The sequence below is a fragment of the Euprymna scolopes genome, chromosome 46, assembly GCF_053919585.1.
Source record: "Euprymna scolopes isolate OS-2025 chromosome 46, ASM5391958v1, whole genome shotgun sequence".
NCBI lineage: Eukaryota > Metazoa > Mollusca > Cephalopoda > Sepiida > Sepiolidae > Euprymna > Euprymna scolopes.
The window spans coordinates 207112760-207184848 of record NC_136527.1 but is presented as its reverse complement, the minus strand read 5'-3'; positions in this window follow the sequence as shown (position 1 = coordinate 207184848).

The following is a 72089-nucleotide window of genomic DNA, read 5'->3' as shown; positions in this document are numbered from 1 at the left end:
CTCCTCACTATTTACAATGCCTCCTCACTATTTACAATGCCTCCTCACTATTTACAATGCCTCTTCACTATTTACAATGCCTACTCACTATTTACAATGCCTCCTCACTATTTACAATACCTCCTCACTATTTACAATACCTCCTCACTATTTACAATGCCTCCTCACTATTTACAATGCCTCCTCACTATTTACAATGCCTCCTCACTATTTACAATGCCTCTTCACTATTTACAATGCCTCCTCACTATTTACAATGCCTCCTCACTATTTACAATGCCTCCTCACTATTTACAATACCTCCTCACTATTTATAATGCCTCCTCACTATTTACAATGCCTCTTCACTATTTACAATGCCTCCTCACTATTTACAATGCCTCCTCACTATTTACAATGCCTCCTCACTATTTACAATGCCTCCTCACTATTTACAATGCCTCCTCACTATTTACAATGCCTCCTCACTATTTACAATGCCTCCTCACTATTTACAATGCCTCCTCACTATTTACAATGCCTCTTCACTATTTACAATGCCTCCTCACTATTTACAATGCCTCCTCACTATTTACAATGCCTCCTCACTATTTATAATGCCTCCTCACTATTTACAATGCCTCTTCACTATTTACAATGCCTCCTCACTATTTACAATGCCTCCTCACTATTTACAATGCCTCCTCACTATTTACAATGCCTCCTAACTATTTATAATGCCTCCTCACTATTTACAATGCCTCCTAACTATTTACAATACCTCCTCACTATTTACAATGCCTCCTCACTATTTACAATGCCTCCTCACTATTTACAATACCTCCTCACTATTTACAATGCCTCTTCACTATTTACAATGCCTCCTCACTATTTATAATTCCTCCTCACTATTTAAAATGCCTCCTCACTATTTACAATGCCTCTTCACTATTTACAATGCCTCCTCACTATTTATAATGCCTCCTCACTATTTACAATACCTCCTCACTATTTACAATGCCTCTTCACTATTTACAATGCCGCCTCACTATTTATAATGCCTCCTCACTATTTACAATGCCTCTTCACTATTTACAATGCCTCCTCATATTTATAACGCTTCTTCACTATTTACAATGCCTCCTCACTATTTACAATGCCTCCTCACTATTTATAATGCCTCCTCACTATTTATAATGCCTCCTCACTATTTACAATGCCTCTTCACTATTTACAATGCCTCCTAACTATTTACAATGCCTCCTCACTATTTACAATGCCTCCTCACTATTTACAATGCCTCCTCACTATTTACAATGCCTCCTCACTATTTACAATGCCTCTTCACTATTTACAATGCCTCCTCACTATTTACAATGCCTCCTCACTATTTACAATGCCTCCTCACTATTTACAATGCCTCCTCACTATTTACAATGCCTCCTCACTATTTACAATGCCTCCTCACTATTTACAATACCTCCTCACTATTTACAATACCTCCTCACTATTTACAATGCCTCCTCACTATTTACAATGCCTCCTCACTATTTACAATGCCTCCTCACTATTTACAATGCCTCTTCACTATTTACAATGCCTCCTCACTATTTACAATGCCTCCTCACTATTTACAATGCCTCCTCACTATTTATAATGCCTCCTCACTATTTACAATGCCTCTTCACTATTTACAATGCCTCCTCACTATTTACAATGCCTCCTCACTATTTACAATGCCTCCTCACTATTTACAATGCCTCCTCACTATTTACAATGCCTCCTCACTATTTACAATGCCTCCTCACTATTTACAATGCCTCCTCACTATTTACAATGCCTCCTCACTATTTACAATGCCTCCTCACACTTTACAATGCCTCCTCACTATTTATAATGCCTCCTCACTATTTACAATGCCTCTTCACTATTTACAATGCCTCCTCACTATTTACAATGCCTCCTCACTATTTACAATGCCTCCTCACTATTTATAATGCCTCCTCACTATTTATAATGCCTCCTCACTATTTACAATGCCTCCTGACTATTTACAATACCTCCTCACTATTTACAATGCCTCCTCACTATTTACAATGCCTCCTCACTATTTACAATACCTCCTCACTATTTACAATGCCTCCTCACTATTTACAATGCCTCCTCACTATTTACAATGCCTCCTCACTATTTATAATTCCTCCTCACTATTTAAAATGCCTCCTCACTATTTACAATGCCTCTTCAGTATTTACAATGCCTCCTCACTATTTATAATGCCTCCTCACTATTTACAATACCTCCTCACTATTTACAATGCCTCTTCACTATTTACAATGCCTCCTCACTATTTATAATGCCTCCTCACTATTTACAATGCCTCTTCACTATTTACAAAGCCTCCTCATATTTATAACGCTTCTTCACTATTTACAATGCCTCCTCACTATTTACAATGCCTCCTCACTATTTATAATGCCTCCTCACTATTTACAATGCCTCCTCACTATTTATAATGCCTCCTCACTATTTACAATGCCTCCTCACTATTTACAATGCCTCCTCACTATTTACAATGCCTCTTCACTATTTACAATGCCTCCTCACTATTTACAATGCCTCTTCACTATTTACAATGCCTCCTCACTATTTATAATGCCTCCTCACTATTTACAATGCCTCTTCACTATTTACAATGCCTCCTTACTATTTACAATGCCTCTTCACTATTTACAATGCCTCCTCACTATTTACAATGCCTCCTATCTATTTACAATGCCTCCTCACTATTTACAATGCCTCCTCACTATTTACAATGCCTCTTCACTATTTACAATGCCTCCTCACTATTTACAATGCCTCTTCACTATTTACAATGCCTCCTCACTATTTACAATACCTCCTCACTATTTACAATGCCTCTTCACTATTTACAATGCCTCTTCACTATTTACAATGCCTCTTCACTATTTACAATGCCTCCTCACTATTTACAATGCCTCTTCACTATTTACAATGCCTCCTCACCATTTACAATGCCTCTTCACTATTTACAATGCCTCCTCACTATTTACAATGCCTCCTCACTATTTACAATGCCTCCTCACTATTTACAATACCTCCTCACTATTTACAATGCCTCCTCACTATTTATAATGCCTCCTCACTATTTACAATGCCTCTTCACTACTTACAATGCCTCTTCACTATTTACAATGCCTCCTCACTATTTACAATGCCTCCTCACTATTTACAATGCCTCTTCACTATTTACAATGCCTCCTCACTATTTACAATGCCTCCTCACTATTTACAATGCCTCTTCACTATTTACAATGCCTCCTCACTATTTACAATGCCTCCTCACTATTTACAATGCCTCTTCACTATTTACAATGCCTCCTCACTATTTACAATGCCTCCTCACTATTTACAATGCCTCCTCACTATTTACAATGCCTCCTCACTATTTACAATGCCTCCTCACTATTTACAATGCCTCTTCACTATTTACAATGCCTCCTCACTATTTACAATGCCTCCTCACTATTTACAATGCCTCCTCACTATTTACAATGCCTCCTCACTATTTATAATGCCTCCTTACTATTAAAAATGCCTCTTCACTATTTACAATGCCTCCTCACTATTTACAATGCATCCTCACTATTTACAATGCCTCCTAACTATTTACAATACCTCCTCACTATTTACAATGCCTCCTCACTATTTATAATGCCTCCTCACTATTTACAATAACTCCTCACTATTTACAATGCCTCTTCACTATTTACAATGCCTCTTCACTATTTACAATGCCTCCTCACTATTTACAATGCCTCCTCACTATTTATAATGCCTCCTAACTATTTACAATGGCTCCTCACTATTTACAATGCCTCCTCACTATTTACAATGCCTCCTCACTATTTACAATGCCTCCTCACTATTTACAATGCCTCCTCACTATTTACAATGCCTCTTCACTATTTACAATGCCTCTTCACTATTTACAATGCCTCCTCACAATTTACAATGCCTCCTCACTATTTACAATGCCTCCTCACTATTTACAATGCCTCTTCACTATTTACAATTCCTCCTCACTATTTACAATGCCTCTTCACTATTTACAATGCCTCTTCAATATTTACAATGCCTCCTCACTATTTAAAATGCCTCTTCACTATTTACAATGCCTCTTCACTATTTACAATGCCTCCTCACTATTTACAATGCCTCTTCACTATTTACAATGCCTCCTCACTATTTACAATGCCTCCTCACTATTTACAATGCCTCTTCACTATTTACAATGCCTCCTCACTATTTACAATGCCTCCTCACTATTTACAATGCCTCTTCACTATTTACAATGCCTCCTCACTATTTAAAATGCCTCTTCACAATTTACAATGCCTTTTCACTATTTACAATGCCTCCTCACTATTTACAATGCCTCCTCACTATTTAAAATGCCTCTTCACTATTTACAATGCCTCTTCACTATTTACAATGCCTCCTCACTATTTACAATGCCTCCTCACTATTTACAATGCCTCCTCACTATTTAAAATGCCTCTTCACTATTTACAATGCCTCCTCACTATTTACAATGCCTCTTCACTATTTACAATGCCTCCTCACTATTTAAAATGCCTCCTCACTATTTACAATGCCTCCTCACTATTTACAATGCCTCCTCACTATTTAAAATGCCTCTTCACTATTTACAATGCCTCCTCACTATGTACAATGCCTCTTCACTATTTACAATGCCTCCTCACTATTTACAATGCCTCCTCACTATTTAAAATGCCTTTCACTATTTACAATGCCTCCTCACTATTTACAATGCCTCCTCACTATTTACAATGCCTCTTCACTATTTACAATGCCTCCTCACTATTTACAATGCCTCCTCACTATTTAAAATGCCTCTTCACTATTTACAATGCCTCCTCACTATTTACAATGCCTCCTCACTATTTACAATGCCTCCTCACTATTTACAATGCCTCCTCACTATTTACAATGCCTCCTCACTATTTACAATGCCTCCTCACTATTTACAATGCCTTCTCACTATTTACAATGCCTCCTCACTATTTACAATGCCTCTTCACTATTTACAATGCCTCTTCACTATTTACAATGCCTCCTCACTATTTACTATGCCTCCTAACTATTTACAATGCCTCCTCACTTTTTACAATGCCTCTTCACTATTTACAATGCCTCCTCACTATTTACAATGCCTCCTCACTATTTACAATGCCTCCTCACTATTTACAATGCCTCCTAACTATTTACAATGCCTCCTCACTATTTACAATGCCTCTTCACTATTTACAATGCCTCGTCACTATTTACAATGCCTCCTTACTATTTACAATGCCTCCTCACTATTTACAATGCCTCCTCACTATTTATAATGCCTCCTCACTATTTACAATGCCTCTTCACTATTTACAATGCCTCCTTACTATTTACAATGCCTCTTCACTATTTACAATGCCTCCTCACTATTTACAATGCCTCTTCACTATTTACAATGCCTCCTCACTATTTACAATGCCTCCTCACTATTTACAATGCCTCCTCACTATTTACAATGCCTCTTAAATATTTACAATGCCTCTTCACTATTTACAATGCCTCTTCACTATTTACAATGCCTCCTCACTATTTACAATGCCTCTTCACTATTTACAATGCCTCCTCACTATTTACAATGCCTCCTCACTATTTACAATGCCTCCTCACTATTTACAATGCCTCCTCACTATTTACAATGCCTCCTCACTATTTACAATGCCTCCTCACTATTTACAATGCCTCTTCACTATTTATAATGCCTCCTCACTATTTACAATGACTCTTCACTATTTACAATGCCTCCTCACTATTTACAATGCCTCCTCACTATTTACAATGCCTCCTCACTATTTACAATGCCTCTTCACTATTTACAATGCCTCCTCACTATTTACAATGCCTCCTCACTATTTACAATGCCTCCTCACTATTTACAATGCCTCTTAACTATTTACAATGCCTCCTCACTATTTACAATGCCTCTTAACTATTTACAATGCCTCTTCACTATTTACAATGCCTCTTCACTATTTACAATGCCTCCTCACTATTTACAATGCCTCTTCACTATTTACAATGCCTCCTCACTATTTACAATGCCTCTTCACTATTTACAATGCCTCCTCACTATTTACAATGCCTCTTCACTATTTACAATGCCTCTTCACTATTTACAATGCCTCTTCACTATTTACAATGCCTCTTCACTATTTACAATGCCTCTTCACTATTTACAATGCCTCCTCACTATTTACAATGCCTCTTCACTATTTACAATGCCTCCTCACTATTTACAATGCCTCTTCACTATTTACAATTCCTCCTCACTATTTACAATGCCTCTTCACTATTTACAATGCCTCCTCACTATTTACAATGCCTCTTCACTATTTACAATGCCTCCTCACTATTTACAATGCCTCCTCACTATTTACAATGCCTCCTCACTATTTACAATGCCTCTTCACTATTTACAATGCCTCTTCACTATTTACAATGCCTCTTCATTATTTACAATGCCTCCTCACTATTTACAATGCCTCTTCACTATTTACAATGCCTCCTCACTATTTACAATGCCTCCTCACTATTTACAATGCCTCCTCACTATTTACAATGCCTCTTCACTATTTACAATGCCTCCTCACTATTTACAATGCCTCCTCACTATTTACAATGCCTCTTCAGTATTTACAATATCTCTTCATTATTTACAATGCCTCCTCACTATTTACAATGCCTCCTCACTATTTACAATGCCTCCTCACTATTTACAATGCCTCTTCACTATTTACAATGCATCTTCACTATTTACAATGCCTCCTCACTATTTACAATGCCTCCTCACTATTTACAATGCCTCCTCACTATTTACAATGCCTCCTCACTATTTACAATGCCTCCTCACTATTTACAATGCCTCCTTACTATTTACAATGCCTCCTCACTATTTACAATGCCTCTTCACTATTTACAATGCCTCCTCACTATTTACAATGCCTCTTCACTATTTACAATGCCTCCTCACTATTTACAATGCCTCCTCACTATTTACAATGCCTCCTCACTATTTACAATGCCTCTTCACTATTTACAATGCCTCTTCACTATTTACAATGCCTCTTCACTATTTACAATGCCTCCTCACTATTTACAATGCCTCCTCACTATTTACAATGCCTCCTCACTATGTACAATGCCTCTTCACTATGTACAATGCCTCTTCACTATTTACAATGCCTCCTCACTATTTACAATGCCTCCTCACTATTTACAATGCCATTTTCACTATTTACAATGCCTCCTCACTATTTACAATGCCCTCTCACTATTTACAATGCCTCCTCACTATTTACAATGCCTCCTCACTATTTACAATGCCTCCTCACTATTTACAATGCCTCCACACTATTTACAATGCCTCTTCACTATTTACAATGCCTCTTCACTATTTACAATGCCTCCTCACTATTTACAATGCCTCCTCACTATTTACAATGCCTCCTCACTATTTACAATGCCTCTTTACTATTTACAATGCCTCCTCACTATTTACAATGCCTTTTCACTATGTACAATGCCTCCTCACTATTTACAATGCATCCTCACTATTTACAATGCCTCTTCACTATTTACAATTCCTCCTCACTATTTACAATGCCTCCTCACTATTTACAATGCCTCTTCACTATTTACAATGCCTACTCACTATTTACAATACCTCCTCACTATTTACAATGCCTCCTCACTATTTACAATGCCTTCTCACTATTTACAATGCCTCTTCACTATTTACAATACCTCCTCACTATTTACAAAGCCTCCTCACTATGTACAATACCTCCTCACTATTTACAATGCCTCCTCACTATTTACAATGCCTATTCACTATTTACAATGCCTACTCACTATTTACAATGCCTCTTCACTATTTACAATGCCTCCTCACTATTTACAAAGCCTCCTCACTATTTACAATACCTCCTCACTATTTACAATGCCTCCTCACTATTTACAATGCCTCTTCCCTATTTACAATACTTCCTCACTATTTACAAAGCCTCCTCACTATTTACAATGCCTCCTCACTATTTACAATGCCTCCTCACTATTTACAATGCCTCCTCACTATTTACAATGCCTCTTCACTATTTACAATGCCTCTTAACTATTTACAATGCCTCTTAACTATTTACAATGCCTCTTAACTATTTACAATGCCTCCTCACTATTTACAATGCCTCCTCACTATTTACAATGCCTCCTCACTATTTACAATGCCTCCTCACTATTTACAATGCCTCCTCACTATTTACAATGCCTCCTCACTATTTACAATGCCTCCTCACTATTTACAATGCCTCCTCACTATTTTCAATGCCTCCTCACTATTTACAATGCCTCCTCACTATTTACAATGCCTTTTCACTATGTACAATGCCTCCTCACTATTTACAATGCCTCCTCACTATTTACAATGCCTCCTCACTATTTACAATGCCTCCTCACTATTTACAATGCCTCCTCACTATTTACAATGCCTCCTCACTATTTACAATGCCTTTTCACTATGTACAATGCCTCCTCACTATTTACAATGCCTCCTCACTATTTACAATGCCTCCTCACTATTTACAATGCCTCTTAACTATTTACAATGCCTCCTCACTATTTACAATGCCTCTTCACTATTTACAATGCCTCCTCACTATTTACAATGCCTTTTAACTATGTACAATGCCTCCTCACTATTTACAATGCATCCTCACTATTTACAATGCCTCTTCACTATTTACAATGCCTCCTCACTATTTACAATGCCTCCTCACTATTTACAATGCCTCCTCACTATTTACAATGCCTCCTCACTATTTACAATGCCTCTTCACTATTTACAATGCCTCCTCACTATTTACAATGCCTCCTCACTATTTACAATGCCTCCTCACTATTTACAATGCCTCCTCACTATTTACAATGCCTCTTCACTATTTACAATGCCTACTCACTATTTACAATGCCTCCTCACTATTTACAATGCCTCCTCACTATTTACAATGCCTCTTCACTATTTACAATGCCTACTCACTATTTACAATACCTCCTCACTATTTACAATGCATCCTCACTATTTACAATGCATCCTCACTATTTACAATGCCTCTTCACTATTTACAATGCCTACTTACTATTTACAATGCCTCCTCACTATTTACAATGCCTACTCACTATTTACAATACCTCCTCACTATTTACAATGCCTCCTCACTATTTACAATACCTCCTCACTATTTACAATGCATCCTCACTATTTACAATGCCTCTTCACTATTTACAATGCCTCCTCACTATTTACAATGCCTCCTCACTATTTACAATGCCTACTCACTATTTACAATACCTCCTCACTATTTACAATGCCTCCTCACTATTTACAATGCCTTCTCACTATTTACAATGCCTCTTCACTATTTACAATACCTCCTCACTATTTACAAAGCCTCCTCACTATGTACAATACCTCCTAACTATGTACAATACCTCCTAACTATTTACAATGCCTCCTCACTATTTACAATGCCTCTTCACTATTTACAATGCCTACTCACTATTTACAATGCCTCTTCACTATTTACAATGCCTCCTCACTATTTACAAAGCCTCTCACTATGTACAATGCCTCCTCACTATTTACAATGCCTCCTCACTATTTACAATGCCTCTTCACTATTTACAATACCTCCTCACTATTTACAATGCCTCCTCACTATTTACAATGCCTCCTCACTATTTACAATGCCTCCTCACTATTTACAATGCCTCTTCACTATTTACAATGCCTCCTCACTATTTACAATGCCTCTTCACTATTTACAATGCCTCCTCACTATTTACAATGCCTCCTCACTATTTACAATGCCTCCTCACTATTTACAATGCCTCCTCACTATTTACAATGCCTTTTCACTATGTACAATGCCTCCTCACTATTTACAATTCCTCCTCACTATTTACAATGCCTCCTCACTATTTACAATGCCTCTTCACTATTTACAATGCCTCCTCACTATTTACAATGCCTCCTCACTATTTACAATGCCTCTTCACTATTTACAATGTCTCCTCACTATTTACAATGCCTTTTCACTATGTACAATGCCTCCTCACTATTTACAATGCATCCTCACTATTTACAATGCCTCTTCACTATTTACAATGCCTCCTCACTATTTACAATGCCTCCTCACTATTTACAATGCCTCCTCACTATTTACAATGCCTACCCACTATTTACAATACCTCCTCACTATTTACAATGCCTCCTCACTATTTACAATACCTCCTCACTATTTACAATGCATCCTCACTATTTACAATGCCTCTTCACTATTTACAATGCCTACTCACTATTTACAATGCCTCCTCACTATTTACAATGCCCACTCACTATTTACAATACCTCCTCACTATTTACAATGCCTCCTAACTATTTACAATACCTACTCACTATTTACAATGCATCCTCACTATTTACAATGCCTCTTCACTATTTACAATGCCTCCTCACTATTTACAATGCCTCCTCACTATTTACAATGCCTCTTCACTATTTACAATGCCTACTCACTATTTACATTACCTCCTCACTATTTACAATGCCTCCTCACTATTTACAATGCCTCTTCACTATTTACAATACCTCCTCACTATTTACAAAGCCTCCTCACTATGTACAATACCTCCTCACTATTTACAATGCCTCCTCACTATTTACAATGCCTCTTCACTATTTACAATGCCTACTCACTATTTACAATGCCTCTTCACTATTTACAATGCCTCTTCACTATTTACAATGCCTCCTCACTATTTACAATGCCTCTTCACTATTTACAATGCCTCTTCACTATTTACAATACCTCTTCACTATTTACAATACCTCTTCACTATTTACAATAACTCTTCACTATTTACAATACCTCCTCACTATTTACAATACCTCTTCACTATTTACAATACCTCTTCACTATTTACAATACCTCCTCACTATTTACAATACCTCCTCACTATTTACAATGCCTCTTCACTATTTACAATGCCTCCTCACTATTTACAATACCTCTTCACTATTTACAATGCCTCCTCACTATTTACAATGCCTCTTCACTATTTACAATGCCTCCTCACTATTTACAATGCCTCTTCACTATTTACAATGCCTCCTCACTATTTACAATGCCTCTTCACTATTTACAATGCCTCTTCACTATTTACAATGCCTCCTCACTATTTACAATGCCTCTTAACTATTTACAATGCCTACTCACTATTTACAATGCCTCTTCACTATTTACAATGCCTCTTAACTATTTACAATGCCTACTCACTATTTACAATACCTCCTCACTATTTACGATGCCTCCTCACTATTTACGATGCCTCTTCACTATTTACGATGCCTCTTCACTATTTACAATGCCTCTTCACTATTTACAATGCCTCCTCACTATTTACAATGCCTCCTCACAATTTACAATGCCTCTTCACTATTTACAATGCCTCTTCACTATTTACAATGCCTCTTCACTATTTACAATGCCTCTTCACTATTTACAATGCCTCTTCACTATTTACAATGCCTCCTCACTATTTACAATGCCTCCTCACTATTTACAATGCCTCTTCACTATGTACAATGCCTCTTCACTATGTACAATGCCTCTTCACTATTTACAATGCCTCCTCACTATTTACAATGCCTCTTCACTATTTACAATGCCTCCTCACTATTTACAATGCCTCTTCACTATTTACAATGCCTCTTCACTATTTACAATGCCTCTTCACTATTTACAATGCCTCTTCACTATTTACAATGCCTCTTCACTATTTACAATGCCTCTTCACTATTTACAATGCCTCTTCACTATTTACAATGCCTCCTCACTATTTACAATACCTCCTCACTATTTACAATGCCTCTTCACTATTTACAATGCCTCTTCACTATTTACAATGCCTCTTCACTATTTACAATGCCTCCTCACTATTTATAATGCCTCCTCACTATTTACAATGCCTCCTCACTATTTACAATGCCTCTTCACTATTTACAATGCCTCTTTACTATTTACAATGCCTCTTCACTATTTACAATACCTCCTCACTATTTACAATACCTCCTCACTATTTACAATGCCTCCTCACTATTTACAATGCCTCTTCACTATTTACAATGCCTCTTCACTATTTACAATGCCTCCTCACTATTTACAATACCTCCTCACTATTTACAATACCTCCTCACTATTTACAATACCTCCTCACTATTTACAATGCCTCCTCACTATTTACAATGCCTCTTCACTATTTACAATGCCCCTTCACTATTTACAATGCCCCTTCACTATTTACAATACTTCTCACTATTTACAATACCTCCTCACTATTTACAATGCCTCCTCACTATTTACAATGCCTCTTCACTATTTACAATGCCTCCTCACTATTTACAAAGCCTCCTCACTATTTACAATGCCTCTTCACTATTTACAATGCCTCTTCACTATTTACAATGCCTCCTCACTATTTACAATGCCTCTTCACTATTTACAATGCCTCCTCACTATTTACTATGCCTCCTCACTATTTACAATGCCTCCTCACTATTTACAATGCCTCCTCACTATTTACAATGCCTCTTCACTATTTACAATGCCTCCTCACTATTTACAATACCTCCTCACTATGTACAATGCCTCCTCACTATTTACAATGCCTTTTCACTATTTACAATGCCTCCTCACTATTTACAATGCCTCCTCACTATTTACAAAGCCTCTTCACTATTTACAATGCCTCTTCACTATTTACAATGCCTCCTCACTATTTACAATGCCTTCTCACTATTTACAAAGCCTCTTCACTATTTACAATGCCTCCTCACTATTTACAATGCCTCTTCACTATTTACAATGCCTACTCACTATTTACTATGCCTCCTCACTATTTACAATGCCTCCTCACTATTTACAATGCCTCCTCACTATTTACAATGCCTCCTCACTATTTACAATGCCTCCTCACTATTTACAATGCCTCCTCACTATTTACAATACCTCCTCACTATTTACAATGCCTCCTCACTATTTACAATACCTCCTCACTATTTACAATGCCTCCTCACTATTTACAATGCCTCCTCACTATTTACAATGCCTCCTCACTATTTACAATGCCTCTTCACTATGTACAATGCCTCCTCACTATTTACAATGCCTCCTCACTATTTACAATGCCTCCTCACTATTTACAATGCCTCTTCACTATTTACAATGCCTCCTCACTATTTACAATGCCTCCTCACTATTTACAATGCCTCCTCACTATTTACAATGCCTCTTCACTATTTACAATGCCTCTTCACTATTTACAATGCCTCCTCACTATTTACAATGCCTCCTCACTATTTACAATGCCTTTTCACTATGTACAATGCCTCCTCACTATTTACAATGCCTTCTCACTATTTACAATGCCTCTTCACTATTTACAATGCCTCCTCACTATTTACAATGCCTCCTCACTATTTACAATGCCTCTTCACTATTTACAATGCCTCTTCACTATTTACAATGCCTCCTCACTATTTACAATGCCTCCTCACTATTTACAATGCCTCCTCACTATTTACAATACCTCCTCACTATTTACAATACCTCCTCACTATTTACAATGCCTCTTCACTATTTACAATGCCTCCTCACTATTTACAATACCTCTTCACTATTTACAATGCCTCCTCACTATTTACAATGCCTCTTCACTATTTACAATGCCTCCTCACTATTTACAATACCTCTTCACTATTTACAATGCCTCCTCACTATTTACAATGCCTCTTCACTATTTACAATGCCTCTTCACTATTTACAATGCCTCCCCACTATTTACAATGCCTCTTAACTATTTACAATGCCTACTCACTATTTACAATGCCTCTTCACTATTTACAATGCCTCTTAACTATTTACAATGCCTACTCACTATTTACAATACCTCCTCACTATTTACAATGCCTCCTCACTATTTACGATGCCTCTTCACTATTTACGATGCCTCTTCACTATTTACAATGCCTCTTCACTATTTACAATGCTTCCTCACTATTTACAATGCCTCCTCACAATTTACAATGCCTCTTCACTATTTACAATGCCTCTTCACTATTTACAATGCCTCTTCACTATTTACAATGCCTCTTCACTATTTACAATGCCTTTTCACTATGTACAATGCCTCCTCACTATTTACAATGCCTCCTCACTATTTACAATGCCTCTTCACTATGTACAATGCCTCTTCACTATGTACAATGCCTCTTCACTATTTACAATGCCTCCTCACTATTTACAATGCCTCTTCACTATTTACAATGCCTCCTCACTATTTACAATGCCTCTTCACTATTTACAATGCCTCTTCACTATTTACAATGCCTCTTCACTATTTACAATGCCTCTTCACTATTTACAATGCCTCTTCACTATTTACAATGCCTCTTCACTATTTACAATTCCTCCTCACTATTTACAATACCTCCTCACTATTTACAATACCTCCTCACTATTTACAATGCCTCTTCACTATTTACAATGCCTCTTCACTATTTACAATGCCTCCTCACTATTTATAATGCCTCCTCACTATTTACAATGCCTCCTCACTATTTACAATGCCATCTTCACTATTTACAATGCCTCTTCACTATTTACAATACCTCCTCACTATTTACAATACCTCCTCACTATTTACAATACCTCCTCACTATTTACAATGCCTCCTCACTATTTACAATGCCTCTTCACTATTTACAATGCCTCTTCACTATTTACAATGCCTCCTCACTATTTACAATACCTCCTCACTATTTACAATACCTCCTCACTATTTACAATACCTCCTCACTATTTACAATGCCTCCTCACTATTTACAATGCCTCTTCACTATTTACAATGCCCCTTCACTATTTACAATGCCCCTTCACTATTTACAATGCCCCTTCACTATTTACAATACTTCTCACTATTTACAATACGTCCTCACTATTTACAATGCCTCCTCACTATTTACAATGCCTCTTCACTATTTACAATGCCTCCTCACTATTTACAAAGCCTCCTCACTATTTACAATGCCTCTTCACTATTTACAATGCCTCTTCACTATTTACAATGCCTCCTCACTATTTACAATGCCTCTTCACTATTTACAATGCCTCCTCACTATTTACTATGCCTCCTCACTATTTACAATGCCTCCTCACTATTTACAATGCCTCCTCACTATTTACAATGCCTCCTCACTATTTACAATGCCTCTTCACTATTTACAATGCCTCCTCACTATTTACAATACCTCCTCACTATGTACAATGCCTCCTCACTATTTACAATGCCTTTTCACTATTTACAATGCCTCCTCACTATTTACAATGCCTCCTCACTATTTACAAAGCCTCTTCACTATTTACAATGCCTCTTCACTATTTACAATGCCTCCTCACTATTTACAATGCCTTCTCACTATTTACAAAGCCTTTTCACTATTTACAATGCCTCTTCACTATTTACAATGCCTCCTCACTATTTACAATGCCTCTTCACTATTTACAATGCCTCCTCACTATTTACTATGCCTCCTCACTATTTACAATGCCTCCTCACTATTTACAATGCCTCCTCACTATTTACAATGCCTCCTCACTATTTACAATGCCTCCTCACTATTTACAATGCCTCCTCACTATTTACAATGCCTCCTCACTATTTACAATACCTCCTCACTATTTACAATGCCTCCTCACTATTTACAATACCTCCTCACTATTTACAATGCCTCCTCACTATTTACAATGCCTCCTCACTATTTACAATGCCTCCTCACTATTTACAATGCCTCCTCACTATTTACAATGCCTCTTCACTATGTACAATGCCTCCTCACTATTTACAATGCCTCCTCACTATTTACAATGCCTCCTCACTATTTACAATGCCTCTTCACTATTTACAATGCCTCCTCACTATTTACAATGCCTCCTCACTATTTACAATGCCTCCTCACTATTTACAATGCCTCTTCACTATTTACAATGCCTCTTCACTATTTACAATGCCTCCTCACTATTTACAATGCCTCCTCACTATTTACAATGCCTTTTCACTATGTACAATGCCTCCTCACTATTTACAATGCCTTCTCACTATTTACAATGCCTCTTCACTATTTACAATGCCTCCTCACTATTTACAATGCCTCCTCACTATTTACAATGCCTCCTCACTATTTACAATGCCTCCTCACTATTTACAATGTCTCTTCACTATTTACAATGCCTCTTCACTATTTACAATGCCTCCTCACTATTTACAATGCCTCCTCACTATTTACAATGCCTCCTCACTATTTACAATGCCTCCTCACTATTTACAATGCCTCCTCACTATTTACAATACCTCCTCACTATTTACAATGCCTCTTCACTATTTACAATGCCTACTCACTATTTACAATACCTCCTCACTATTTACAATGCCTCCTCACTATTTACAATGCCTTCTCACTATTTACAATGCCTCTTTACTATTTACAATACCTCCTCACTATTTACAAAGCCTCCTCACTATGTACAATACCTCCTCACTATTTACAATGCCTCTTCACTATTTACAATGCCTACTCACTATTTACAATGCCTCTTCACTATTTACAATACTTCCTCACTATTTACAAAGCCTCCTCACTATTTACAATGCCTCCTCACTATTTACAATGCCTCTTCACTATTTACAATACCTCCTCACTATTTACAATGCCTCTTCACTATTTATAATGCCTCCTCACTATTTACAATGCCTCTTCACTATTTACAATGCCTCTTCACTATTTACAATGCCTCCTCACTATTTACAATACCTCCTCACTATTTACAAAGCCTCCTCACTATGTACAATGCCTCCTCACTATTTACAATGCCTCTTCACTATTTACAATGCCTCCTCACTATTTACAATGCCTCCTCACTATTTACAATGCCTCTTCACTATTTACAATGTCTCCACACTATTTACAATGCCTTTTCACTATGTACAATGCCTCCTCACTATTTACAATGCATTCTCACTATTTACAATGCCTCTTCACTATTTACAATGCCTCCTCACTATTTACAATGCCTCCTCACTATTTACAATGCCTCCTCACTATTTACAATGCCTACTCACTATTTACAATACCTCCTCACTATTTACAATGCCTCCTCACTATTTACAATACCTCCTCACTATTTACAATGCATCCTCACTATTTACAATGCCTCTTCACTATTTACAATGCCTACTCACTATTTACAATGCCTCCTCACTATTTACAATGCCTACTCACTATTTACAATACCTCCTCACTATTTACAATGCCTCCTCACTATTTACAATACCTCCTCACTATTTACAATGCATCCTCACTATTTACAATGCCTCTTCACTATTTACAATGCCTCCTCACTATTTACAATGCCTCCTCACTATTTACAATGCCTCTTCACTATTTACAATGCCTACTCACTGTTTACAATACCTCCTCACTATTTACAATGCCTCCTCACTATTTACAATGCCTTCTCACTATTTACAATGCCTCCTCACTATTTACAATACCTCCTCACTATTTACAAAGCCTCCTCACTATGTACAATACCTCCTCACTATTTACAATGCCTCCTCACTATTTACAATGCCTCCTCACTATTTACAATGCCTCTTCACTATTTACAATGCCTACTCACTATTTACAATGCCTCTTCACTATTTACAATACCTCCTCACTATTTACAAAGCCTCCTCACTATGTACAATACCTCCTCACTATTTACAATGCCTCCTCACTATTTACAATGCCTCTTCACTATTTACAATACCTCCTCACTATTTACAATGCCTCCTCACTATTTACAATGCCTCTTCCCTATTTACAATACTTCCTCACTATTTACAAAGCCTCCTCACTATTTACAATGCCTCCTCACTATTTACAATGCCTCCTCACTATTATCAATGCCTCTTCACTATTTACAATACCTCCTCACTATTTACAATGCCTCCTCACTATTTACAATGCCTCCTCACTATTTACAATGCCTCTTCACTATTTACAATGCCTCCTCACTATTTACAATGCCTCCTCACTATTTACAATACCTCCTCACTATTTACAAAGCCTCCTCACTATGTACAATACCTCCTCACTATTTACAATGCCTCTTAACTATTTACAATGCCTCTTAACTATTTACAATGCCTCCTCACTATTTACAATACCTCTTCACTATTTACAATGCCTCCTCACTATTTACAATGCCTCTTCACTATTTACAATGCCTCTTCACTATTTACAATGCCTCCTCACTATTTACAATTCCTCTTCACTATTTACAATGCCTCTTCACTATTTACAATACCTCTTCACTATTTACAATACCTCTTCACTATTTACAATACCTCTTCACTATTTACAATACCTCTTCACTATTTACAATACCTCTTCACTATTTACAATACCTCCTCACTATTTACAATGCCTCCTCACTATTTACAATACCTCTTCACTATTTACAATGCCTCCTCACTATTTACAAAGCCTCTTCACTATTTACAATGCCTCCTCACTATTTACAATACCTCTTCACTATTTACAATGCCTCCTCACTATTTACAATGCCTCTTCACTATTTACAATGCCTCTTCACTATTTACAATGCCTCCTCACTATTTACAATGCCTCTTAACTATTTACAATGCCTACTCACTATTTACAATGCCTCTTCACTATTTACAATGCCTCTTAACTATTTACAATGCCTACTCACTATTTACAATACCTCCTCACTATTTACAATGCCTCCTCACTATTTACGATGCCTCTTCACTATTTACGATGCCTCTTCACTATTTACAATGCCTCTTCACTATTTACAATGCCTCCTCACTATTTACAATGCCTCCTCACTATTTACAATGCCTCTTCACTATTTACAATGCCTCTTCACTATTTACAATGCCTCTTCACTATTTACAATGCCTCTTCACTATTTACAATGCCTCCTCACTATTTACAATGCCTCCTCACTATTTACAATGCCTCTTCACTATATACAATGCCTCTTCACTATGTACAATGCCTCTTCACTATTTACAATGCCTCCTCACTATTTACAATGCCTCTTCACTATTTACAATGCCTCCTCACTATTTACAATGCCTCTTCACTATTTACAATGCCTCCTCACTATTTACAATGCCTCTTCACTATTTACAATGCCTCTTCACTATTTACAATGCCTCTTCACTATTTACAATGCCTCTTCACTATTTACAATGCCTCTTCACTATTTACAATGCCTCCTCACTATTTACAATGCCTCCTCACTATTTACAATACCTCCTAACTATTTACAATGCCTCTTCACTATTTACAATGCCTCTTCACTATTTACAATGCCTCCTCACTATTTATAATGCCTCCTCACTATTTACAATGCCTCCTCACTATTTACAGGCCTCTTCACTATTTACAATGCCTCTTCACTATTTACAATACCTCCTCACTATTTACAATACCTCCTCACTATTTACAATGCCTCCTCACTATTTACAATGCCTCTTCACTATTTACAATGCCTCTTCACTATTTACAATGCCTCCTCACTATTTACAATACCTCTTCACTATTTACAATACCTCCTGACTATTTACAATACCTCCTCACTATTTACAATGCCTCCTCACTATTTACAATGCCTCTTCACTATTTACAATGCCCCTTCACTATTTACAATGCCTCTTCACTATTTACAATACCTCCTCACTATTTACAATACCTCCTCACTATTTACAATGCCTCCTCACTATTTACAATGCCTCTTCACTATTTACAATGCGTCCTCACTATTTACAATGCCTCCTCACTATTTACAATGCCTCTTCACTATTTACAATGCCTCTTCACTATTTACAATGCCTCCTCACTATTTACAATGCCTCTTCACTATTTACAATGCCTCCTCACTATTTACTATGCCTCCTCACTATTTACAATGCCTCCTCACTATTTACCATGCCTCCTCACTATTTACAATGCCTCTTCACTATTTACAATGCCTCCTCACTATTTACAATACCTCCTCACTATGTACAATGCCTCCTCACTATTTACAATGCCTTTTCACTATTTACAATGCCTCCTCACTATTTACAATGCCTCCTCACTATTTACAAAGCCTCTTCACTATTTACAATGCCTCTTCACTATTTACAATGCCTCCTCACTATTTACAATGCCTTCTCACTATTTACAAAGCCTCTTCACTATTTACAATGCCTCTTCACTATTTACAATGCCTCCTCACTATTTACAATGCCTCTTCACTATTTACAATGCCTCTTCACTATTTACAATGCCTCTTCACTATTTACAATGCCTCCTCACTATTTACAATACCTCCTCACTATTTACAAAGCCTCCTCACTATGTACAATGCCTCCTCACTATTTACAATGCCTCTTCACTATTTACAATGCCTCCTCACTATTTACAATGCCTCCTCACTATTTACAATGCCTCTTCACTATTTACAATACCTCCTCACTATTTACAATGCCTCCTCACTATTTACAATGCCTCCTCACTATTTACAATGCCTCCTCACTATTTACAATGCCTCCTCACTATTTACAATGCCTCTTCACTATTTACAATGCCTCCTCACTATTTCAAAGCCTCCTCACTATTTACAATGCCTCTTCACTATTTACAATGCCTCCTCACTATTTACAAAGCCTCCTCACTATTTACAATGCCTCTTCACTATTTACAATGCCTCCTCACTATTTACAAAGCCTCTTCACTATTTACAATGCCTCCTCACTATTTACAATGCCTCCTCACTATTTACAATGCCTCCTCACTATTTACAATGCCTCCTCACTATTTACAATGCCTACTCACTATTTACAATGCCTCCTCACTATTTACAATGCCTCCTCACTATTTACAATTCCTCTTCACTATTTACAATGCCTCCTCACTATTTACAAAGCCTCCTCACTATTTACAATGCCTCCTCACTATTTACAATACCTCCTCACTATTTACAATGCCTCCTCACTATTTACAATGCCTCCTCACTATTTACAATGCCTCCTCACTATTTACAAAGCCTCTTCACTATTTACAATGCCTCCTCACTATTTACAATACCTCCTCACTATTTACAATGCCTCCTCACTATTTACAATGCCTCCTCACTATTTACAATGCCTCCTCACTATTTACAAAGCCTCTTCACTATTTACAATGCCTCCTCACTATTTACAATACCTCCTCACTATTTACAATGCCTCCTCACTATTTACAATGCCTCCTCACTATTTACAATGCCTCCTCACTATTTACAATGCCTCCTCACTATTTACAATGCTTCTTCACTATTTACAATACCTCCTCACTATTTACAATGCCTCCTCACTATTTACAATGCCTCCTCACTATTTACAATGCCTCCTCACTAACAGAGAACAATAAATTGAAGTGTAGCATCTGAACAACGTGCAGTACTGCAGTGCATGCAGCACTATTCGACTTGTTGGCAACTCGTTGTCACAAATACAAATTATTAAAAGAAAACACTTAAGGTTACTTTTTTTTAGATAGTGCAGGTTTTATTTAGGTACTTGTACAGTTTATTCAAGACATTAAACAATGAAAATATCGAAAAAGGTTATAAGATACGTATCCGTTTGGGACTGAAGATCTCCGAAATAATATTTCACTTAATTTGATCAAGTAGTTTTTTTTTTCTTAAGCGGAAAAAAACACGTTTTTATGGCAGCGCGTTGAAATCTTTTAATTTTTTTAAAAACACCACGAAGAGATAACTCAGTTTAAAGCGACGACCCCCCTCCATCTTTAATACTAGCTTTTTTCTTAAAAAAATCGAACCTTTATATCGGTATCATAACAAATTGTTTTTTGCTGTAAAAAAAAAAAATACTTGCTAAAATTAAGTGATTTTTTTTTTTCGGAGAACTTCATTCCATAACTGATACGTACAATATAAACTTTTTTCGATATTTTCATTTTTTTAATGTTTTGATTAAACTGTACAAGCACCTTTATTTAATGTTCACTGCATCCATTGTTTACTAACTTGTTAGCTGAAAGCACAGAATAACTCCACATATTAAGAATGGCTTTCTAAATAATAACGTTATTACTTCAGCACGTTCCGTATTGTGCATAATTACGAAAAACTAAAATTGCACCGGATTTATTTTCACAAAATTTGCTTTTTTAATGTTTGTTCTATTTCATATCGATTTATAAAATACCGATTTTTTTTTCACAAACTTTGTTTTGTTCAATTAATGTTTGTTCTATTTCATATCAATTTATAAAATACCGGTTTTATTTTCACAAATAAATTGAAAAATAATCAGAGAAGATGAAAGCATAATCAATAAAATTTAATTTAGCTTTTTTTTTTCAAGTAGTATTAAATGCTTTTTTTTAATCTCAAATATTCGGTTTTTACAAACCTGCCGCCATTTTAAATTTAAAAACAAAAATAAATGAAGTATACGATAACTTTTAGTTATTGTATATTTAATTTCTGACGCTTTTTTTTTCGTTTGTTGGATTCTGTTAAATCCGAATATTTTCTAAAAGTAAATTGCTTTCTATAAATTCACGTACACAATTTTAAAAGAACAGGTTTAAAATAGCAGATGTTTAAATGACAATAAAAACCGCAATCTGGCAATGGGGAAATTTATGGGGAATTTGTGTGTGTGTGTGTGTGTTTTAGAAGTTAAGGATAAAATTAAAAATATCGAGAAATAAACTTACCTGTCAATTTTGGAAATCCAATACGAAACAAATTGCTTTCAATTATTGTGTTCAAAACTGATAATTTAGTTTGTTGGGATTTCTTTAGCAAATTTTCAAAATTTCGATTTTGTATATAATGGTTTTAATTCGTAAAAAAAAAAAATTGAAGATTGAAAAGTAATTAAAAGATACAAACACACAATTTAAACGTGATTTTTTTTTAAATATAAAAGAATGAAAAATATTAAAAGATTTAAAAAAATGATAAACGGTTAAAATGAAACGTTAAATATTCGTTAATTACGTGTTTTCCGATGATGTGTGCGACTTGGGACGTATTGACAATTCATAAGACGAAAATAATTCAACATTAAAAGACGAATGAAACAAACATATCTTTGTAAAACGTAACTTTTATGTTTTCGGCCAATAAAGACTCCGTCGCATAATTTGCATTTGTATACAAATGGAAATTATGCAACGGAGTCGGAAAACGACCGAAAACGACCGAAAACGTCCGAAATAACTAGAAAAAAAACCTGTCAATCTAAGAAATCCAATAGGAAACAAATTGCTTCCAAAATATTGTGTTCCAAACTGATAATTTCTTTTGTTGGGATTTCTTTAGGACATTTGTAAAATTATGATTTTGTGTGTCTAATTCATTAAAAAAAATATATATATGAAGATTGAACAATAATTAAAAGATACAAACACACAATTTATACGTGATTTTTTTTTGTTAAAGAAGGAAAGATTTAAAAGAAGGTTATAATAAAACGTTATCAATTCTTAAATGTTCGTTAATTACGTGTGATGAAACAAAGATGGTTTTGTTAGCCATAAGATTTATGTCTACGGCCAAAAATGACTCCGCCGCACAATTTGCCTTTGTACTGGTAGTCGCCGGAAAACGACCAAAATATGACCTATACATACACACACACACGATGGGACAATGTTTATTTATTTAAAGATTCCACTGGGTTGCAAGTTTATATATATATATATATATATATATATATATATATATATATATATATATATATATATATATATATATATATATATATATATATATATATATATATATATATATATAGCGTGTCCAGGTGATGAAAATAATCCAATAAAGTGATCGTAGATGTGAGAGCTGAAGATACAATATTTATTATGACACTATATATACATATTTCAAGGTCCTACCATTGGTTTCGATACACCGTATAAAGTATTGTTTCGCTGTATCACAGCTCATCAGTACAGAGACAAGCAACTATCTCGGTGATTCTATGACAGACATGTGAATTAACAACGTTCAAACTTTGTCCAAACGTTTAAGTCCCATTTGTTTACAAAGGATTGTGTCTGTCTTCTGACTGTGTACTGAAGTTCTTTACAAAACTCATCTGTAAATGTTTTGTAAACAGACTTTTAAATTTTTATATGAGGGATTTGAATCTATGGAACACATTCGATTTGGTATTTAGCAAGTAAAAATAATTTCTAAGGAGTTAAAACTGAAAAAAAAATTCACATATAATAAATTTATAAAATAAACATAATTGCTAAGGTGTTAAAAGTGAAAAAAATATAGACAATTCACATGTATAAGGCAGATTAAATTGCCTTTCCATGCATGCGTAAATGTACATTTAATCGTTAAAATCGTTTCATTTTTTAAAACTATTTCTCATCCATTTCACGATAGTTCAAATGAAGCTGGAGCGCTAGATGTTTTGCTTTCTATTCAAGCTGATGGCACCCAAGTCATGTTTTTGTTAACTTTTGTAATCACTACTATATATCGGGTACAATGTATTAATCAATAGGGTAATAGCTCTATAATATTCAATATGAAATTTGCGTGAACTAAAATATCATATTTAAGCGTAGTTTACGACCAAGACACGCCAGGTGGCAATACAATGTATTAGGGATAAAAATCACTATTAAAATTGCCGTTATAAGAATAATGAATATGAAATCTGTATAAATCAAGTTTGTATGATTAAGAAAACTATTTTTAATTTAGCATTTTATGCATTTATTTTGTAAAGCGTTTTTAACTTGGCATTTTTTTAATTCATGAAAAATTTAGCTACAGACATTTATTACAGTCCAGCAACCATATTTAGTTGTTCCATTTTTACATAAATATAAAATTGTCCATCGTGCCTGCCTATCTTATCTTTCGATGGTGGCGATTCCCAGTGCAAAAGCAAATTTCGTGACAGTGTTGTTGTGTTGACCGTTAGCATATAACTAATGCAGAACAAAGATATCTTAATTTTATTCGTTTTTTTACCTTTAATTATTTTCATCTTTTGAATGGACAATACGTTGCAAACATCATCGGAAAACGTTTATTCACACGTAATTAACGAACTGTTAAGAATTTACAACGTTTCATATAATCGTTCTTCGTTTTTATATCTTTTAATCTTTTTTAATCTTTATATCTTATTTTCATTTTAATTTTCCAATATTCGTTCAGTCATTTTTTTTATCTACGTTTCAATCGTGTTTTTGATTTAAACATTTTTAAAAGCTCTTTCTTAATGATTTGGACACGCAGAATCGAATTTTTTATGAATTTACCAAAAAAAATCCCAAGAAACCGAACAAAATTGACAGTTTTGAAAAAAAAAATAATCCAATTTTCATGGCCTTTTTTTCGTATTGAATTGCTTAGAAGTAAAGGTAAGTTTTTATTTTTCGATATTTTATTTTATTCCCTAACAATTAAAAATTTAATGCATTTAAAATAAGATTAAAAAAAAATTATTCTATGAAAATTTTGATTTCTCGTTTAGCAAATCTGGCGTTTACCAGGTCTTGCTTGAAAATTTTTTAAATCGTAAAGAAATTTAGGTTTGTATTACTGTACACATAGATTCGAAAAAGTTGTCAAAAAATACTGTTAGAAACTCACTCTATATATGTTACCGTGACATAGGCTGACATATGTTCGGTAGGTTTGTAACGGTATTTTGTCTAGTTTTTATTTTTAACTCCTTTTCTCAAACTTACCGTGTCAAAGAGAGTCAGCCGCCATTTTTAACTTCCAAATACATCGGCAAACACAGTTGTTTTTCGAGCTGAATAAACGTTTTACATTCAATAAAAACACTGAAAACGTATCCAGTTAGTTAGAAAAGTAACTTAACTTGCCTTTGATAATATTTATTTGTTATATATTTGTTTTTTGACAACTTTTTCGAATCTGTGTACAGTAATACAAACCTAGAAATTTAAATGGAAAATGCGTAGTTTTCCATTCAAAATGGCTGCCGACTGTGACGGCCACTTATACGTTTGATATTTTAAACCAATGCCCAAAATATGTACATGAATAAATTGAAATATTTTTAATAGTAAATTGCTTTCTATAAGAAAGCAATTTACTATTAAAAATATTTCAATTTTAATGGGAAAATAAAAATCACTTCGTGTTATAAATTGATCCGAAATTGAACAAATATTAACAACCCTTTTACAGACTCCTTATAAATTAAATTACAACTTTCGAGTATTATACAAAATACTGAAATAATTGGGTTATTTAGAAACACATACTTAACATAGCGAGGGGAGCGGTCGCTTAAAAAAAATCTATTCTGTAGTTTCATCTATAATTTAATAAACAACAGATACCATAAAAATTGAATGTAACCTAGAAATAAACAAAATTAGTCTGAACAAAAAAAAAAAATGACTCGAACTAAGTGTTCTAATAATTATAATGATAAACGGTCGTTTTTAGCAAAAACATATGTTTTTTCTCTGCCAGTAAATCGAATAGTAATCGATGATAACAATCGTCAATAACGCAATTCTCCTGCAACAACACAACGTTGTGAACCACAAATCAAATGTTGTACATTCCGACCATTCAACATTACACGCAAACTGCAGAGAAGGAGATTTGAGTTCATGTAATCCGTACGATGAGGGTCAAATATCCAAGAAATATACTCAGAATTTTTTATGGTGCCTTATATATATATATATATATATATATATATATATATATATATATATATATATATATATATATATATATACAATTCATTTAGGAATATACCTTATGGAATATATAACAAAACATAATTAAAAATGTTTCAGCTGGAAAAAAAAATTGTTCATAAAACGGTGTTTTGCAGAGAAGCCAACAAACATAAAAATATTTTTAAAAATTAAAAAAAAAAAAAAAAAATTACCAAAGCCAAGATCTTACTCTTTTATGTATCTGGATTATCTTTTAATTTTTAACGTATTATAAAGTTTTATTCCGTTCGAAAAAAAAAAGTTGCAGAGTTAAAAAGAAAGGTGCTAGTGCAGAGAGTGATCCGCGCTATTTTTTTAAAATCGTATTTCCAAGTTTAATTGAAGTTTTAAGATATGTTTTTATTCAATTGTAAGGTTGAAGTATAGAATAGGTACAAAACACCCTCCCTCCCCATGTTAAGAATGTTTTTTTTTAAATAATAACGTTATTATTTACGTCCGGATAACTCTCTGCACTAGTACTAAAAGAAAATATGACCGACAAGAAATGCCTTTTTGAAGTGTCATTACTGTCTTAAAACTCTACAAATAAACTAAATACTGAAAGAAATTGATCCAATAAGTGTCACCGTGACATTAACGGGATAAATTTCTTTCAGTATATTGCTTTGTTGTCATGATTTAAGCGATTATCGAGACTTCCCAGTTAAATGATTGCATGTCGGTCATCTTCTCGTCCTAATTTACCAAATCGGCATTACTTCAGATTAAATAAACACTTTAAAATATGTACAATCGCACAAAACTTATTCAGGTAGGTACCAGAATAATTTATCTTGCATTTGGTAACATTAATTTGTCAAATATTTGAATTTTTTTTATCCATTTTTTGTTTGTGGGGGTTTCCATTTTTCTAGTTTTTTTTCTTTCTTTTTTTTTAACATTTTTATGAGAGCGCGTTGAAGCAGACATCTTGTTTTTTTGTTTTTTTTAATTTTGTTTGATTTTTATAAACACAACGGGGAGATAACTCCATGTAAAGCGCCGATAATCCCTCCCCGTCTTTAATTCTAGCTTTTCTTACTAAAAATTGAACCTTTTGCTTGGTATCATAACATTTTTTTTTTCGCTGTAAAAAAAAAAAAATACTTGATTAAATTAAGTGAAATTCTTTTCCGGAGAACTTTGTTCCATAACGGATACGTGCAATATAACTCCCCCTTTTTTTCGATATTTTCCTTTTTTAATGTCTTGACTAAACTGTACAAGTTCCCGAATTATTCAGGAATATATTATATGGAATACGGCATTACGCTGAGGTGTAAAAAAAAAAATAAATAAATAAAGTATAATATGATTTTTTTAATTCGGAAAAATGCTGCTTCTTTATGAACAGATAGATTTAACGATAACTTTGGCTTTTTTTTTTTACTTTGGCATCCCCGTTGTTCTGAGATACTGGGAACATGGCGCTGTATGTGAAAAAAATTCTGTCCTCGACAATGTTCTAAGTCAAACGTCAATGAAAAAAAAACGAGATGTTTTTTTTTTCATTGAAATTACAAATTTTTTTTGAACTTTTAAACAAACTTTTACAAACATAAAAAATAGACTTTATACACCTTTTATAATATAAAATTTAAAAATTTATTTAACCAAAATATTTGATGAAAAATCGCCCCGGTTTTATCATGTCGCAGTAATGTCCAAAAATTACGAAAAAAACGAAGATGTAGGAAATTAATTTACAAAAAATGTGCAGTTTAATTAAGACATTAAAAAATGAAAAAAAAAATATGGCATTTTTTTTTTAGTTCACCGACGCCTCGGCATTCACCTTTAATTTGTCGACTTTCATAAATTTTCGGGTACATTGAGAAAGAATAGCGCATTCATTTTTTGCGCAAACAAGGCCGAAATGATCACCCCCCCTCACCCTTCTGGACATTTTTTCGCTTCTCGGTATCGAAACGGACAACATTTTTGTCACTTTCTTAATTACATTAATTTTTTTCACTTTTCTTACTAAACTGCGCGCACGTGCGTAGTCACTTGACGTTTCACTAAGCGCATGAATACATGGCGGACATTTTAAATGACAAGAAATATTTTTCATAAAATAAAAAAGTTTTCAGCTCATTTAAAAGCAAAATTATTGCAGTCAGTAAGTTTTCACGAGCGGATATGTTTTTCGTTTTTTTTGGGGGGGGGGTATTCCATTATAGAACTTGTATAGGTTAACAGGTGCTTCTGCGGTTTAATTAACCATTTTCCCAAAAGTCACGCGCCGACATTTATCGAGTGGAATACGATTCAACATTTCACAGAATTTCGGTGTTTACATTTGGTGGAGGCGGTGGAGGGGTGAGGGCGGTTGTGCTGTAGCCCCAAAAATGAACGAAAAACATAAGATATGCTTTTGTAAACCGCTCGTGAAAACTTAATTTTTTTTTAGATAAATTTAAAGGGGTTAATACCATGCACATCGTAATTTTGCGAGGGATTTGATCATCAGATTTGTGGCCAGCAACATCGAATATCCCTAAAAAAAACAAATTAGTGGTCGATGGTTTGTTGTAGCGAAAGGTAATATTTACCTTTTAATTTATTTTAATAATTATTACTCTAAATACTGTTTTTGATTTGTGGTCTTTCCTTTTGTTCAAGATTTCTTGGAAATTTTCCCTTCCTCCTCCAATAAACTTTTCTTTTTTTTTTTTGTCAACACAAGTGGTGGGAAGAAGAGGGGATTCCAGTTACATGTGACATATTTAGCTTTTTTTTTTTTTGCGTTTTTTCGCTATTGGAAAGCAAGACCGCCAATAAATAATAATGATAAGGATTACGTTGGATACTGAATGTCTTCAAATACGGATAAATACGTGTTTGCACAAATAATAAATGCGATATTCGTTCTCAGCGTACTCGAAAACTGATAATAGTCGAAAAATAAAAGGTGAATGCCGAGGGGTCAGTAAACTAAAAATTTACCAAAAATATATTGTACGTACTCGTCATGGAATAAAGTTTTCATGCAAAAAAAAAAAATATATCACTTAATTTGATCAAGTAGTTTTATTCCCCACTCCCCAAGTAAAATCAAATTCTCTTCGGTTTCTTTTATTTGCCAAATCTCAATTTTCGTTAATTGTATTCAAAACATATTTAATTAATATTTACTTTTCTACCTGATCGTTTTTCGCAATTTTTGGATATGTTCATTACTGTGGCATGACAATAAAGTAGATACAATTGGTTTTACTTGAAAGTTTGTATTTCGGCTTTAGATACAATTAGTTTTATTTTAAAGTCTGTATTTCGACTTTAGATGTAATAAAAGCACGTTATACTTTAAGATTTCCCAATACTGTTTATAAAAACACAGATTTTATAATTTGAAAATTTTGAAAAAAGAAAGGTACTTTTACAGTTTAATAAAGATATTAAAAAATGAAAATATCGAAAATGTTTCAATTGTACGTATCCGGTATGGAATGAAGTACTCTGAAAAAAGAAATTCACTTAATTTCATCCAGTATTTTTTGTTGTTCTATCTAAAAAAAAAATTTTTTACAGCAAAAAAAACAATTTTTGATACCGAACAAAAGGTTCAATTTTTAAGAAGAAACGCTAGCATTAAAGATGGGGAGAGAGTGTTGTCGCTTTACATTGAGTTATCTCCCCTTGGCGCGTTAAAAAAATCCAAGATTCTACCTTCCACGCGCTGTCATATAAACGTGATTTATTACTAACTAATGTAAAAAAAAAAATTACTCTATCAAATTAAGTTAACTTTTTTATTTTTTTATTTTTTGAGATCTTCTGTCCAAAACGGATACGTAAAATATGGCCTTTTTTTCTTCGATATTTTCAGTTTTTAATGTCTTGATTAAACTATACAAGTGCCACAAAAAATTATGTTAAATTTGAAATTTAAAAAAAATTATTTTTAGTCCAATTTAAAAGCATAAAAAATGATTTATTATTTTATTGTGAAATAAAATTTACGAAATGAAAATTTCTTTAATAATAAATTATTTCCTAGATGCTTGTCATTGTGAATGAACATTTTTAATTTACCATTTCTATCTTGGTGCGTGTGTAAATTAGTCATCTTTTATAATAAGGCATTTCAGATGAAAACAGAATTACGTACTTACTTGTCAGGTAAAAATAAATTTAAATTTCAAGAATTACGAAAAAAAAATCATCCAGTAAAAAATAATTTCAAGTAGAATAGAAATTAAAACTTGTCGAAAGCAATCTACTTTTTGGGTTGTTTTAAAAATGGAATAGAAATTAAAATTTCGTTTCGTTTTACTCTTTTTTTATTATGTCAAATTGGTTGCATATTTTACCAAAGTAATGATTGACAAATATACTTTTTAAAATGTTTATTTATTGTTATAATTCTTAACAATTTATTTAATTTATTTCTCAAATACTAGACTACATCTTCAAATTCTAGATTCTATTCAAATATTATTTTTTGCTTAGTTGTTGTTTCTTATGAATGAACAGAAGTTAAAAAGATTCATTTCAATAAAATATTAATTACAATATTTTTATTCCCCTGCTGGTTATGTTAATCATTTAATTAAAATACTTTTTATTCTTAAGTTTTTTTTTTTTAATTTTAATCTTTCTTGTACATTTGCGATGAAAGGGAGATAACTTTTTATAGTCAGTTTTTACTAATTTATTGTTTCCATCTGAATTTTGCTTTTTTTTTAATTCTGTATTACTGGTCTTAGCCTAATTTTAAATTAATAATACTAACATTATCTTTTAATGACAAGCTCATTTTAGTTTAAACTTATTACATTTTTTTGTGTGTCTGCACCTCTCTCTCTCTCTCTCTCATATATATATATATATATATATATATATATATATATATATATATATATATATATAATGTGTGTGTGTGTGTGTGTGCTTCATAACTATGTTTAATCTTGGTTTTTAAATGATTAATATATAAATTATATTTTAATAACAAACTCATTTTTATTTAAACTTATTATATTTTACACACACACACACACACACACACACACACACATATATATATATATATATATATATATATATATTAATCATTAAAAAATATTTAACATAGTTATGAACCACATATATATATATATATATATATATATATATATGTGGTTCATAACTATGTTAAATATTTTTTTAATGATTAATATATATATAAATATATATATATATATATATAACATAGATTACTTTTTAGATTCTATATTTACCAATTTATCGAAAGTACCTGCGTTTCTACTTTAATTTTGTTTTATTTCTATTACTGGTTTCGCCTAATAAAAATATTTTAATTCAAAATTTATCTTAATGGCAAACTTATATCAATTTCTCTCTCTCTCTCTCTCTCTCTCTCTCTCTCTCTCTCTCTCTCTCTTTGTCTGTCTCTTACATATATATATATAATGTGTGTGTGTGTGTCATAACTATGTTTTGTCTTGTTTTTACAAAGATATAATATATAAATTATAATTCACCTTTGAACATATCGTAATCAATGATTGTATTGTGGCTATAAAGTCCGACAACAAGGAAACTCCAAATCAGATGTTTTGTCAGGATTTACTCTTTTAACCTTGCCTTTATTAAAGAATTAATAAAGCAGCAGAGTTGAGCTATTCGTTTATAGCTGATGAATATTATTAGAATATTATATTATTTCCAATTTTCACCAAAAAAATCAGGGAAATTCATCGTAATTATGATTGTATCACTATAAAATCAACCTCCTGGTCATTGCTGATAAGATAAGCTGCTCAGTTTAGTTTATGGGCAGAATAAGGAGGGTAAGAATAAAAAAAAAACATGCCAGAATAGTCACAAGAAAAGTTTCAGCTGATGATTATTGAAGTCTCCTGTTCAAGAATGAGGTTACATTCAATCGAGAGACCGACCAGATCTTAGATATGATGAAAAGCAACAAAAACAATCAGAAATTTTAATTTAAGTGATTTTTCTTAAATATCATGATTGTATCAATATAAAATATATATTTATCAACGGTAACAGCAATGAAAAATTAACATAATAAAATATTAAGGAATCAGTTTTGGAATCGGAAATTAGGCACAAATTTTTCCGATTCCGATACCGATTCCGATACACCGAAAACTACCGATTTTCCGATTCCCGATTCCGATTAATAGGTACAACACACACACACACACACACACACATATATATATATATATATATATATATGTCATTACCATGTATATTCTTGTTTTTACAATGATGAAATATATAAATTATTATTCACCTTTGAACATGTCGTAATCAACGACTGCATAATGACTATAAGAAACTCAAAACCGTCAGTCTTTACTCTTACTCGTTTTAGCTTGTCTTTATTAAAGAATAAAAAAGGCAGCGAAGTGGAGCTATTCCAATTTTGACAAAAACAACATAAAAAAACATCGAAATTATGATTGTATCGATATAAAATCAGCCTCCTGGCCAGTACTGAGAAGATTTACCTTGCCTTTATTAAAGAATCAACAAAGCAGCAGAGTGGAGCTATTCGTTTAAAGCTGAGGAATATGATTAGAATATTAAAATATTTCAAATTTTCACGAAGAAAGTCTGAGATATTCATCGAAATTATGATTGTATCAATATAAAATCAACCTCCTAGCCATTGCTGATAAGATAAGCTGCTCAGTTTAGTTTATGGGACAGAATAAAGAGGATAAGAAAAAAAAGCAAACATGCTATAATAATCACAAGAAAAGCATCATCTGCATGATTATTGAAGTCTCCTCTACAAGAATGAGGGTACATGCAATCAAGAGACTGAACAGATCTTAGATATGATGAAAAGCAACAAAAAACAATAAGAAATTTTATAACAACTTAAGTGAGTTTTCTTAAAGATCATGATTGTATCAATATAAAAGATATTCATCATAGTTATGATTGTATCAATATCAAAGATAGTCATCATAGTTATGATTGTATCAATATAAAAGATATTCATCATAGTTATGATTGTATCAATAAAAAAGATATTCATCATAGTTATGATTGTATCAATATAAAAGATATTCATCATAGTTATGATTGTATCAATAGAAAAGATATTCATCATAGTTATGATTGTATCAATAGAAAAATATTAATCATAGTTATGATTGTATCAATATAAAATATATTCATCATAGTTATGATTGTATCAAGATAAAAGCAAAATCTCTAAATAATTTTTCTTATAGAGTTGGCTCTCGCTCCTAGACAAGGTTCAAAAGAGAGTCGTGAATCTGATAGGCCCTTAATTGGCATCTAAGCTTCAGCCTCTGTCGCATCGACAAAACGTTGTATCCATCTGCATGTTCTACAAGTATTTTAATGGTGAATGCTCTGACGAACTGCAGCTGTTATATAGTTATTCATGTTATGACTAAAGTAAGAGTCTTATTAAAAGAGTGTTTGTTGTATCTTAAAGAGAGAGAGAGAGATGTATGTTGTTGTAAGAGACTTAGAGAGATTGTTCATGTTATGAGAGATTGTTCATGTTATTACGATTCTTATATTTTAAATGTTCATTCCTTAGACGTGTAGAAGAAGAAAGCTCTTAGAGTGAAGGAGATAGTGTTGAGACAGTCTTAGTGTAGATATGATGTAGATTCACATTGCGGATATGAGATGTCGAGACGTGTATGTAATGACATTTTATAACACAGATATATAGACATATACTACAATTGTCACTTTACCTTTTTGCAAGAATCACAAACACAAGACGACGTTTTTATCAAAACACATAATGGGTTTATTTCTTCACGACCGGCCGTGGTTTCCTCATCAAGAATTCAAAGCTTCACATTTAAGTTTGAAAGTGACGTCTCGCTTCCTAGACGTTCGAATTCCAAACTCCAGACTCTCTCTGAGTTTCTCACTGACTCTCTAACTAACTAACTCTCACTTCCTATATTGAGAAATCCATGCATCCCGGCCACGTGAGCAAAATTCACGTGTTTTAACATGCGCGACTTTGCACGTTTTTCCGACATTATGATTTCCCAATAACCTATTTTTTCTTTGATGTTTTTACAAAGGAATTCAACCTACATATCTAATTTATTTAACCCATATTTTATTATCCACATTCTTTCTAACAATTGAATGGTTTAATATTTATTTCATCAGAAATAACAATTTACTGGACATTCCATTTAAACTTATTGTTCTTTAAAACTTATTCCAGGGTTGAATTTCTGCTTTCTCTCATTTTATTTTCATTTTAACTAATCTCTCTATTTTTATACTTACATGAAAAGGGGACAGCCCTTATCATGTAACACAGCCACGTGCCCCCACGACGTAGACACCCTCGACAAACCCGACAGGCAGCAAAATCCCACCCCACACAGTAGAGATCCCTAGATATAGAAGATCTTTCTACTACAGTAGTTTCTTCCCCAGAACCGCTAGACTCTGGAATTCCATTCCAGGTCCCTGCTTCCCCAACTGTACTGACATTCAGAAGTTCAAGTGTAACGTGAACCGACACCTTGCTGCCCAAATCTCGACATAGTGCTCCAGTAGCTGCTGCACTTGATAGTACCCCCTCTACACCACAGTGGCAATGTGCCTTGCTTAGGGTGCAAATGTAATTAAAAAAAGAATTCCATAACGATAGAGATTTAAAAAATATTTTAATACAAATTATTACAAATAATATTGGCAATAAATAATAAAAGTTAATGTAATTTATTTTTGTCATTGCAGATGTTCCTGCTTGAACGTTTGTTTTAAATCCGAGCATGTCTATATTTTCTTTAATATTTGCTACGGATAAAATCGGATTCATGTAAAATTGTTTGTTCTGATAAATCAAATTCAGTAAAGCATATGGGAACTCACACTGGTGAAATACCATATTCTCGTGAACAATGTCAATATTCACGTACTGAGCAACCAAATCTAGTGATGCATATGAGTATTAACACTAGAGAAAATCAATATTCTCGGGAACACTGTCAATATTCAGGTTCTGAGGAACCAAATCCAGCTATGAATATGAATACTCACACTGAGGAAATGCCATATTCTTGGGAACAATATCATTATTCCCGTACCGAGAAACCAAATCTAGCGATGCATATGAGAACACACACTGGAGAAATACCATATTCTCGTGAACAATATCTATATCCACGTTCTGAGAAACAAAAATTACCGGTGTATATGAGTACTTACACTAGAGAAAATTCATATTCTCGTGACTTATGTCAATATTCACGTTATGAGAAACCAAATCTAGCAATGCATATGAGTACTCACACAGGAGAAAAACCATATTCTTGGGAACAAAGTCAATATTCACGTATTGAGCAATCAAATCTAGCGATGCATATGAGTACTAACACTAGAGAAAATCCATATTCTCGTGAACACTGTCAATATTCAGGTTCTGAGGAACCAAATCTAGCTATGAATATGAGTAATCACACTGGGGAAATGCCATATTCTTTGGAACAATATCAATATTCACGTACCGAGAAACTAAATCTACCGATGCATATGAGTACTAACACTAGAGAAAATCAATATTCTCGTGAACAATGTCAGTATTCAGGTTCTGAGAAACCAAATCTAGCTATGAATATGAGTAATCACACTGGGGAATTGCCATATTCTTTGGAACAATATCAATATTCACGTACCGAGAAACTAAATCTACCGATGCATACGAGTACTAACACTAGAGAAAATCCATATTCTCGTGAACAATTTCAATATTCAGGTTCTGAAGAACCAAATCTAGCTACGAATATGAGTACTCACACTGGGGAAATGCCATATTCTTTGGAACAATATCAATATTCACGTACCGAGAAACTAAATCTACCGAAGCATACGATTACTAACGCTAGAGAAAATCAATATTCTCGTTATGAGAAACCAAATCTTGCTATGAATATGAGTACTCACGCTGGGGAAATGCCATATTCTTGGGAACAATATCAATATTCCCGTACTGAGAATCCAAGTCTAGCGATGCAAATGAGTACACACACTGGAGAAATGCCATATTCTCATGAACAATGTCAATATTCACGTTCAGAGAAACCGAATTCAGCTATGCATATGAGTACTCACGCCGGAGAAAATCCATATACTCGTGAACAATGTCAATATTCAGGTTCTGAGAAACCTAAATTAGCGATACATATGAGTACTTACACTAGGGAAAAGCAATATTCTCGTGAAAAATATCGATATCCACGTTCTGCTAAACAAAATCTAGCAACGCATATGAGTACTAACACCGGAGAAAATCAATATTCTCGGGAACAATGTCAACAGTAAGGTTCTGAGGAACCAAATCTAGCTATGAATATGAGTACTCACACTGGGGAAATGCCATATTCTTGGGAACAATATCATTATTCACGTACTGAGAAACCAAATCTAGCGATGCATATGAGTACTAACACTGGTGAACAGCCATATTTTCGTGAAAAAAGTCAATATTCACGTTCTAAGAAACAATATCTAGCAAAACATATAAGAAATCACATAGGAGAAAAGCGATATTCTTGTGAACAATGTCCATATTCATGTTCACATAAATCACATCTTGCGATACATATAAGAACTCACACTGGAGAAAAACCATATTCTTGTGAACAATGTAAACTTTCTTTTTCTCAAAAAGCAAATTTAGATACACATATGAGAACACATTCTGGCGAAAAGCCATATTCTTGTGAACAATGTAAACGTTCTTTTTCTACAAAAGCTAATTTGGATACACATATGAGAACACATTCTGGCGAAAAGCCATATTCTTGTGAACAATGTAAACATTCTTTTTCTCAAAAATCAAGTTTAGTTACACATATGAGAACACACTCTGGCGAAAGGCCATATTCTTGTGAACAATGTAAACATTCTTTTTCTAAAAAATCAAGTTTAGTTATACATATGAGAACACACTCAGGCGAAAAGCCATATTCTTGTAAACAGTGTAAACATTCTTTTTCTAACAAATCAAATTTAGTTAGACATATGAGAACACATACTAGCGAAAAAAGACGTTTCAATTATACCAGTCATCATAGGAGCAACTGGGCTTATGAAAAATTACTTTAAAAAGTACATAGCAAGCATACCCGGTGAACCACGTGCAAATGCAATACAAACGATTGCACTGAAAGGGGCGGCTAGAATCCTGAAAAGATCTCTTGGTTGGACTCACTAAAATAGGGGTAAATGTCAGACATCTGGTTGGATGTCCCATCCCTTAGAAGAAAAAGTTTAAGAAAAATGAAAAAAAAAGCGAAAAGCCATATTCTTGTGAACAATGTAATCATTCTTTTTCTCAAAAAGCACATTTAGTTACACATATGAGAACACATTCTGGCGAAAAGCCATATTCTTGTAAACAATGTAAACATTCTTTTTCTCATGAATCAAGTTTAGTTAAACATATGAGAACACACACTGGCGATTATATATCAGGACCTAAATAACAAAATATCAGGACCTAAAAATGATCTAAAAACCACATCATTGTCTCTAAAAGAAATAAACATTAGACTGGTTGTGATAGAAGCAACTGGCTTAATAAAAAAAGAATCTTCATAAATACTGAGAAGCAATCCATGGAAGACCAAGCTGTAATGAAATACAGATAGCAGCCATAAAGGGAACAGTATCTATTCTTAAAAGAACCCTCGGAGATAAATTTAAATCATAACGGAATCAAGTGTTAGCTCCAGGAATGAATCCCTTGATCTCTTAGTTTACTGAAGTAAAATACAAAAAAAGCGATTTGACAAATGTGTTAAATGCACAATAAAAAAGGGAAAAAGACAACATCTGAACATCTACAGATCAATGACAGCCTCATTGACGATTTTGAAGTGGATTCCACACACAAATACCTCGCCATTGAGAAAACATAAATGTGGAACACGATAAAATTAGGCGTAGGGCAGAACAGAAATATAGTGTACGTTTGAAAAATATCCTCAAATCTGAACTAACCCCTAAAAACAAAATTATAGCTATAAACCAGCTTGCAATACCTGTGATCACACACGGTTTCGGTATTATAGACTGACCTCAATATAACATAAACAGGCTCGATACAAAGACCAGGAAACGACTATCCCTACATAAGGTAACATACCGAAACCAATGCATGAAAAGGATATACCTATCACGAAAAAAGGGGGCTTAGGCATGAATTCAATCATAAATATCAAGCCACTATAGTGAGCATGGGCGAATATATTAAAAGTTCAACGGACATGACAATGGAAATGGTGAAAGGCCATTATGATCACCTTTCTCAACAAACCTCAATCACAAAGCTTGCTGAAAACTTTGGAAGAGTCATACCGGAGAACACTGTCGACGTACATGATAAACCAGCGACACAGATTGCAACAATAAAAAGAGAACATACACCGAAATGGAGATAGAGGCAATAAAAGAAGGAGGAAATAAAATAAGAGAGCAGGAAAGTTCCTAGAGGAGCTCAACCAGAAGTACATACATAAAGATTCTTCACTGCAATGGCTCAAGAGTGGGAGACTTCCATTTGATGAGGAAAGACTTATTATAGCCGGGCAACATCAGGGCTTACTCACAACGGCATTTAAAAATGGCTTGCCTAAAAACAAATGGCCAGTGTAGGTTTTGCCACACGCTATTGAAAGCCCAAGCCATCTAATGTCTGCATACCCAATTTTATTGGAAGGTAGCCTTTACACTGCCCGTCACAACAAAGTATGTAAGTACCTACATTGGAAGATCTGTGGAGAGATGCAGCTTGACAGATCGCCAAACATCTGGGAACATGAACCACCACCAATAACATCAAACAGAAATGTGACCGTGTTCTATGACAAAGCCATACAGACGGGCAGATACATAAAGGACAAGGCCATCGAACCAGATATTGTAATATGGAACAAACCCGAAAGGATGTCACCGTCCCAAATGATTTTGGCCTCAATAGAGCTGAACGGGGAAAGATAAAAAATATCAGGACCTAAAAAATGATCTGAAAATGGCATGGTATCTGAAAGAAATAAACATTGTACCTGTTGTTGTGATAGGGGAAACTGGCTTAATAAAAATGAATCTTCATAAATACTTAGAAGCAATCCCTGGAAGACCAAGCTGTAACGAAATACAATTAGCAGCCATAACGGGAACAGTATCTAATCTGAAAAGAGCCCTTGGATATAAATTTAATTCATAGCAGAATAAAGTGTTAGCTCCAGGAGGGAGACCCTTGATCTCTAAAAACTTACTTAAGTAAAAAAAACGAAAAGCCATATTCGTGTAAACAATATAAAAATTGTTTTCCCAAAAATCAATTTAGTTACACATATGAAAACACATCGGTGAAAGAGAACTTGAATGCTTACTAGACACTGTCATCGAGTGTCTTCGGTCTCTCTGTACAGGGGTGTGTCAGAATAACCTGGCATGAGGATACTTTTTCCATAGAAGTAAACCCTGGCCAAATATTCAAAATCGCATAGTATTCTCTGCCCAAATAAGATCTCCTCACTATGGCTAACTCATATTAGCTTTTACGAGGAATGGTGCACCTTCTCCAAGTGATGTTACCTCAACTAATAGCACGAAGCTGGATACTCCACTAGACTAGATAAATTCTTGTCCTAGAATCCAGTAAGACCAAGAGACCAACATGAAAGATATACTACAACGTATGAAAATGGTTAATTGGGGAGAGGAAAATTATGTTCTCAACTTCTTTACTAACTCAGTTTTTGAGAGATAAAGAATTTTAATGGAACATTCGAATATCTGTGTATCTCATATAGACTTCAATGTTAGCCCCACGTTGTGGGCCCCTTGGTTTCTGAGAACTTCGACTGAAGTAAAATAAACCAAAAAAGCGAAAAGCCATATTCTGGTGAACAATGTAAGCATTACTTTTCTCTAAAATCAATTTTAGTTACACATATGAAAACACACACTGGCGAGGGAGGGAATGGGAAAACCTACTAGATACAGACCTCCTGTATCTTCGGTCTCTCTGTAAAAAGGTTTATTAGTGTATCTTAGAGTGTCCCTGCAAACACTGGCAGGACGACACCCAGGATTAAATGTCCCCTTGTCATGGCTACGCACTGGGCCATACGTAGAAATAACAGTGCAAGGACAAAATATTCGAGGGCCAAATAAAAAAAAAACGGATTTACCAAGAGAAAAACTGGAGGCAACTACAACCAAAAAATACTCTCTATAGTCTCACAAATTGATAAATATATACATCCACATGAGATTTATGAGATAAAGGAGAGAGCTATAAAAGTGGCTGAAACTGACTTCAAATCCCAAAAAGACCAGGGAGAACACCATGAAACACAGTGGAGCCGGAAAGAAAAGTGGACCCTTATATGGGCAATGGAGTATGCCAAAGCCAAATATACAGGACTGAAAGAACGGTGTGCAGAATGGCAATTAATTTTCTACCACCATTGCCCATACAAAAATAACATCACAAAGGAAAGACTGACTTCCCAGAAATCCAACTTTTTGATGAGTGGAACATTCTCGTATGATCAGATTGCAGAACTAAAATGCTGCACTCATCGGATGGCGACAAACGGGTAGTGCCCAATCGACAACCCCGTTCCCATGCAGGAACCTAACCAGAGAGTCAATATATATAGCCCAGCAACAAACCATGCGACACAGGCACGTGACACAATGGAGAGATCTCCACCGAAAGAAGGAGCACCCACTTAAATCTCCTCATCAATGAATGACCTGTCCAAGAAACGAGACCACCAGATTCTGAGGAGACAACAGAGCCAAAATAATACTCAAAATCTACTGATAGATACAGAGCAGATTGAGCTAGAGAACCTGCTGGCATATCAATTCAAAAGAACTAGGCATCTACAACTACAAGACAGACCCAGACTGGTCCAAATAAAGATAACCAAGGCCTTCAAAGATCTCGCTGTATAAGTGAACGATGCCCTCTCTAAGTTAGTAGCAACAGATGCTTCGTTTACAGAAATTAACCATGCAACATATGGGGCCGCATGGCTTATACAAACAAAACTCCTCCCTCAAACATAAGACAGGGTGAAAGGGGCACACAGGAGGCCTAAACCAAATGAACCAATCTGGAAAGCCAAACTCCAAAAAAGAATAAATGGTCTCAGAAAAGAAATATCCCAGATATCTTCTTTTCTGCGGACCGAAAATCCCGGAAAAATCTCGATACTCCCTTCAAACCACGAACCAGCTAATATATGTACATATAGCAGAAAACCAGGCATAAGCGAAGGGCTTAGCTGCACAAATAAAAAATAAGCAACAAAAAATTGAGTCCAGATCCATAAACAGGTTGTTTGACAGAGACCCAAGGATAGTGTACCGAAATCTCATTAGAGATAATATCAAAGTAACATCACCACCAACACAAGAACAGATCGATAAATTCTGGAGGCATTGTATGAGGACCCAAGACAACATCGGGAGAGGGAGTGGATAGGCACAATAAAAGGAGCAGTCAAGGGCAAGGAAAAAATGCCAGCGTTGGAAATTACCAAAGCAGCTGTAAATAAAAAGATAATCCACTACAACAACTTCAAAAGCCCAGGAATTGATAACATCCCAAATTGCTGGCTAAAAAAAGCTGACGGCACTACACCAACACTATGCCCTAGAATTCAACCGAATTATTGGTGGCGAAGAAGAACCACCAGAATGGTTCACTATTGGCAAAACAACTCTTATACCCAAGAGCCAGGAAACACATTTGCCAAATAAATACCGGCCTACATACAACCACATATAAATGGCTTACTGGAGTAATTGCCGATGCAATTTATCAGCATTTGACTGATGGTGAATACCTTGAGAAGGAGCAGAAAGGGTGCACGGAAAACAAGCTTGGGACAAAAGATCAACTTCTTTTGAACAAAACAATCCTGGATGACTGTAGGAAGCGACAAAGAAACCTGACAATGGCCTGGATTGACTACAAAAAGGCATTTGACAGTGTGCAGCGAGGCATATTTCAAGGCGATAGCCTATCACAACTACTATTTTGCTTTGCAATCGATCCGCTCAGCAAGCTTCTAAAAAATGTGAAGCTGGGTACAATCTCAGTAGAGGCAGAAAAAAAAGATGAAAGTAAAAGAGTGAATCATTTACTTTTCATGGACGATCTAAAACTCTATGCAGAGACAGAAAAACACCTTGTCTCCCTGATAGAAATTGTAAAAACATTCCCAGAGGATATCTGCATGGAGTTTGGATTTGACAAATGTGCTAAATGCATTGAAGATTTGAGAGAGGATTCCACATACAAATACCTTGGCATTGAGAAAAACAAAGGTGGAACATGAAAAATGAGACGTAAGGCAGAACAGGAATACACAGTACATCTGAAAAACATTCTCAAATCTGAACTAACCCCTAAAAACAAAATTACGGCTATAAACCAGCTTTCAATACCTGTGATCACGTACGGTTTCGGTATTATAGACTGGCCTCAATATAATACTAATAGGCTCGATACAAAGACCAGGAAACAACTATCTCTACATAAGGTAACATACCGGTAACAATGCATGGACAGGATATAACTACCACAAAAAGAAGGGAGCTTAGGCCTTACTGAATTCAACCATGCATATCGAGCCACTATAGTAAGCATGGGCCAATATATTAAACGTTCAACATAGATGGCAACAATCAAATGAAAAAATACAGCGAAATAGAGATAGAGGCAAGAAAAGAAGGATGGAAACAAAATAAGCAAGCAGGAAAGTTCCTAGAGGAGCTGAAACAGGAGTACATAGACAAAGATATGAACACCTATTCGCATCCGGATCTTGAGAACAAATAATTGCCTGGAAACCAAAGAATAATTGCTCATCAACAAGACCATTTTGGAAGATTGCAGAAAAGAAAAAGGAATCTTAACATGGCATAGAGAGATTATCAGGAAGCATTTGGTAGTTCACCCAATTCCTGGATACTAGAGTGCCTTAAATTATATCAAATGCACCCTACCATAAGAGAAATTCTAGCTACCCAAATGAAGGAGTGGCAAACATCCATTACACTAAAGCACAACGGGGACAAATATCCATTCCAAATATAAAAATAAAATAATGGAATCTTCAAAGGAGACAGTTTATCTCCTCTACTATTTTGCTTGGCAATTGAGCCTCTCAGTAAGCTCATAAAGAACTGCCAAGGTTCTTATAATTTAAACTACAGCAGCCAAAACGAAATCACCCAAGATATAAACTATTTATTTCCCATTTATGACAGCTCGGATAAGGAGTTATGTCATCTATTAAAAGTTGTCCACACGTTTTCCAATGACGTCAAAAGGGATGGATTAGTGTGCTAAATATACTCTGAAAGCTGGCAAGAGGACATCCACTGGATACATACAGCCGATGAAAGTGGTAAAATCAGGAACAATCCAAATACCTCAACATTGATGAAAAGGAGTCCTTCCAGCATGACAATATAAGAGAGAAGTTAAGCCAAGAATATTTACGCCGGGTAATTCCATCGGAACATTCGAATATTTATGTATCTGCCCAAATAAGATCTACCCATGCTGGCTAACTTATATTAGCCTTTATGAAGAACGGTGCTCTTCAAGTTATGTTATGTCAAGTAATAGCACAAAACTGGATACTTAACCAGACTAGATGAATTCTTGTCCCGGAATCCATTAAGACCAAGAGACCAAAACGAAAGATATACGACAGCATATGAAAATGGTTAGTTGGGGGGCGATTATGTTCTCAATTCCTTTACTAACTCAGTGTTTTTAGAGAAAAAGAATTCTAAATGAATATTCGAATATCTATGTATCTCATATAGAGTTCAAGTGTGAATCCCAAGTAGGAGGTCCCTTGCTTTCTTTGAATGTCAGCTGAAAGAGAATAAAACAAAAAGAGAAATATCACATTTTGTAAAGTTTGTGGTTCTCAAAAATGAAACTTGGTGACATATTTGTGAACTCACACTGGTTAAACGCTACATACTTGTGAAGTATGTGGTTCTCAAAAATGAAAGTTGGTGACACATTTGTGAACTCACACTGGTTAAACGCTACATACTTGTGAAGTATGTGGCTGATGCATTTGACTGATCTCCTCCGAGACTACAGCGACTGTTTCAGCAGAATGTTGATAGATGATCAAGCCTCACAACACTGGCGGACAGAGGGGGGCACCAGCCTCATATCCGAGATGAAGGAGACATAACGTCCAGATAAATACTGTTTTTTTTTACAAGGAGGAGGCAAATAAACATTAGAATGTCATGGATCGATAAAAATAAGGCATTTGACAGTCATTATTACTTTGGTGCCTTGAAATATGCAAGATCCATCCGGTGTGGAAAACAACCATATTACGAAGTCACAAAGAGGAAAGACAATCATCTCTTATGTAAACGTCTCTTATTTTTTTATATAGCAATAGATGCACTGAATAACAGTCTGAGCGATTACAACTTGAGTCAGAACCGTCGTTGACTTCCAAGCAATACAGTTAACCATCCGCATTTCATGGATGATCTTAAGGCGTATGCTAGGTAGTACGCACCTTCTCCAATGGCATCGAAATGAATTTTGGCCTAGATAAATGTGCCAAGTGTACGCTCAGATCTGGAAAAAAGATCTATACAAAGAATATGCAGCAAAATGAAGACACTGACATCAGAAATCTAGAAGAACACGAACCCTAGAAATACATTGGCATTGAAGAAAACGACAACATACTACATACCAAAAAATATCACACATATATTAATGCTTCTGGTTGATAAAATCGATATTCTGGCAATATTATTCTACAATTATTGTAATATCCCCAGGTTTTCTAATTTCATTGTCATGTTTTAATTGTTTGGTAAATTTTTGTATGTATTTTTTTCAATTCCATTTTATAACTATATCTCGGTTGAATAACTTGGACAGTTTGAAAATAAAATTATTTTATCACTGTATAACTTTGTTTCTATATTTTTAAAAGATTGAACTTTTACGGATGAATAATAACTTTGTTCATGCTGTTCGATTTTTAAGTGTTTATCTAAATCAATAATTGAAATTTCTCGTTTGTATAAGAAAATTGATAAGCTTTTCATTGTAAAATCAGTAAATATACATTTTTATGTTGATATCAGTTTAACATTGTAGCAGTCTATGAATAGACATAATTGTACTATTCGTCATAGGAAGTTGATCATTTACAGTAGTGACTTCTTTGCCGTGATCCTATTATATAACGAATCTCTTAGAACACGTTTTTCATGATAATCTTAAAACTGATTGGACTTTGAACTGATACTAAATTGCATGTTTTATTCTTATTCAAAATAAATATCAAACATCAGTCACATATTTATTAGTTTGAGATTTCAGACAACCAAATACTTCTGTCTAATCCATGTATAGCTATAATCACCGAAAAAAAAAGTTTATCTAAAAATTAAAAAAGACATTTATATGGCATATTAACAAAAAATGACAAATTAAAAAAAAAAAACTAAAAAAACTTAATTCAAATTTCAATAGAAAAATAAGTGTAAAAATAATTAATGTTTTGAAACTTTCGACGATAATGAATTATGTCAAAATACCAATAAAATAAAATGCACTTTTTTTAAAACTAAAACGTTTTGAAACTTCCAACGATAATGAATTATAATGGCAAGATATTAAATAAAATAAAATGTACTTTTTTATCGAAAAATGCATAAATATTTAAAAGCGATTGAAGTTTACACGCATCTTCAATCACACTTTAACACACATGTTAATTTTCACAAAAAATATGGATGACACGAATTGTGATAACTTCGTTTAATTAATTTAAATTTTCTGTATCATAAAATGGTATGCTTATTTGAATAGAATGATTTAGTTCGCCTCTTCTAACTAGCATCCTGTCCAAATATATATTTGGATAGGAGGAAACGCTATTGGTCCACAATGATCATCGTTTATCCTTATGCAAGGTAAGTATTGCTGGTCCCACAACTGCTTTCTATCATAAAAGGTTATGCTTATTTAAATAGAATAATTTTCACAAAAATTATGGATTACACGAATTGTAATAATTTCGTTTAATTGCAATTTGATGTATCAGTAAAAGTCATGCTTATTTAAATAGAATAATTTTCACAAAAATTATGGATGATACAAATTGTCATCATTTCGTTAAATTGCAATTCGATGTATCATAAAAGGTTATGCTTTTTTAAATAGAATAATTTTCACAAAAATTATGGATTACACGAATTGTAATAATTTCGTTTAATTGCAATTTGATGTATCAGTAAAAGTCATGCTTATTTAAATAGAATAATTTTCACAAAATTATGGATGACACGAATTGTCATTAATTTCGTTTAATTGCAATTTGATGAATCATAAAAGGTTATGCTTATTTAAACACAATAGTTTTAAAAGTACACAATGAAAAACCTTTTTCTGTAAAAAGTTCGGATCAAACTTGATAGTCGTTTTCATATAGTAATGCACTAAATTTAATATTTTTAATAATCCAAAAATACTAATCATGAAGGCGAAAAGGAGTTTCGAGTTGAAATAAAAAAACAAAACAAAATAAAATAAGCAAATAGCTTTTCTTTGCTTTTCTGAAAAAAGAACAAAAATCGTGCTATATGCAGTATTTAAAACAAAAAGAAAGAGAAAATTGTATAAAATAATTTTTATTTATTTTCCTTTGTACGAGGGCAGTTACACACTAGTGTTCTAAATGTGGGGAAAACTATTAGGTTGACAAAAAAGCTTTTGCGGTTTGAAACTTTTAAACTGAGATGAGCATATCTCGGCTTAGGTAAAACAAATATTGATTGAAATAAAAACCATTAGAATCAACACTTTTGCCAACGTTAAACAAGTGTATGATAGGCCTCACTTTTTCTAGGTCGAATTCAATGCCATTTTGGCGCGTGTGCATAACCACAAAACACATTTTCTTTTAGAGACTGGTTCCTTCGCTCAACTGGTTTTACATACCCTCATTACCTGGGCTGTATCTAGTCGCATTCCTTGACTGTGGTTTGAGGCCATTTCAGCCACTCTGCATATGTTTACACTCTGTTTCGTGGACATCGTCAGATTCCCAACAAGCACCTTTCAAGACTGTAAGAAAAACATCACGAACTCACCGATTCTTACATACTACGACCCCCACAAGAAAGTGACACTGGAGAATGATGCATGTGAGTATGGTTAGGAGCAGCGCTAACACAAGTTGACAAACCAGTTGCGTTTGCATGTAGGTCAATATCAGTGGATGAACAGATACATGCACAAATTGAAAAGTAGATAGGTTCATAAGAGTAGTAGTTAAGGGGCAAAAATCAGAAGCTCACAGTATTAATGCTGGTGTCCCTCAGGGGTCCATCCAGGGCCAAACACTTTTCCTGATCTACATTAATGATCTTCCAAATCACATCCTTACATCATTTGTAGACATCTATGCTGACGACACTACCATTTATGGTAGCACATCTAAGACAGTAAACGATCAAGTTCTCTCCGATTCTCTCTCCTCTGATCTTGAGCACGTAGTACAATGGGGAAAGGAGTGGCTGGTTACTTTTAATGCATCTAAAACCAAGCTTCTCTCTTTTCATCATCAACATTCTCATCCACATCTGGCATCAATTGAAATGAATGGCTCTCGTCTTCAGGAGGCCTCAAGTTTTGACAAGCTTCTGGGCTTGACAATTACTCCTGATCTTAAATGGAACACGTACATAAAATCTGTTGCCAAAACTGCTGGAAAAATGATGGGATCTTTCTATCGATCCGGTAGATATTTCACTGCTGATGCAATTCTTTATCTATATAAGAGCCAGGTACGTCCAAGGATGGAATACTGTTGCCACATCTGGGCAGGAGCTGCTAGAAAGGACTTGTCCTGCATTGATAGAGTTCAAAATAGACTTCGTAGCCTCGTAGATGTCCTTTTCTCTTCCCTGCAACCTCTATCTCACAGAAGAAATGTTGCGAGTTTGTCTCTGATGTATCGTTATTTTCATGGAAAGTGTTCGACTGAGCTTCAGTCTATGGTCCCCCCTCGCCTAACTTTCACAAGAAACACTCGTCTAGCTGAAAACACTATCAATAATATCACTAAAAACTTTCTTCTTGATTGACTCTCTAACATCTTTTGGGAGATATTTATGTACTTGGGATACAATTGAAAGTAAGTTCTTATTGAAGTTTTCTCTTTTTGACGACTTAAATTGGGCCTCAAATACTTTAGCTTTTTCCTCCGTTTAAAACAGTAACAAATTGTTTTCTTTTCCCCAATAGACCCCTTTACTTGGTTTCTTTACTTTCTTCCCCATATCTCATACGTTTAGTATATAGGAAACAGTAAAAAATTGTTTTCTTTTCCCGAATAGACCCCTTTACTTGGTTATATTGTCATTTCCTCGTAGTCTTTGTTTGGTCTAGCCGGATTACAGGAATAGAATTTGACTGATGTGGTAGAGTGTCCAGTTTAGTGTTGTTATTTGTGGCAACATACCTAGGAGAAGATGCGCCGTTATTTTCCTATGACCCCGTGATTAGCCATGCAGATGGGATCTTTTTCTCCTGCCAGTTTATCGATTTAGTTTTATTTTTCATTTTCATTTAAATTCGAATATTTGATCGGGTTTAACTTTCAATTGCAAATTAAAAGTATTCTCATATCAGAGTCCCTGGTAAACCCCTGTAGAGTGAGACTGAAGACACCCGAGGTTGGTGTCTAGTAGGCATTCAATTCTCCTCAGCGTGAGTTCTCATATGTGTAACTAATAATGATTGAACCAAAAAAGAATATCCACACACTTCACAAGAATGTGGATTTTCCCAGTGTTAGTTCTCATATGTCTCATTAATGTTGATTTTCACAAACAAAAATATCCACACACGTCATAAGAGTGTGGATTTTCCCCAGTGTGAGTTCTCATATGTGTAACTAATGATGATTTGTAAGAACAAGAATATCCGCACACTTTACAAGAATACGGCTTTTCCCCAGTGTGAGTTCTCACGTGTGTCACTAATACTGATTTATGAGAACAAGAATATCCGCACACTTCACAAGAATGTGGCTTTTCCCCAGTGTGAGTTCTCATATGTCTCACTAATGCTGATTTCTCAGAACAAGAATATCCACACACGTCACAAGAATGTGGTTTTTCTCCAGTGTGAGTTCTCATACGTCTCACTAATACTGATTTTTGCGAACAAGAATATCCACACACTTCACAAGAATGTGGCTTTTCCCCAGTGTGAGTTCTCATATGTGACACTAAATGTGATTTGCGAGAACAAGAATATCCACACTCTTCACAAGAATATGGCTTTTCCCCAGTGTGAGTTCTCATATGTCTCACTAATGTTGATTTGTGAGAACAAGAATATCCACACACGTCACAAGAATGTGGCTTTTCTCCAGTGTGAGTTCTCATATGTCTCACTAATACTGATTTTCGCGAACAAGAATATCCACACACTTGACAAGAATGTGGCTTTTCCCCAGTGTGAGTTCTCATATGTGTCACTAATATTGATTTTTCAGAACAAGAATATCCACACACGTCACAAGAATGTGGGTTTCCCCCAGTGTGAGTTTCCATATGTCTCACTAATACTGACTTTTGAGAACAAGAATATCCACACACTTTACAAGAATGTGGATTTTCCCCAGCGTGAGTTCTCATATGTATGACTAACTTTGATTTTTCGATAAAAGAATATCCACATACTTCACAAGAATGTTGCTTTTCCCCAGGGTGAGTTCTCATATGTATCACTAATTTTGATTGTTTAAAACAAGAATAGCCACACACTTCTCAATAGTGTGGCTTTTCTGTAATGTGTGTATGCATATTTAAATTTAATTGCTCCTGGCGCAAGTTATCACAACAAAGTTATAAGCAATATGAGATTTTATCCTGACGTTTTCAGTTTTAATCTGGAGTTGTTGATGCAAATTTGATTTTATGCTAAAGAAATTTCAATTTCTATCACTTAATTGATTGGATAAGTGATATTTCGTGGTGTAAATATCCAGTATTATGGAAGTTAGATTTTATGCTTCAGAAATTTTAATTGTATGACTTTTCATTCGTTTGATAAGAGATATTTCGTAGTGAAAAAGTTATATCCTATTTTGTAAATGAGCATTTTTTTCTGAAATGTAAAATTCGATATCTTATTATTTATAAAAACATATACAGAAATTTCACAAATTTAAATATGTGTTCTTATCGCTATTTGTTAAACAATCCAGAAAAAAAAACTCTTCATACATATATGTCTAATAGTTGTCTGCTACCGTTTTTGTTGTCATCCATGTAAGGAAATAATTGTATATAGAATACTGTTCAAGAAGGAGGGTCCCTTAATATTCATTAAAAACATTCAAGCAGGAACGTCTGCAAATAAAAAAAATGAAATTTAATATTTTAATATCATTATTTATTTTAATTATGCCAACAAAACCAGAAACATAACTTTATAACACATTTAAAAATCACAGAAATAAATTCTTAATTCATATTCATATTGTATAGATTTAAAATAATATTCATAGTATTTTGTAATAGATGAAGAAATTATGCAATTAATAAAGTAAAATAAACAATAATGTAGTAAGAATTTACTACTGATAATAATAAAAATAGTAAGAATTTATAGGAACAATAAACATACAACTACTATAGTTGCTACTGGTAATTATAAAAATATATTGCTAACGATAGAAATATAAGTTTATAATACAATAAAAATGAATTTAAATACTCAGTAAATTCATGTTAATAATACGAATATAATAATACAAATCAATATATAATCTAGTTACTTAGTAATGCATACTAATATGGTCTTTTAAAATAGCTTTATTTTAAGTCATATATGTGGAAATATAGCCGCTTATTTATAAAGTGTTTGCTATTAAACTGGATATTTTCCTAACATTACATATTTATTAATAGTCATAATAGCGAATTTAATGCAACAGAATTGGGTTCTTATTTTTACTTTTATTTTAGAAATCAACAGTTTTTCATTCAACAAATTATTTCATCCAACGCTTTTGAATGCATTATTATCATTCCCATATTTCATTATAAAAATAATATCAGCAATTGTAATAATCGATTATCAGAATTTCATTTCTGGTGATACATATTCGTATACCATATACATTATATTCTTATTATTGTATATATTCTTATTATTGTATATATTCTTTGTAGTTTTTTAAATTTTTATTAAAATAATTTTTTAATTTTTCAAATTCAAGAAATTGTTATTAGCATTCAACGAATTATTTCATCCAACTTTTTTTCATATTTTATTTATTCGTATGTTTTTTAGTTTTTTATGATTTTTATCCTAATCATTTTCACCTTCTAATAGTATAAGTTATTTAAATGTATTAATGTTGAAAGCTTAGTATGAATTTAAATGTGGCCTGTGAAATTCAACTATTCAACTCATCATCTACGAACTAATCTTCTCTCTTTCTTCTGCATATTAATGCTGACTCACACATTCCAATTCTATATGGCAGAACCTGCATTTGTTGTAATTACTTATACTTGCCATTTTCTTGAATGCATTGCTCATTAATCCCTGGTCTTAAACAGCCATTATAACCCTTTCCTGATCGTGGTGTAGGGCTCCCCTTTTGAGCTAACAAAAGCTTAATATGAATTTAAATATTACCTGTAAAATTAGCCTATTCAACTCATGGTCTACAAACAACTTGTTTTTTCTGCATATTAATGTTGTATCTATAACCAGTAGATTTATTACTGTCTTTTAAATCTTTTTAATTCGTTTAAAAATTACTTTTCCTTAACTTTTTTTTACTTGATTTGGGATATTTATATCTTTTAAACCTTTTTAATTCGCTTTAAAATTACGTTTCCTTTTTGAACCAAGAAAAAAATTTAACATTTTCTTCTTTGATGAATGAAAAGTCTGATGATTTGTATGGTTTATGCAATAACAAACGTGTAAGACGCAGTATTTTAAACAATATGTATGTTAATTTAATGTTTAATAAAGTTACATATGCTCTGAAAATGTAAATCATTTTTATTGAGTTTAATAAACCGTTGCAATTTTAAGATATGTTTATTGAATATATACATTATATACAACGTGAAAATTGTCATGTAATATTTACCATTGTTATGAGAGAAATCTACCGACGTTCATCAGCAATGGTTTGCTTTTTGCTTTACTAACGCACATGCATACACTTGATATAGGAATATGTAAATTTATCAAAAGTCTCGACAATTTCTTAAAAGAAACTTATTTAATGCGTAAAACGTAAGTAATTCGGTTGGAAAAAACTACAGTAAAATCTATACATTTATTTTTTTATTAGTTATTTCTCGTTTTCCGTATATATTTCTCAAATTTAAAGCATATTATTAAAATTCATAGATTGTTTAAGGATATCCGTTTATCGCTAATTCATTTGAACATAGAAATTGTTGTTACTACATGTGTTTAACTCATCAGCGAATTAATATTTAATCATTTACTATTGATTAAAACAAAATTGTTATTTAATAATTTGTTAATACACAATTAACATTGTAAGGATGTTACACAGTCTGCTTAAACCTTGCTAGAAAATTACATAAGAGTATCCTATACGTAAACATTTAGATTACCATATGTATTGTGTATTGTTGCCAAATATTGCTTCGTGCAACTACCAAGACCATATTTGTCTTAGACTTCTAAAAAAAGTTTCAAGTATACGCTCTGCACCAACGTACTTACTCCTGAGAGAACTATATTGTATCCTCTCAACCTACATACTCCTGATCAAAATCCAACCATTCTTCTTTGTTGATGCTTGTAAGGCTTCTATTGTTTGAGACGAAAATAGTGAAAATTGGGATTGGAATGTTTTATCTTAAAATATTTGATCCATTCTTAATTCATCTGAACGTTAAAATTATTTGTAATCATAGACGGTTAACTTATAAGCGAGTTTATTTTTTATATTTAAATATTAGTAAGACAAAGTATTTGAATTATTATTAACATATAACAAACATTTAACCTAATTATATTATTTTGATTTTTAACTAAACATTTTATAACAATAGAACTACCACATATAGATTGATATTTTCTTTGCTTGGGACAATTACATTTTCTATTTCTTCTGGCGTATTTCTCAATTTTTCAATCCTATTATTCCAAACCAATGAAGAAAAATATCCGTACATCTCTAATTCAGCTTAACATATTTTTTAAAACATAATCACATGTAAGATCAGCACATTTAATAATAAATCTATAAAAATGGTTTTATGATTAGAAAGTTAATTCTGTTTCCTATTTTTAAGGAATATAGTTTTAAGAGATTTTATAGTGAATTGTTATAGGAAATGAAAACGGACAGAGTAGAGCTCCACGTCTACAGCTTTGAAGTGAAAGATACTGGAATATGATGATGTATTATAACGAGGTACCTGAACAGTGAATTAATTAACACTAGATAAACAAGTCAAACGAGCAGAAACTTGCCATTATTATTGATTTTTTTGTTGAATAAAATATTATTTCATATGATTATCATTATTATTGAATAACATTAATACATTCATATGATTATCATTATTATTGAGTTTTTTATAGAATAAAATATTATTTCATATGATTATGATTATTATTGAGTTTTTTATTGAATTAAATAGTATTTCATATAATTATCATTATTATTGAGTTTTTTTATTGAATTAAATATAATTTCATATGATTATCATTATTATTGAGTTTTTTATTGAATAAAATAAGATGTCATATGCTAATCATTATTATTTGGTTTTTATTGAATTAAATATTATTTCATATGATTATCATTATTATTGAGACTTTATTGAATTAAATATTATTTCATATGATCATCATTATTATTGAGTTTTTTATAGAATAAAATATTATTTCATATGATTATGATTATTATTGAGTTTTTTATTGAATAAAATAAGATGTCATATGATTATTATTATTATTAAGTTTTTTTATTGAATAAAATATTTCATATAGTTATCAATATTATTGAGTTTTTATTAGATTAAATATTATTTCATGATTATCATTATTATAGGTTTTTTATATAATAAAACAAGTATCATATGATTATCATTATTATTGAATAAATAAGATTTCATATGATTATCATTATTATTGAGTTTTTTATTGAATTAAATATTATTTCATATAATCATCATTAAATTGAGTTTTTTATTGAATTAAATATTATTTCATATGATTACAATATTATTGAGTTTTTATTAAATTAAATATTATTTCATATGATCATGATAATTATTGATTTTTTTATTTAATTAAATATTATTTCATATGATTATCATTATTATTGAGTTTTTATTGAATTATGACTTTCATGATTTTTGAGTTTTTTATTGAATTAAATATTATTTCATATGATTATCATTATTATTGAGTTTTTATTAAATAAAATATTTCACATGATTATCATTATTATTGATTTTTTATTGAATTAAATATTATTCCATATGATTATCATTATTATTGAGTTTTTTGTTTAATTAAATATTATTTTATATAATCATCATTATTATTGAGTTTTTTTGTTTAATTAAATATAATTTTATATGAATATAATTATGATTGAGTTTTTTGTTTAATTAAATATTATTTTATATGATCATCATTATTATTGAGTTTTTATTGAATTATGATTTTCATGATTTTTGGGTTTTTTATTGAATTAAATATTATTTAATTTGATTATATTATTTCATTATTATTGAGTTTTTTATTGAATTAAAAATGATTTCAAATGGTTTATATATGTATATATTATGTGTTGTATCAATATTAATTCATCTTCACATAATAATAAGAAAATATATATTATGTGTTTTATCAATATTAATTCATTTTCACATAGTAATAAGACAATATATATATTATGTGTTGTATCAATATTAATTAATCTTCACATAATAATAAGACAATATATATTATGTGTTGTATCAATATTAATTCATCTTCACATAATAATAAGACAATATATATTATGTGTTGTATCAATACTAATTAATCTTTATATAATAATCAGACAATATATATTATGTGTTGTATCAATACAAATTAACATTCACATAATAATCAGACAATATATATTATGTGTTGTATCAATACTAATTCATCTTCACATCATAATAAGACATTATATATGTTATGTGTTGTATCAATACTAATTAATCTTTACATAATAATCAGACAATATATATATTATGTGTTTTATCAATATTAATTCATGTTCACATAATTATCAGACAATATATATTATGTGTTGTATCAATATTAATTCATCTTTACATAATAATAAGCCAATATATATTATGTGTTGTATCAATACTAATTCATCTTCACATAATAATAAGACAATATATATATTATGTGTTGTATCAATATTAATTCATCTTCACATAATAATCAGACAATATATATTATGTGTTGTATAAATACAAATTAATCTTAACATAATAATCAGACAATATATATTATGTGTTGTATCAATACTAATTAATCTTCACATAATAATCAGACAATATATATTATGTGTTTTATCAATATTAATTCATCTTCACATGATAATCAGACAATATATATTATGTGTTGTATAAATACTAATTCATCTTCACATGATAATCAGACAATATATATTATGTGTTGTATCAATATTAATTCATCTTCACATAATAATCAGACAATATATATTATGTGTTGTATCAATAATAATTCATCTCCACATAATAATAAGACAATATATATTATGTGTTGTATCAATACTAATTCATCTTCACATGATAATCAGACAATATATATTATGTGTTGTATAAATAACAATTCATCTTAACATAATAATCAGACAATATATAATATGTGTTGTATCAATACTAATTCATCTTCACATAATAATAAGACAATATATATTATGTGTTGTATCAATATTAATTCATCTTCACATAATAATCAGACAATATATATTATGCGTTGTATCAATATTAATTCATCTTCACATAATAATCAGACAATATATATTATGTGTTGTATCAATACTAATTCATCTTCACATAATAATAAGAAAAAATATATTATGTTTTGTATCAATATTTATTCATCTTCACATAATAATAAGACAATATATAATTTGTGTTGTATCAATATTAATTCATCTTCACATAATAATAAGACAATATATATTATGTGTTGTATCAATACTAATTCGTCTTTACATATAATCAGACAATATATATTATGTGTTTTATCAATATTAATTCATTTTCACATAACAATCAGACAATATATATATATTATGTGTTGTATCAATACTAATTAATCTTCACATAATAATAAGACAATATATATTATGTTTTGTATCAATATTTATTCAGCTTCACATAATAATAAGACAATATATATTATGTGTTGTATCAATATTAATTCATCTTCACAAAATAAGACAATATATATTATGTGTTGTATCAATACTAATTCATCTTCACATAATAATCAGACAATATATATTATGTGTTTTATCAATATTAATTAATTTTCACATAGTAATAAGACAATATATTTATTATGTGTTGTATAATATTAATTCATCTTCACATAATAATAAGACAATATATATTATGTGTTGTATCAATATTAATTCAACTTTTACATAATAATAAGACAATATATATTATGTGTTTTATTAATATTAATTCATGTTCACATAATTATCAGACAATATATATTATGTGTTGTATCAATATTAATTCATCTTTACATAATAATAAGCCAATATATATTATGTGTTGTATCAATACTAATTCATCTTTACATAATAATCAGACAATATATATTATGTGTTGTATAAATACTTATTCATCTTAACATAATAATCAGACAATATATATTATGTGTTGTATCAATACTAATTAATCTTCACTTAATAATCAGACAATATTTATTATGTGTTGTATCATTACTAATTCATCTTCACATGATAATAAGACAATATATATTATGTGTTGTATCAATATTAATTCATCTTTACATCATAATCAGACAATATATATTATGTGTTGTATCAATAATAATTAATCTCCACATAATAATAAGACAATATATATTATGTGTTGTATCAATACTAATTTATCTTCACATAATAATAAGACAATATATATTATGTGTTGTATCAATACTTATTCATCTTCACATAATAATAAGACAATATATATTATGTGTTGTATCAATAATAATTCATCTCCATATAATAATAAGACAATATATATTATGTGTTGTATCAATACTAATTCATCTTCACATGATAATCAGACAATATATATTATGTGTTGTATCAATAACAATTCATCTTAACATAATAATAAGACAATATATATTATGTGTTGTATCAATACTAATTTATCTTCACATAATAATAAGACAATATATATTATGTGTTGTATCAATACTAATTCATCTTCACATAATAATAAGACAATATATATTATGTGTTGTATCAATATTAATTCATCTTCACATAAAAATCAGACAATATATATTATGCGTTGTATCAATATTAATTCATCTTCACATAATAATCAGACAATATATATTATGTGTTGTATCAATACTGATTCATCTTCACATAATAATAAGAAAATATATATTATGTTTTGTATCAATATTTATTCATCTTCACATAATAATAAGACAATATATAATTTGTGTAGTATCAATATTAATTCATCTTCACATAATAATAAGACAATATATATTATGTGTTGTATCAATACTAATTCGTCTTTACATATAATCAGACAATATATATTATGTGTTTTATCAATATTAATTCATTTTCACATAACAATCAGACAATATATATATATTATGTGTTGTATCAATACTAATTAATCTTCACATAATAATAAAACAATATATATTATGTTTTGTATCAATATTTATACAGCTTCACATAATAATAAGACAATATATATTATGTGTTGTATCAATATTAATTCATCTTCACATAATAATAAGACAATATATATTATGTGTTGTATCAATACTAATTCATCTTCACATAATAATCAGACAATATATATTATGTGTTTTATCAATATTAATTAATTTTCACATAGTAATAAGACAATATATATATTATGTGTTGTATAATATTAATTCATCTTCACATAATAATAAGACAATATATATTATGTGTTGTATCAATATTAATTCAACTTTTACATAATAATAAGACAATATATATTATGTGTTTTATTAATATTAATTCATGTTCACATAATTATCAGACAATATATATTATGTGTTGTATCAATATTAATTCATCTTTACATAATAATAAGCCAATATATATTATGTGTTGTATCAATACTAATTCATCTTTACATAATAATCAGACAATATATATTATGTGTTGTATAAATACTTATTCATCTTAACATAATAATCAGACAATATATATTATGTGTTGTATCAATACTAATTAATCTTCACTTAATAATCAGACAATATTTATTATGTGTTGTATCATTATTAATTCATCTTCACATGATACTAAGACAATATATATTATGTGTTGTATCAATATTAATTCATCTTTACATCATAATCAGACAATATATATTATGTGTTGTATCAATAATTATTAATCTCCACATAATAATAAGACAATATATATTATGTGTTGTATCAATATTAATTTATCTTCACATAATAATAAGACAATATATATTATGTGTTGTATCAATACTTATTCATCTTCACATAATAATAAGACAATATATATTATGTGTTGTATCAATACTTATTCATCTTCACATAATAATAAGACAATATATATTATGTGTTGTATCAATAATAATTAATCTCCACATAATAATAAGACAATATATATTATGTGTTGTATCAATACTAATTTATCTTCACATAATAATAAGACAATATATATTATGTGTTGTATCAATACTTATTCATCTTCACATAATAATAAGAAAATATATATTATGTTTTGTATCAATATTTATTCATCTTCACATAATAATAAGACAATATATATTATGTGTTGTATCAATACTAATTCGTCTTTACATATAATCAGACAATATATATTATGTGTTTTATCAATATTAATTCATTTTCACATAATAATCAGACAATATATATATTATGTGTTGTATTAATACTAATTCATCTTCACATAATAATAAGACAATATATATAATGTTTTGTATCAGTATTTATTCAGCTTCACATAATAATAAGACAATATATATTATGTGTTGTATCAATATTATTTCATCTTGACATAATAATAAGACAATATATATTATGTGTTGTATCAATACTAATTCATCTTCACATAATAATCAGACAATGTATATTATGTGTTTTATCAATATTAATTCATTTTCACATAGTAATAAGACAATATATATATTATGTGTTGTATCAATACTAATTCATCTTCACATAATAATAAGACAATATATATTATGTGTTGTATCAATATTAATTCATCTTCACATAATAATAAGACAATATATATTATGTGTTGTATCAATACTAATTAACCTTTATATAATAATCAGACAATATATATTATGTGTTGTATCAATACTAATTCATCTTCACATAATAATAATAAGACAATATATATTATGTGTTGTATCAATACTAATTCCTCTTCACAAAATAATAAAACAATATATATTATGTGTTGTATCAATACTAATTCATCTTCACATAATAATAAGACAATATATATTATGTGTTGTATCAATACTAATTCATCTTCACATAATAATAAGACCATATATATTATGTGTTGTATCAATATTAATTCATTGTAACATAATAATAAGATAATATATATTATGTGTTGTATCAATACTAATTCGTCTTCACGTAATAAATAGACAATATATATTATGTGTTGTATCAATACTAAGTCATATTCACATAATAATAAGACAATATATATTATGTGTTGTATCAATATTAATTCATCTTCACATAATAATAAGACAATATATATTATGTGTTGTATCAATACTAATTCATCTTCACATAATAATAAGACCATGTATATTATGTGTTGTATCAATATTAATTAATCTCCACATAATAATAAGACAATATATATCATGTGTTGTATTAATACTAATTCATCTTCGCATAATAATCAGACAATATATATTATGTGTTGTATCAATACTAATTCATCTTCACATAATAATAAGGCAATAAATATTTCATGTCTTGTATCAATACTAATTCATCCTCACATAATAATAAGACAATATATATTATGTGTTTTATGAATATAAATTCATCTTCACATAATTATCAGACAATATATATTATGTCTTGTATCAATATTAATTAATCTTTACATAATAATAAGCCAATATATATTATGTGTTGTATCAATACTAATTCATATTCACATAATAATAAGACAATATATATATTATGTGTTGTATCAATATTAATTCATCTTCACATAATAATCAGACAATATATATTATGTTTTGTATAAATACTAATTCATCTTCACATAATAATAAGACAATATATATTATGTGTTGTATAAATACTAATTCATCTTCACATTATAATCAGACAATATATATTATGTGTTGTATCAATACTAATTCATCTTCACATAATAATCAGACAATATATATTATGTGTTATATCAATAATAATTCATCTCCACATAATAATAAGACAATATATGTTATGTGTTGTATCAATACTAATTCATCTTTACATAATAATCAGACAATATATATTATGTGTTTTATGAATATAAATTCATCTTCACATAGTAATAAGACAATATACATTATGTCTTGTATCAATATTAATTCATCTTTACATAATAATAAGCCAATATATATTATGTGTTGTATCAATACTAATTCATCTTTATATAATAATCAGACAATATATAATATGTGTTGTATCAATACTAATTCATCTTCACATAATAATAAGACAATATATATTATGTGTTGTATCAATATTAATTCATCTTAACATAATAATCAGACAATATATATTATGTGTTGTATCAATATTAATTCATCTTCACATAATAATCAGACAATATATATTATGTGTTGTATCAATACTAATTCATCTTCACATAATAATAAGACAATATATATTATGTTTTGTATCAATATTTATTCATCTTCACATAATAATAAGACAATATATAATTTGTGTTGTATCAATATTAATTCATCTTCACATAAGATTAAGACAATATATATTATGTGTTGTATCAATACTAATTCGTCTTTACATATAATCAGACAATATATATTATGTGTTTTATCAATATTAATTAATTTTCACATAATAATCCGACAATATATATATTATGTGTTGTATCAATACTAATTCATCTCCACATAATAATAAGACAATATATATTATGTTTTGTATCAATATTTATTCATCTTCACATAATAATAAGACAATATATATTATGTGTTTTATCAATATTAATTAATCTTCACATAATAATAAGACAATATATATTATGTGTTGTATCAATACTAATTCATCTTCACATAATAATCAGACAATATATATTATGTGTTTTATCAATATTAATTAATTTTAACATAATTATCAGACAATATATATAATATGTGTTGTATCAATACTAATTCGTCTTCACATAATAATAAGACAATATATATTATGTGTTGTATCAATACTAATTCATCTTCACATAATAAAAAGACAATATATATTATGTGTTGTATCAATACTAATTCATCTTTATATAATAATCAGACACTATATATTATGTGTTGTATCAATATTAATTCATCTTCACATAATTATAAGACAATATATATTATGTGTTGTATCAATACTAATTCATCTTTATATAATAATCAGACAATATATATTATGTGTGGTATTAATACTAATTCATTTTCACATAATAATAAGACAATATATATATATTATGTGTTGTATCAATATTAATTCATCTTCACATAATATTAAGACAATATATATTATGTGTTGTATCAATACTTATTCATCTTTATATAAAAATCAGACAATATATATTATGTGTTTTATCAATATTAATTCATTTTCACATAGTAATAAGAATATATATGTATTATGTGTTGTATCAATATTAATTAATCCTCACATAATAATAAGACAATATATATTATGTGTTGTATCAATACTAATTCATCTTCACACAATAATCAGACAATATATATTATGTGTTTTATCAATATTAATTCATTTTCACATAGTAATAAGACAATATATATATTATGTGTTGTATCAATATTAATTCATCTTCACATAATATTAAGACAATATATATTATGTGTTGTATCAATATTATTCATCTTCACATAATAATAAGACAATATATATTATGTGTTGTATCAATACTAATTCATCTTCACATAATAATAAGATAATATATATTATGTGTTGTATCAATACTAATTCATCTTCACATAATAATAAGACCATATATATTATGTGTTGTATCAATATTAATTCATTGTAACATAATAATAAGATAATATATATTATGTGTTGTATCAATACTAATTCGTCTTCACGTAATAAATAGACAATATATATTATGTGTTGTATCAATACTAATTCATCTTCACATAATAATAAGACAATATATATTATGTGTTGTATCAATATTAATTCATTTTCACATAATAATAAGACAATATATATTATGTGTTGTATCAATACTAATTCATCTTCACATAATAAAAAGACCATATATATTATGTGTTGTATCAATATCAATTCATCTCAACATAATAATAAGACAATATATATTATGTGTTGTATTAATACTAATTCATCTTCACATAATAATCAGACAATATATATTATGTGTTGTATCAATACTAATTCATCTTCACATAATAATAAGACCATATATATTATGTGTTGTATCAATATTTATTCATCTTCACATAATAATCAGACAATATATATTATGTGTTGTAATAATACTAATTCACATTCACATAATAATCAGACAATATATATTATGTGTTGTATCAATATTAATTAATCTTCACATAATAATAAGACAATAAATATTTCATGTGTTGTATCTATACTAATTCATCTTCACATAAAAATAAGACAATATATATTATGTGTTGTATCAATATTAATTAATCTTCACATAATAATCACACAATATATATTATGTGTTATATCAATAAAGTTTCATCTCCACATAATAATAAGACAATATATGTTATGTGTTGTATCAATACTAATTCATCTTTACATAATAATCAGACAATATATATTATGTGTTTTATGAATATAAATTCATCTTCACATAGTAATAAGACAATATACATTATGTCTTGTATCAATATTAATTCATCTTTACATAATAATAAGCCAATATATATTATGTGTTGTATCAATACTAATTCATCTTTATATAATAATCAGACAATATATATTATGTGTGGTATTAATACTAATTCATTTTCACATAATAATAAGACAATATATATATATTATGTGTTGTATCAATATTAATTCATCTTCATATAATAATAAGACAATATATATTATGTGTTGTATCAATACTAATTCATCTTTATATAAAAATCAGACAATATATATTATGTGTGTTATCAATATTAATTCATTTTCACATAGTAATAAGAATATATATGTATTATGTGTTGTATCAATATTAATTCATCTTCACATAATAATAAGACAATATATATTATGTGTTGTATCAATACGTATTCATCTTCACATAATAATAACGCAATATATATTATGTGTTGTATCAATACTAATTCATCTTAATATAATAATCAGACACAATATATTATGTGTTGTATCAATATTAATTCATCTTCACATAATAATAAGACAATATATATTATGTGCTGTATCAATACTAATTAATCTTTATATAATACTCAGACAATATATATTATGTGTTGTATCAATACTAATTCATCTTCACATAATAATAAGACAATATATATTATGTGTTGTATCAATACTAATTAATCTTCACATAATAATAAGACAATATATATTATGTGTTTTATCAATACTAATTCATCTTCACATAAAAATCAGACAATATATATTATGTGTTGTATCAAAATTAATTCATCTTCACATAATAATAGGACAATATATATTATGTGTTGTATTAATACTAATTCATCTTCACATAATAAAAAGACAATATATATTATGTGTTGTATCAATACTAATTCATCTTCACATAATTATAAGACCATATATATTATGTGTTGTATGAATATTTATTCATCTTCACATAATAATCAGACAATATATATTATGTGTTGTAATTATACTAATTCATCTTCACATAATAATCAGACAATATATATTATGTGTTGTATCAATACTAATTCGTCTTCACATAATAATAAGACAATATATATATTATGTGTTGTATCAATAGTAATTCATCTTCACATAATAATAAGATAATATATATTATGTGTTGTATCAATATTTATTCATCTCTACATAATAATAAGACAATATATATTATGTGTTGTATCAATAATAATTCATCTTCACATAATAATAAGACAATATATATTATGTGTTGTATCAATATTAATTCATCTTCACACAATAATAGGACAATATATATTATGTGTTGTATCAATACTAATTCGTCTTCACATAATAATAAGACCATATATATTATGTGTTGTGTCAATACTAATTCATCTTCACATAATAATAAGACAATATATATTATGTGTTGTATCAATACTAATTAATCTTCACATAATAATCAGACAATATATATTATGTGTTGTATCAATACTAATTAATCTTCACATAATAATAAGACAATATATATTATGTGTTGTATCAATACTAATTAATCTTCACATAAAAATCAGACAATATATATTATGTGTTATATCAATACTAATTCCTCTTCACATAATAATAAGACAATATATATTATGTGTTGTATCAATATTAATGCATCTTCACATAATAATAAGACAATATATATTATGTGTTGTATAAATATTAATTCATCTTCACATAATAATAACACAATATATATATATTATGTGTTGTGTCAATATTAATTCATCTTCATATAATAATCAGACAATATATATTATGTGTTGTGTCAATACTAATTCATCTTCATATAATAATCAGACAATATATATTATGTGTTGTATCAATATTAATATATCTTCGCATAATAATAAGACAATATATATTATGTGTTGTATCAATATTAATTCATCTTCACATAATAATAAGACAATATATATTATGTGTTGTATCAATACTAATTCGTCTTCACATAATAATAAGACAATATATATTATGTGTTGTATCAATACTAATTCATCTTCACATAATAATAAGACAATATATATTATGTGTTTTATCAATACTAATTCATCTTTACATAATAATCAGACAATATATATTATGTGTTGTATCAATACTAATTCATCTTCACATAATAATAAGACAATATATAATATGTGTTGTATCAATACTAATTCATCTTCACATAATCATAAGACAATATATATATTGTGGTATATCAATACTAATTCATCTTCACATAATAATAAGACAATATATATTATGTGTTGTATCAATACTAATTAATCTTCACATAATAATCAGACAATATATATTATGTGTTGTATCAATAGTAATTCATTTTAACATAATAATCAGACAATATATATTATGTGTTGTATCAATACTAATTAATCTTCACATAAAAATCAGACAATATATATTATGTGTTGTATCAATACTAATTCATCTTCACATAATAATCAGACAATATATATTATGTGTTGTATCAATATTAATTCATCTTCACATAATAATAAGACAATATATATTATGTTTTGCATCAATAATTATAAATCTTCACATAATAATAAGACAATATATATAATGTGTTGTATCAATACTAATTAATCTTCACATAATAATCAGACAATATATATTATGTGTTGTATCAATACTAATTTTTCTTCACGTAATAATCAGACAATATATATTATGTGTTGTATCAATATTAATTCATCTTCACATAATAATAAGACAATATATATTATGTGTTGTATAAATACTCATTCCTCTTCACATAATAATCAGACAATATATATTATGTGTTGTATCAATATTAATTAAACTTCACATAATAATAATACAATATATATTTAGTGTTGTATCAATACTAATTCATCTTCACATAATAATAAGACAATATATATTATATATTGTATCAATACTAATTAATCTTCACATAATAATCAAACAATATATATATATTGTGTTGTATCAATACTAATTAATCTTCACATAATAATAGGACAATATATATTATGTGTTGTATCAATACTAATTCATCTTCACATAATAATCAGACAATATATAGTATGTGTTTTATCAATACTAATTCATCTTCACATCATAATAAGACAATATATGTTATGTGTTGTATCATTATTAATTCATCTTTACATAATAATCAGACAATTAATATATTATGTGTTGTATCAATACTAATTCGTCTTCACATAATAATAAGACAACATATATTATGTGTTGTATCAATATTAATTCATCTTCACATAATAATAAGACAATATATATTATGTATTGTATCAATACTAATTCATCTTCACGTAATAATAAGACAATATATATTATGTGTTGTATCAATACAAATTGATCTTCAAATAATAATAAGACAATATATATATATTGTGTTGTATTAACACTGATTCACCTTCACATAAAAATCAGACCATATATATTATGTGTTGTATCAATACTAATTCATCTTCACATAATAATAAGAAAATATATATTATGTGTTGTATTAATACTAAGTCATCTTCACATAATAATCCGACGATATATATTATGTGTTGTATCAATATTAATTAATCTTCTTATAATAATAAGACAATATATATTATGTATTGTATCAATACTAATTCATTTTCACGTAAAAATAAGATAATATATATTATGTGTTGTATCAATACGAATTCATCTTCACATAATAATAAGACAATATAGATCATGTGTTGTATCAATACTAATTCATCTTCACATAATAATCAGACAATATATATTATGTGTTGTATCAATACTAATTCATCTTCACATAATAATAAGTCAATATATATCATGTGTTGTATCAATACTAATTCATCTTCACATAATCATAAGACAATATATATATTGTGTTATATCAATACTAATTCATCTTCACATAATAATCAGACAATATATATTGTGTGTTGTATCAATACTAATTCATCTTCACATAATAATAAGACAATATATATTATGTGTTGAATTATATTAATTCATCTTCACATAATAATCAGACAATTAATATATTATTTGTTGTATCAATACTAATAAATCATCACAGAATAATAAGACAATATATATTATGTGTTGTATCAATACTAAGCCATATTCACAATATAATCAGACAATAAATATATTATGTGCTGTATCAATACTAATTCATCTTCACATAATAATAAGACAATATATATATTATGTGTTGTATCAATATTAATTCATCTTCACATAATAATCAGACAATAAATATATTATGTGCTGTATCAATACTAATTCATCTTCACATAATAATCAGACAATATATATTATGTGTTGTATCAATATTAATTCATATTCGCATAATAATCAGACAATAAACATATTATGTGTTGTATCAATACTAATTCATCTTCACATAATAATCAGAGAATATATATTATGTGTTGTATCAATATTAATTACTCTCCACATAATAATAAGACAATAAATATATTATGTGTTGTATAAATACTAAGACATATTCACATAATAATCAGACAATAAACATATTATGTGTTGTATCAATACTTATTCATCTTCACATAATAATAAGACAATATATATATTATGTGTTGTATCAATAAGTATTCATCTTCACATAATAATCAGACAATACATATATTATGTGTTGTATCAATACTAATTCATCTTCACATAATAATAAGACAATATATATTATGTGTTGTATCAATAATAATTCATCTTCACATAAAAATAAGACAATATATATCATGTGTTGTATCAATACTAATTCATCTTCACATAATCATAAGACAATATATATATTGTGTTGTATCAATACTAATTCATCTTCACATAATAATAAGACAATATATATTATGTGTTGTATCAATATTAATTCATCTTCACATAATAATCAGACAATATATATTATGTGTTGTATCAATACTAATTCATCTTCACATAATAATCAGACAATATATATTATGTGTTGTATCAATAGTAATTCATGTTAACATAATAATCGGACAATATATATTATGTGTTGTATCAATACTTATTCATCTTCACATAAAAATCAGACAATATATATTATGTGTTGTATAAATACTAATTCATCTTTACATAATAATCAGACAATATATATTATGTGTTGTATCAATATTAATTCATCTTCACATAATAATAAGACAATATATATTATGTTTTGCATCAATATTAATTCATTTTCACATAATAATAAGACAATATATATTATGTGTTGTATCAATACTAATTCATCTTCACATAATAATCAGACAATATATATTATGTGTTGTATCAATACTAATTCATCTTCACGTAATAATAAGACAATATATATTATGTGTTGTATCAATATTAATTCATCTTCACATAATAATAAGACAATATATATTATGTGTTGTATCAATATTAATTCATCTTCACATAATAATAAGACAATATATATTATGTGTTGTATCAATACTAATTCATCTTCACATAATAATAAGACAATATATATTATGTGTTGTATCAATACTAATTCCTCTTCACATAATAATAAGACAATATATATTATGTGTTGTATCAATACTAATTAATCTTCACATAATAATAAGACAATATATATTAAGTGTTGTATCAATACTAATTCATCTTCACATAATAATAAGACAATATATATTATGTGTTGTATCAATACTAATTCATCTTCACATAATAATCAAACAATATATATATATTGTGTTGTATCAATACTAATTAATCTTCACATAATAATAGGACAATATATATTATGTGTTGTATTAATACTAATTCATCTTAACACAGTAATCAGACAATATATAGTATGTGTTTTATCAAAATTAAGTCATCTTCACGTAATAATAAGGCAATATATATTATGTGTTTTATCAATATTCATTCATATTCACATAATAAGAAGACAATATATATTACGTGTTGTATCAATACTAATTCATCTTCACAAAATTATAAGACAATATATATTATGTGTTGTATCAATACTTATTCATCTTCACATAATAATCAGAAAATATATATTATGTGTTGTATCAATACTAATTCATCTTCACATAATAAGACAATATATATATTGTGTTGTGTCAATATTAATTCATCTTCACATAATAATAAGACAATACATATTATGTGTTGTATCAATATTAATTAATCTTCACATAATAATAAGACATTATATATTATGTGTTGTATAAGTATTAATTTATCTTCACATGATAATCAGACAATGTATATAATGTGTTGTATCAATACTAATTCGTCTTCACATAATAATAAGACAATATATTATGTGTTGTATAAATATTACTTCATTTTCACATAATAATAAGACAATATATATTATGTGTTGTATCAATATTAATTCATCTTCACATAAACATCAGACAATTAATATATTATGTGTTGTATCAAAAAAAATTATATTCACATAATAATAAGACAATATATATTATGTGTTGTATCAATATTAATTCATCTTCACATAATAATAAGACCATATATATTATGTGTTGTATCAATATTAATTTATCTTCATATAATAATCAGACAATTAATATATTATGTGTTGTATCATTATTAATTCATCTTTACATAATAATCAGACAATTAATATATTATGTATTGTATCAATACTAATTCGTCTTCACATAATAATAAGACAATATATATTATGTGTTGTATCAATATTAATTCATCTTCACATAATAATAAGACAATATATATTATGTATTGTATCAATACTAATTCATCTTCACGTAATAATAAGACAATATATATTATGTGTTGTATCAATACAAATTGATCTTCAAATAATAAGACAATATATATATATTGTGTTGTATTAATACTCATTCATCTTCACATAAATATCAGACAATATATATTGTGTGTTGTATCAATACTAATTCATCTTCACATAATAATAAGACAATATATATTATGTGTTGTATTAATACAAAGTAATCTTCACATAATCATCCGACGATATATATTATGTGTTGTATCAATATTAATTAATCTTCACGTAATAATAAGACAATATATATTATGTATTGTATCAATACTAATTCATTTTCACGTAAAAATAAGATAATATATATTATGTGTTGTATCAATACGAATTCATCTTCACATAATAATAAGACAATATAGATTATGTGTTGTATCAATACTAATTCATATTCACATAAAATCAGACAATATATATTATGTGTTGTATCAATACTAATTCATCTTCACATAATAATAAGACAATATATATCATGTGTTGTATCAATACTAATTCATCTTCACATAATCATAAGACAATATATATATTGTGTTATATCAATACTAATTCATCTTCACATAATAATAAGAGAATATATATTATGTGTTGTATCAATACTAATTCATCTTCAAATA